Raw genomic sequence first — 70,921 nt, forward strand, 5'->3', positions numbered from 1 at the left:
TTTGCAAAAGAACTTTGAAAAGGATTTACAAAAGAGTTTGCAAAAACAAAACATGTGGTGCAAGCGTGGTCCAAAATGTTATATAGGAAAGAAACAATCCATGCATATCTTGTAAGTATTTATATTGGCTCAATTCCAAGCAACCTTTACACTTACATCATGCAAACTAGTTCAATTATGCACTTCTACATTTGCTTTGGTTTGTGTTGGCATCAATCACCAAAAAGGGGGAGACTGAAAGGGAATTAGGCTTACACCTAGTTCCTAGTTAATTTTGGTGGTTGAATTGCCCAACACAAATTATTGAACTAACTAGTTTGCCCAAGTATATAGATTATACAGGTGTAAAAGGTTCACACTCAGCCAATAAAAAGATCAAGTTATGGATTCAACAAAGGAGCAAAGGGGCAACCGAAGGCCCTCTGGTCTGGGAGCACCGGACTGTCCGGTGTACACCGGACAGTGTCCGGTGCACCAGAGGACTCCAACTCGAACTTGCCACCTTCGGGAATTTCCAGAGGCACTCGCGCTATAATTCACCAGACTGTCCGGTGTACACCGGACAGTGTCCGGTGCGCCAAGGAGAAGCGGCCTCAGGAACTCGCCAGCCTCGGGAACGCGCAGCAGCCGCTCCGCTATAATTCACCGGACATGTCCGGTGTGCACCGGACTGTCCGGTGTACCCACGGAGCAACGGCTATTTCGGCGCCAACGGCTACCTGCGGCGCAATTAATGCGCGCTCTGCGCGCGCAGAAGTCAGGCGCGCCCATACTGGCGCACCGGACAAGGAACAGTGCATGTCCGGTGTGCACCGAACATCCAGGCGGGCCCACAAGTCAGAAGCTTCAACGGTCAGAATCCAACGGCAGTGATGACGTGGCAGGGGCACCGGACATGTCCGGTGTGCACCGGACTGTCCGGTGCGCCATCGAACAGACAGCCTTCCAACGACCACTTTTGGTGGTTGGGACTATAAATACCCCAACCACCCCACCATTCATTGCATCCAAGTTCTCCACTTCCCAACTACTACAAGAGCTTTAGCATTCAATTCTAGACACACCAAAGAGATCAAATCATCTCCAAATTCCACACAACGTCATAGTGACTAGAGAGAGTGATTTGCTTGTGTTCTTTTGAGCTCTTGCGCTTGGATCGCTTTCTTTCTTTCTCACTTGTTCTTGTGATCAAAACTCCTTTGTAACCAAGGCAAGAGGCACCAATTGTGTGGTGGCCCTTGCGGGGAAGTTTTGTTCCCGTTTGATTGAGAAGAAGAAAAGCTCACTCGGTCCGAGGGACCGTTTGAGAGAGGGAAGGGTTGAAAGAGACCCGGCCTTTGTGGCCTCCTCAACGGGGAGTAGGTTTGCGAGAACCGAACCTCGGTAAAACAAATCCGCGTGTCACACTCTTCATTTGCTTGCGATTTGTTTTGCGCCCTCTCTCGCGGACTCGATTTTATTTCTAACACTAACCCGGCTTGTAGTTGTGTTTATATTTGTAAATTTCAGTTTCGCCCTATTCACCCCCCCTCTAGGCGACTTTCAACTTTGTTTTCCCAAATCTCAACGAAAATATGTCAGATTCCACCTACATTACTTCAAGGGCGATACTGTCAACGTGGAACGACTGGGTGGATATGATAAATGCTAAGATGATCGATCGTTTTCAAGGGGAGCATATGGTGTACCATAGTTTCGATAGCGCCATGGATGATCCCCATAACTACTACCCACCTGAGTTCCTAAACACGCTGACACCTAATGGGCTGCCCCCGCATGTTTTGAAGCTCAAGATTGGGTGCCCTGTTATATTGCTTCGGAATATAGACCCTGCGAATGGACTTTGCAATGGCACCAGGCTGGTGGTTCGTGGTTTCCAAAGAAATAGCATTGACACAGAAATTGTACTGGGTCAGTACGCTGGAAAACGGATTTTCCTGCCCCGTATACCTCTGTGTCCCTCCGATGACGAGATATTCCCTTTCCAGTTCAAAAGAAAGCAGTTTCCTATACGGCTTAGTTTCGCAATGACAGTTAACAAAGCACAGGGTCAGACTATTCCCAATGTTGGCGTGTACTTGCCCGAACCAGTGTTCTCTCATGGCCAACTATATGTTGCTCTATCTAGAGCGACAGCCCGATTGAACATAAAGATCCTTGCCATCCCAGCCGTTGATGGGAAGAAGAGGTCGAGGAAGGGTGTAAGAAAGAATCCCACAGTAGATTGTGGGACATATACCAAGAACATCGTCTACAAGGAGGTTCTAACAAACTAGACCTAGGTAAGTCAAATCTCCCATAAAAAGATTTGTCTTTTTTGTTTTTCCATATACAAGTTGAATTTAAAGTTTATATTTTTTGTGATTAAAGACATCATAACTTATTCTAGAAAAATATGTTAAGAATTTTTTATCATTATTTTATATTTAGTTTTGTACCATTAAAGTTATTATCTTATCTGATCCCTAACCTATCAAAATAATTATAAAAATATAATATATTTTTTCTAGGCTAAATTATGCTATTATATCTAATAACCAACAAAATTTAAACTAAAAACTTGGTTTGTACATAAAGAAATAAAAAGACAAAAAAAATTAAGGGGTAAATTAAACCAACTCAAAAGAGTGTCGGGGTAAAATAAACTAAAAAATACTTTAGGGGGTTATGTGAATATTGTCCATAGACCATAGGTGAGGGGAGTAATTTGGACTTTTTCCTTTAACAAATAACATGGAGTTTGGTAGTCGATTATTTCTGCTGCATATCTTGCTAGCTATTTTCTTAATTGTTTCCTCATAGCCTGTTTGTGTGCAGGGGGGTAAAAATATAATTAAATTTGAGGGCGATCATAATTCTCCAAGACCTCAATCATATTATGATTCAGTTTTTATATTCTTCTACAAATCTTTGCATCCTCCTCTACTGTCTGCAGCACGATCAAAGCTTCATATGGGAGCATTTAAAATTGGTAACATAACCAATGAGGTAAATTAACTGAATACCTGATGCTACATTTCCGTAGCTATCTACACAAATAACCCCAACAGTATCCGTTATGTGATCTGTATTGTCTCCCATGAATGAATCAATAAATCATGTAAAATATTGTGGTAAATAACTTATGGTTTTTAGAAGACACATAAGATTGAACATTGGTGCTGTTGTTCAAATCATGTTATTCTGTAGTGAATCCTTTATTTGCAGCTCACGCTTGGGAATTTGGTTCTAATATTCCTTTGTTGGAAAAAAGACTGTTTTTGGCATGACAGCACTATCTGCAGTGGGCCTCGTAACAGGAGTTGTGGTTTATTATATTAATGTACCAGGGTTACATTGTGAGTAAACATGAATTGGATTGAGGAAAGATGGAGCATCATCCAACCAAATACCATGCTGCTGTGGAGATTCTGAAAGGCATGCAATGGCAAAGAGTCCCAGGAAGTTTCTCACAGTAGCGAGGCCGACGATAATTTTAACAGACCACAATAATTACAGAAAATGGAGCAATTCGTTTTTTCCCACCGAACATTTACTTTAGATAAATAATATTCAGGGTCACAAGTCATACTTCTTGTTGAAGTATTATACTTAATTATCTCATGTTTCAGGTCTACTGGTTGATGTGTCCAAAACCTATGTTACCTATGCTATCAAATTTGTGAAACTGCATGATGTTGTAAGCGAATCTGCGCTGATAGAATTAGTCCTTGGCTAAATGCTCTCTATGTTCTGTTTAGTTATCCACCGTCTCTATGATTCTTTTTTCCACTGATGACACGACTAATGACTTTTTGTTCTTGTAACTGGCATCACAGTGTAGTTGAAATCACCTTTCTGACTATGCAGTGTAGGGTTACCTTTCTGATTGGAAGACAAAGAAGGCTTGCAACTATTTTTTCTTTGTTCCCATTTGTGAAGCTGTCGCTGGAGGCGAGATGAACTCATGTTACTGGTATTTTAACTGCTCCAGAACAGTTCCAACCTGTGATCTACTTAACCTGCATGCCTTGAAGAGATTTGGAGACCAAGCAAACAAGCACAGATCCAAGATATTCAACAACAGGTAAGCATTATTTTTCCATCAAAGGTGCAATGTTTACACTGCTCACAGGTCACGTCACAAGCTACAAAGAATTTTCAGCGACTAAGAAATTGCATGCTAAAGCTGGAGTATCTAACATCAAGCCAATATACACAGGCTGAGAAACATTTATTATTAAGCATTCCCCTTCGTAAACATATAGCTAATAAACACGCGTAGCAGTTCTCCAAACCGTCACTACATATGCTTGTGGTCCTATCTACCTGCTGGACATGGCTGCTGCAACCTAGATCGTTGCACAAGGTAAGGTTGAAGGTGCTCGCATACGATGATATCTTCATCATGTACTCACTCCATAAGCAAGCAGTACAAGTAGCACTGCATATTTTTTTCTTCTCTGATGCGCTATTGCCCTGCTCAAAACTTGCATGAAGTGCCCAGCCGCTGCTTCATCCTTTGACCTGCTGCTGCCCTTGCGCTCTCGTGCAGTGCCTCTTTCAGCAGCTCCTGGAATTTTTTGAGGAATACATCCCACTCATCTGCACTCATATCCGACAGCCTGACAAAACACATACTTGATGGAAGTTGTTCATCGGCACTCCTGTTCATTGCACTTTTTGAGGCATTGCCACTATGGCCCATAGCTTTGCTAGGAACGCTGGTTATCATTATGTTCATTGCACTTTCAGAGGTGCAAAATCATTTGGTTTTCAACTGAAAACAAGTGGTCCTATATTGTTGTGGTTATGAAAGTTGAGGTACCGACATAACATAATGATAACCGTAATCTTGAATGCAGTTTGCCCTGCATGAGTGATCATGATGTACAACATCACAATGATGAGCCTGACTACATGGGTAAGTCGCATTGTGCAATTTCCATGTTCTTGTGAGACGATTGATATGTGTTTCAGTGGTTTTTCATTATTTTCTTATCTTATATTACAAGCAGCATGGATGTTCCATCCCATCGTATTGTAGCCTTTCTATTTTAGTTTCGATGATAATGTATCAAAACATGCAAGCGGAAATTGGCGGTGTTAAAGGACATTTTGGAGAATTAATGCTTTGGCACTTAATCCATGGACGGAGGTAATATTTTTAATCTGATAGTGGCTATCATTTTTAGTCATTGTTATTAGTATCAACATTTAGCTACTCATTGTTTAAGGTTATGCCCATATTTAGTGCCTTTTATTGTACATGCTCAATGATTCAACCATCGTAATATATGCTATTATGATCTACACAAGGATATCATCAATATTTCTAAGATGGGATTTTTATTGCTATGCGTAATTTTTTACTCTACAAGTATGATTTATACCAATTTTTGTTAATCCCGTCGCAACGCACAGGCACATACCTATCACCATAATAAGTTTGCTATGACTGCATATAGATCGACCGAAGTTGGTTGGGTATCCAGTTCTGAATGCAATCCCGTACTATGCATTGACAGTAAAGCCAGTTGGTGAGGCAATCCATTCAAATCTGAAGCAACTGGTAGTCATGCTTTCGAATTTTGTCGACACATACTGGGTAAAATTTTATGGCGTTCTCCCGCCCGCACCCTCTCCTTCTGCCCCTATGGCCCAGTGACGTTTCTTGCATTACTCCTTCCGTCCAATAATAAGTGTCATTTGTCTAGAAGTTGAAGTTTTCTAAGTTTCATCAAATATATACAAGACAATACTAATATTTGTAAGGTGTAATAACTATCATTAGATTGGTTGCAAAATATACTTTTACAATAAACTTATTTGAAGATATAAATTTGATGTTATTTTTTATATACTTGGTCAATTTTAAAGAATTTTGACTCCTCCATAAGTGTGGTGTGCCCTTAAATCATGACAGAGGGAGTAGATTTTTTGATCACTGAATCATTTGTCAGTCTTCAGACTAAAGTCATGCTAAATCTACTCATATTGCTTGCGAAAAGTTTTAGTGGTAGCTGTTCCTTTTTCCGAGCAGATTATGTCTGGAGAGTGCAAATTGGTGCGCTCAGCAAGTTGCTGCGACTGTAGGGAAATCATGTGGAAGATAATGGAGCAAGTAAAGGCAGAATCTGATCAATGGACTGAGATGCAAGATATGTTGGAGCAGGTCAGGTTGGAGATGCAAGAGCTGCAGTCTATTAAGTGTTCCAACCATTCATTTCAGTTAAGTGTTCCAACCAATATCGATCCAACCATTCATTTCAGTTAAGTGTTCCAACCATTCGTCCTTCATGGTCATTTCACTGACACTGTTTTTCCTGCTTGCAAGTTCGCATTGGTGCAATATACCTATTGTCTGGTTTTGGTGGCAGCATGTTGTCTGCACTCTTCCTACGGAACAACTACCTCTCCGTTGGTGCTTCTGGAGCTCTATTTGGCCTGCTGGGATCCATGCTTTCTGAACTACTCATGAACTGGACTATATACTCCAATAAGGCCAGTATAAGCAATAAATGAATAACATTTTATTTTATCCAGTTGATTGATAATCGCTTAGCTCATCTACTTAATTTGCTCTTGCAGGCAGCAGCTATAATAACACTGTTGTTTATTATTGCACTCAATTTGGCTATTGGGATACTACCTCACGTTGACAACTTTGCTCACATTGGTGGATTCGCGACGGGTTTCCTCTTGGGTTTTGTTCTGTTGGCAAGGCCTCAATTTAGCTGGATGGAAAGTCATGAGTTGCCACACACTAACCAACCTCCCAAGTACAAAGCATACAAGTATATTTTGTGGGTTGTGGCACTCGTCTTGCTGTTAGTTGGGTAAGTAAATCCATATGGCTGGTTCAGTATATTTGTTGTAGACATGTCTTTATGCGTTTATTAAACATATAATGCAGAAAACGTGCTACAAAGATTCGTGATTCTGGACTAATGCTAAATTTTTGACGACCTATAAAGATGTTACTTGTTTTTGTGAAAGCTTGAAATAGCACTAATGTCAAAATTCTTGGGCCACAGGTTTGTGATTTCACTGGTGATGCTTTTCAAAGGGAAGAACGGGATGGCTGCCATTGGTGCCACTACTTGAACTTAAATTCGCTGGAAGATTGTATTTATATGTGCAACCATTAAAACGGTGTATGCTAATGTCCAATTCTGTTGTATTCTATTTTTTTATAAACTTGCAAGCTATTATTTGTATCATGGCCATTGTACACATGTATGCTTTTTTGTACGGTGCACTTGCATCTGTCTCTATTTCACTCGCTCACTTATCTGCTTTTTTATGCTTCTCTTTCGGATATACTATTGAACACATAGATAACCAGACATTTTGTCCAATATTTTTGCGTTGCAACGCACGGACATCTAACTAGATAGGCTTCCGAGCAAACTTTCTCCAGACCCACAAGGAAATATAAGATCCGCTCAGATATGTATCGTGCTCATCCTAGCGTACTCCTATTGCAACGCACGGGCACGCACATAGTTTTATTCTATTTTAGTTTTTAAATTGTCAAACACAGAAACCAAAACAGTGTTTGCAGCGTGAAATACACGAGCGTAAAATACTGCGTGTTTGCCACACAGAGGTTTGGGTTGGGTTCGAGTACTCGTCACGCCGATTGGCATGTGTAGGCACAATTGCTTTCCTTGTAATGTCAAAACTTGAACATATTTGCTTCTTTTGCTTTTGAGCCTGCTGTGGCCTGTGGACGCACGTAACAATAACAAGCTTATGTTGCTGAACCGCCAGGAAGAGGAAGCTTTGTTGCTGCTGATGCTTGGAGCGAGCAAGGGCCAGAATGCCAAGCCCATACCGTACAGTGCGGCGTTTTAGGCCGTGTCAAAAGCCCGCCTCAGATGGCACGGCGCCACGGCCCAAGTCCCAGCCAGCTCTAGGCTCCGCCATCGCCACGTCATCGCCCATCAGATAGCGCGCTCCCAGTCCCAGTCCATCATCGGACACACCTGCTCTCGGCTCGTGGTTCGCGGCTTCGCGCACGCGCAGCAATGGCGCTCCGGCCGCAGCTGCTTCGCCTCCTCCTCCCATCGCCTCCCCACCGGAACCCTCCGCCTCCGCCCTCCTCCCCGTCCGTCGCACCCATTGGCCGCCGCACCGCCGCAGCAGCCGTCCTCCTGCTCGCCGCGGGCGTCTCCGCCCCGCCCCCGCGCGCCGCCCGCGCCGAGCCCGACGGCGAGGACGTCGACGAGGCCCGCATCGTCCGCCTATTCCAGGTACGGTAAACCGTCCCATTCCCACCGCCCGGAGCGGAGCCCTACATACCCTAACCGCCGACGATGCCGGATGCGGCGCGTGCGCTGGCTGTATCTGTATGCAGGAGGCGTCGCCGTCGGTCGTGTTCATCAAGGACCTCGTCGTCGCGGGGCCGCAGGGGCGGAGAGTTGGTGAGGATGAGGACGGGGACGAGGAGGGCGGCGGTGCTAAGGTGGAGGGCACAGGCTCGGGATTCGTGTGGGACTCCACGGGCCACATTGTGAGCGTCTTCCTATCTCCCGTTTACGCTAGTTGTTGATACATTCAGTAAGTTCTACAGATTTTAAGGCACTTTCTATAATTGTGTTGTTTTGTATCCTGTTATGTTGCAGCGTTTGGTAGTATAATTACCCTGGTGCTTTGAAATATTTGTGCTCTTTATAGGGGTATATCTGTGAATTTAGTAGTCCTCTGATCGATGGTAATTCGTTGCTTCAAGTTTCAAAAATTCTGTGTTTATTTACACTGCCACATCAGGTCACGAATTACCACGTGGTTGCGAAGTTAGCTGGAGACGGATCTGCATCTCATCGCTGCAAGGTTGCCCACTGGTATCACACTGATGACAATTCATCTCCTTGTTTACTCGCTTCAATCATTTCTTCATTGTTTTTGCAGGTGTTTTTGGAGGGTTCTGGTGGCAAAAGTTACTCAAAGGAAGCGAGGCTAATAGGGTGTGATCCAGCATATGATCTTGCGGTTCTGAAGGTTTGGAATTTCATTATCTGTGGCTCAAGTTCTGGTGATGTCAAATTGGTTCGGAGCTGTGGTCTTTGAGTTCAAGATTAGTGCTGCAGATAGATGCTGACAGGGACCAGCTGAGGCCTGCTCTGATTGGCACATCACGGAGTTTGCGAGTTGGGCAAAGCTGCTTTGCCATTGGGAACCCTTATGGATATGAACACACTCTAACTACTGGGGTAACTTCTGAAATTCTCAAGAGTCCAACAGTCCGATGTGAATACATTGTCTAATTATGGATAATGTTATTGGTACACATCCTTGTATATCAAATCTAGAGTATTCTGATGTGCGATCACTAAAGTTTCTTGTAGGTTATTAGTGGATTGGGGAGGGAAATACCATCTCCCAATGGGAGAGCGATCCGTGGGGCTATACAGACAGATACTGCTATAAATGCTGGTAATGTCTTCCTTCATTTTGTATTATGTATGGGCTCAATACCATCTCCAGTATCCAATCATCTTTTCTAAAAAAAGGTTCAAGTTCACAAACTGATTTTTTGGGTGAATGATGGTAATTACTGAATTTGATGAAGCCAGCATTTCATTCGTTTGTTTCACTTGAGCTCCCTTGAGTTGTATTGTATTCTTTAATCATGACTGTTTTTTTCTTGAAAAGCGCAGGAGAACTGCGCCCATTATATTAATCAAAGGTAGGAAAACAAGGGCAGGAAAGAGCCTGGGAACAGACACTCCTTACGGAGGGCAACAACAAGCGTACATAAAACTATCCATAAAGGACTCAACAACCCTAAACAATGTGGCTAGGAGCAGCCAAAATAGATAAACCCTTGGCTTCTACGACTTGCCATTTCTCTCTTTCCTCGTTAGCAGACTCCAGAAGAAGAGGAAGAATTAAGGGCGAAACTCTATCAAATACCACTCTGTTTCTATGCTTCCATACCATCCAGGCTCCCAAGATAATGAGAGAGTTCAGACCATCTCTCCCAGGACCAGCAACGATATCTGAAGATCTCTCCCACCATTGAAGAAAGATGTAGTCTCCATACTGAGGCGCTAAGCTGTGAAGGCCAAACTTCCTTAGTTTGGTGTACCGGAAGACTTTAGAGAAAACACAGGAGACCAGCAGATGATTTATGGTCTCAGGTTCTTGGTTGCGAAGAGGACATCTGGCTGGGTGATTCATGCCTCTCCTTGCCAATCTGTCCGCAGTCCAGCATTTGTTCATGGCCACCAGCCACAAAAAGAACTTACACTTAGGAGGGGCCCAAGATTTCTATATTCTTTTATAGTGATCGAAGGGGCAAGACCCAACAAAGAGGCCATAATAGGCAACACTAGCAGAGTACTGGCCATCCTTTCCTGAAATAAATTCAGGTTATCCAAGTTTTCTCATGGTTCTCAGAGGAAATGCTTTGGCCATATGCATGTGTTTTTTTTCTTTTGTTCCTGTGAATGGATAAGGCTTTTATAATTTGCGGTCATGCATTGATTTTGTTGCTAGGAAAACATAGGGATTAAGGTCTCTTTCTCCCAAAGGAAGATTAGGAAGAGTGCCAGTGCAAGCCATGCCAGACATTAAGCAGGGTAGAGCACTGCTTTTCTTATGAGCAGTAAGGATGGACAGCAGATGACATAAATTGTTGGTGCATTGGCATTGCTCATTGCTTAGAGAGTCAAGTCTCTTTGGGCCTTTTGGATGATTAGATTTGGCCCAACTTGGAGTCTCGTAGGCATGAATTGGAATAGTGAGGGCCTGGGCCTCTCCTTTCATCTGATAGAATAAAGAGCGCATTGGGTTATTTCTTGGCAGTATGGCATAAGTAGGCACAACACTGTAGTTATTTACTAGATAAAGCGTAAGGGTCACTAGCTGAGTTGGTTAGGTGGTCTAAATAGCACTCTGCTTCTACTGGGTTTGACTCCCCGTTACCCTGCGCAAGTCGAGGTTTTTTTTACTAGATAAGATGGCTGTGAGTACATCATTGTAACTATAACAGTTATCTTTGTGCTGTTGGCTAGTGATTTTATTTGCATTAACTCTCACTATTTTGGAAAAATAAGTTATACCTCTTAGTTATATAATCAAATACTCCCTCCGTCCCAAAATAAAATTTGTTTTACCTTTTTAGTTGATTCATACAATAATCAATGTATTTGTTTTATATATGTGTCTAGATTCGTCATCATCCATTCGAACATAGACATAAAAAATTAGAGCTAAAACAAATAATATTTTGGAACGGAGGGAGTATTAGTTTTTGTGCTGTCTGCATGGTTTACAATGTACTGGCCCGTGTCATCGTGTGAAGAATGTATGGTGGTTAGGCTGACTACACGTGTTAGCTGAATATAAGTTCCACTCCATTCCATATTTACAATTTTTTCCCTTACTTCCAGGTAACTCAGGAGGCCCACTTATTGACTCTTATGGCCATGTAATTGGTGTCAATACTGCTACATTCACACGTAAAGGTGAGTCAAGCTTCTCTCATGTGTTCAGCAATTTGTGCTTACTCGGTATGAAAGCATGATGTCTCTTGACTCATGGCATGCTATCAGTTCATTGAATGCTATGCGCGAGACCTGTTTTATCATTTTCATCAGTTGCCATTGCATAGCACACTTTGATGCACTTCTCAAGGAACTATATACCTTAATCACTGAAGAAACTTTTTTTTTGCACGGCCATGGGGGAAACACTCGTTTTGAAAGAAATGAAACCGAGTTTTTGGAGTATAAATTAAAAGACTATGTTTGTAATAGCTGTCATGCAGTTTTGTGTCTTTTTTAGTCCTGTTAAGCCCTGGCTGCTGTGTGACAAAAAAAAAAAAAGAGGAACGGTTAACGGAATGAAAAAAAATCAATTCTCTTTTCGATTGTGTCCCTAAGCAGCAGGCAAAGTTGCTGTTAATCCATGGTCAAGACCAATGGAAGCATGTTGGATTGGACGGTCTAGTCTCCGTCTTGCCTTGGCTTGTGGGGAACCTTGATTGAGGTCATAGTCAGCGCTATTAATTGCTGCTCTTTATCCCCATTGCTCTGTATTTCCGGTCGAGTGAAATTCCACAGAACCCACGCGATCTATTTCATGCGACAGTAACATTATGTTACGCCCCTCAATTCAAGAAAACAAGCTGCAGTGTTGTACGTACGTCTAGAGACATAGATATAGATGTGTAGATCTTGCGCTGCTGTGTACTGGCTGGGCGTGAGGTCTCACCTGTCTCTGGCAGTCCGGACCGGCGAGCATAGCAACACTCCAGGGAAGATTTAGCGAGGCAGACATAGTCTGCGTGTGCGAGATACTGGGTCCAGAAGAGAAGATATGGTATACTGAACATCATTACCCCCTTTTCCTTTTTTTGCAGGATCTGGGATCTCGTCCGGGGTGAACTTCGCCATCCCCATCGACACGGTGGTGCAGTCGGTCCCCAACCTGATAGTGTACGGGACCTCCGTGAGCAACAGGTTTTATTAACTGTGTTGTACATCATCATGATCCGTTCCAGTGCGTGTCCTCACTCTGTCTTTGCTACGCTCTCGTTACTCCATATATGCGTACTTGTGTGTGTTAATTACTACTACTCATTTGGAGCTGGGCAACTTGAGGTCGTCACTACTACTGATTTGGAGCCTGATCTTGAGAAAGATGAGCCAGGTCTCCGCTCTCTTTCATCACAGAGACGGTCCAAGAAGAAAGGAACGGCACGAGGAAGAAACGGAGGGCAAGGGGAACCTCGACTGCCATCATGGGGAGCTCCGGCGCTGACCCGGCCGTGTCCGGTCCGCTGCATTGTTTGGGTGGGGCGTGGGGGCGTCGGTCGGGTCGGGGCGGGGAGTTGTCGCCGTCGCCAGGCGTGCCTCCGATCCCCCTGCATGTGCCGTGCGTGCTCCTCGGCCCGGCGCTCGTAGCCTTTCCAAGATTCATCACATGTCGCACGCAACCTGCGCATGCTCTCCTGGGCGTACGTAAGTACGTGTGTTCCACTCAAAGGCTAACGTTTCGATGCGCCGGTCGGATCACCGTACTGTACCGGCCGGCCGGGGTATGTACGTATAAGGCCAACAAACCTCTGGTTCCATACGTGCGTGCGCACGGCACAGGCCATCTCGTCACACGCAAACACACGAGTGGTCCAGCTCGAGCGGGTGTCTAGCATTGCCCTGCTTTTTAAAATAGTATTCATTTTAGGCTTTTTATGTCTATATTCAAATAGATAATGATAAATCTAGATATATATATATAACACATGTATTAAGTGTTGTATGAATCTAATAATTATCTAAAACGGATTTTAATTTAAATTGGGACGGAGGGAGGGAGTACTAATCACTACCGGCGGCCTGCAAACTGGTTAAGACGATAGGTCCATGATTATGGAATATGAATCCCAATTAAGGCGAGTCTGATTCGTCCATTCCATCACGAGCCCTCCTGCGGACAAGCAGCACTGCCGCTTCTTTCCCTTCCTCTGAACGAACGAAGCGTTGCCTGATGCTCTGGTGAATTAGGTTACATTAAATTCTGCACAGCGTAGTCATCAGATATTTATCCGCACGTATCTGCATGCATCCAGAGTTTCAGATCAACTGCCCATGTTGTCTGATGCCTGCGTTGACAGGTAATCTAAATTGCCTAGCCGGAATGCAAAGACGCGATTCCTGTTTCCTGAGTAGTAAACTGATTTCGTTCTTAGATTTAGCTAAGGTCTCGATTAAAAGCACTAGAGCTAATAGTTAAATGGAGATATATGAACATTCTCAACTGATAGTCCAAGTAACTATCAGTTGCACTCTCACTACCTATTAAATAGGGTTAAACTCAGCTAACAAAAAGCTAGCTAATTCTATCAGCATTTTTTTGTAGCCAGCTAACTAGTATCTCCGGTGTGCATTCGAACATTTCCCTAAATCCGTAAACAAAACCCTACAGTTTATGGCACTGGACAAGCATACATATATGAGCCATGGAATATATATATGTTTTTTGAACAACGAGAAATATCTAACCTCTGCCACTGCCAGCCAGGCAAGCAATCATGGACGGATGGACGCCACGTGTGCCCGCGCCGTACGTCGTAGTAGTAGGATCCATCCAAAGCTTGGCAGCAACTATCCAAAAAAAAAGAAGAAAAAAGAAGACAAAATACGGAGTGCGGACATCGACGATCGCGGTGGTGTACGTTTGTTTGTCTCCGTCAACGGCGGCATGGCCAGGCTCCGTGATTGAGGATGATCTTGTCAGGAAAAGCGAGGGCCAGTCAGGCCAACGCATGCAAGCGGCCGTGCCCGCCCGGCATGGCAGCCGGCGCCGGCCGCAGCCCAGCCGCCAGCCAGCCAGCCGGCCACTGCGCGCACGCCAACTTGGCGACGCCTCTATCGCCTCGTGCGCCGCGGCCTCGCCCCCATCCATCCCACTCCCACCAGGTCAGGTCACATTGTCAGTTGTCACAGTCACAGGGGAAAGAAGGGGTCACAGCCGGCTGGGCGCCACGTGTCGACACCCTATCGGTCTGAGTTATTCCAACTCTTTTTTTTTTACAAATTACTGAACATATATCCTAGTACAGGCTAGTATATAAATAATGCTGCCATCGCACGTACGCAGGCAGTCGGATTTGGGCGTGGTACAACAATGACAGCTTCCAGTTAGTACTAGCTAGCTGATGTCAAACCAAGCCACTGCTAAGACGTACAGTACGTACAGGTGGCGTGCTGCTAAGCAGTGGCGTCAAGAGCCTACCGTTACTGGCTCCAAGTTTCCCGACGTGTCGATTTCTAGTGTAGCTAGATTAATTGTTTCTGAGCAAGCAAGAGGAAACAGCGATGAACAACCCTGCAGTTTATTAATTGATCACACACCCTTTTGGATCGAAGAAGAAGAAGACGATAAGCTCAAATTAAAAACAACTGCGCGCTTTGACACTTTTGCCCGATCGATCGAGTAAACAAATGCAAAAGTATCACCACTTTGCATTGGTAAAGCAAACAATCAGGCTGTTAATTGTCAGGAGGAGATTTGTCTGTTCTCTTGTGTGTGGATACGGACAGAAGCCATGTTGTCCTTGTTGCTTGTTTGTGTGTCGTCTACTTTTTAGCAATTTCAACATATGGAGGTTGCAAGCATGGTTCTCCTCGCGTGCCTTATCCTCCTATAGCTAGTAGCAGGCAGCAGCATGGGGTTTTCATTTGAGCTTTTTACAGATCCATCAAATCATCAGCGCCTTTTGATCTCAACATGATAGGAACGTTCACCTAGCTAGCTTAGGCCCCAGAGGAATATATATATATATATATATATATATATATATATATATATATATATATATATATATATATATATATATATATATATATATATATATATATATATATATATATATATATATATAAGAATGTAGGACCTTCCTGGAAGTGGAAACCAGGACCGCGTCTGAGGGAGTGCGAAGGCACCGGACGCTAGCACTTTTTCCTATGAAACCTATCTATATTAGACACAAATACGCAAAAAGCGATGTGTTATCGACCAATCTTATTTAATTGTTAAACTAATGTCTTAATTACTTATCAAATACTCCATCTGTTCCAAAATATTACTGTCGGGGAGGAAATCTCCCCGGCCGGGTGGCGGATTGCACCCGCCCTAAATCCTAAAGAGAGGAGGGGCCTAAGCGTTTTGCTTGCTACGAGACTGGTGGGTCAACACACGAGAGCACGCGAGGTTTAGAGTGGTTCGGGCCGCCGGAGCGTAATACCCTACTCCATTGTGTGATGTATTGCTTGGGAGCTTGTATGAACTTGAGAGCGTCTGTCTAGAGTTGGGTCTGGCGTCGCGTGCCTCCCCTTTTATAGCTGAAGGAGGCATGCCAAAGGGACCGGGCCCCGACATGTGGGCCCAGGGACAAAATGTATATATAATACTTGAAGCTTCTAATGTTCGCTGCCAGGGCAATCTTCCCACGCCCTGACGCTGGAGATCTGTGTGTCCTTGGCGTGCTGGGGAAGCTTTCTTGCAGAAGGGACAACGAGCACAGTCCGCCGCATGGCACAGGCGCGCTGTTTGATGATAGATTGGACAGGCGCGCCGTCTGACACCGTCTGCCAGTGGAGAGGACTGGACGCATTAAATGCCGAGGGGGCACATCTTTCGTTGGCTTGGCGTAGGCGTCGCGTCCCTACTGCAATAAATGCAGTGGCTGCGCGACTCCAGTGACCCGACGTCAGACTCCTTCCGTTGGCTCATGTCATGGGCCACTAGCCATGTGGTAACAGCGGGTTTCCGCCTTGGCGGAGGGGGGGGGCGTGATGCAAGCCCCGGACACGTGTCTGCCCCGGACCCCTTCCAGGGCAGGGTCCGGGTATTTCCTACCCCTAGGACCTGGGACCCGGTGGTGAACCGCCCGAACCACATTTGGAAGGATCCGGGATCTGTCCCGGAGGTCCGCTCACTAGGCACAGGGTCCAGTGCCTTCCATGCAGCAGGTCCAAGCCTGCTGCGTACATCCAGAGCACCTTGACCCCCAAGGCGGTTGATGTTGCGCGACGGTGGGGCGTTTACTGCGCCAACCAGGGACTTGGCACAACGCCTTTTCCTTGTAACAGGGCTACCCCTGTTTCAAGGTACCGACAATTACTATTCTAGACACAAATATGCAAAGAGTGATGTGCTATCGATCAATCTTGTTTAAATTGTTAAACTAATGTCTCAATCACATATCAAATACTCCATCTGTTCCAAAATATTGTTTGTTTTAGCTCTTGATTTTTATGTTTATATTCAACTAGATGATGATGAGTCCACTAAAGAAGCAAAACGAATTCTATTTTGATATATAGAGAGAGTATTATTTACTATACGCATGATGGTTGCATCAGTGGAGAGAAGCTTTTTAAAAGTGAAATATTTTTGCGAACTATTTAAGGTCAACAATAACTCAATAGAAGTTAAATGACTTGGCGATTCTATGTATCAAAAAGAAGTTGTTGGATGAGATTGATCTCAATAATATAAATGATGACTTTATATCACAAAATATTAGAAGATATTTTTAATGATATCAGATAACGTACAAGTCAATGTATTTGGCTATATTTTACATTTGTCATCTTATAAACTTTAAAACAATGCATAATATTTTTTATATGTTAAATATTCAATAATATATGTATAATTTTATATATATATATATATATATATTTGTACCTGGATTGAGCCTTCATATCGGATTTTGTCTAGGCCTCTAAAAAGTTAGAAACGGCCTTGAGTGAAACAGATAACAAAAGATTCGATGAAAATTAAGACCTTTTTCCCTGTGGTTAATCAAGATAACTTTGTGGCCATTTATTAGGGACACTACACGCACAGATATATTGGAAACCACTCTTCTTCTTTTTTGGATTGGGAAAATATGCAACCCAACCATAAGAGCGTGCCGGATCTAGAATTCTCTTATCCCCGGGCCCCGAGACTACTAAATTTTCTTTCTCTTCCGTCCGTGCTAACTATCTATTTCAACTGAATCAGGGGGTGTTTGAATGCACTAGAACTAATAGTTAGCTGGCTAAAAATTATTAGTGGTATTAGCTAGCTAACAAATAACTACCCAACTATTAACTAATTTACCAAAAATAGCTAATAGCTGAACTTTTAGCTAGAGTGTTTAGATGTCTCAACTAATTTTAGTCACTAACTATTAGTTATAGTGCATTCAAACATCCTCAAATAGACATGATTTATATAGAATTATATTTGGATCATACATCGGGCCACGGACCGGGGTGCAGATACACCCCCGACAACCATCTTTTTACGACTTTGTTTGGGTATAGAGGGATTGAAGTGGATTGAGGTGTATTGAAAGGGATTGAAAGAAAAATTAGTTCATATTACACTTCAATACACTACTTACCACCTCAATCCACTCTAACATGAGATTACCCAAACAAGCCCTAGAGAGGTTACTAGATTTAGGACCAATAAAAATAGCACCAAAACACATGCATATTTTTTCTACTCGAGCCAAACGAAACAGCACAGGAGTGAATGATTTGGTGCAAGCAGCCGGAGAGTGAATGGTTCGGTTCCTGCACACAAGCTCAATTAGAATTATACTAGTAACTTGCTCGCGCCTCACACAAGTTTTAATGGATAAATTAATATATTTAAAATAGTGTTGGTTTAGACATATAGAAGTAGCAATATATGTGGATATTTATGCGTAGAAGTGTTAGAATTATCTAAATAGATAATTATTTGTTGTAGTCGCACAATTCAGTTTGTACATGTAGCATCGTGGAGAGTATAGATGTTATATTACAATGGTATTGCATGCTCATATATGAGTGGGCCAGTTTATTTGTATCTTCCACAGTTCTTGAGAAGATTTACACCAAAGCTTGCAAAACGAAAGTATTGTAGTGAACATTTGCTATTAGTTAGTAAGCTGACTTGCAATTAGTTAGTAAGCTGACTGTAATCTATCAAAGCTTGTAACATGGAAGGGTTATAATAAACAACTACAATTAAATAGTAAATTCACTACAATTCTCAGGTGTTAAATTGGTTGGCGATCAGATTAAGAAGTCTTTGATGTCATCTATTCTGAGTTGTGCTCCTCTATCTATATATGCAAGGTGACATGTGGAGGAGCATGCAGGCAGCAAATTCTAAGACAGAAATAGAAGATAAGTGATCAGAAGATGAATTCGCATGGCCTTGAATGCTCACCCTAACGGCGACCAAATGGATTGTGGTTGGTACCTATAGTCAATGTCTCAATCGTCAGGTTTCAGTAATTTGAGTTGCTCCGATGGCTTTATGTCGTACGTGGGCAGTGGGGTGCAAGGTAGTAGTGGTGCTCCTTAGTTGTTTTGTCTTTATTTCGTTCCGCTTATATTACTTCTTGAAAAGGTCTCATAATCTTTCTAGAAGTCACCCTCTTTCCACAAAACTGGTAGCCGTTAGAATTTGGTGTTTTTTTATTCACAGCTTCACAGTTCACTCTGCATGTATAGCTCCAATTGAACCCGAATGCATACCAACTTTCCTAAGGAAATGTATGTATCCAGAAACACATATGAATGTGAATAAGTCTGAGAGGTGACTCATTAATAAACAATACATCATCGACTAGGAACATGACACACTACATCCGATGCACTCATAAAAAAAGGAAAAAAAACAACATGCCAGTCCAGCAGTATGTGCTGGCACAGCTCCTGAAAAAATTCTGACAACAGGGAACGAAGTACAAAAATTATAGACTACATACATTACAGAATATAACATTTCAAAATTAGTGTGATCTGCAGCACCAGGTAGCTAACGTAGATCATTCAGTTTGGATGTATATCCTCTAAAAATGGAAGTAATAAAGAAGCAGAGGAGATAAGAGAAAAAAAGGGACATAGAAAATAAAAGAATGATGTAGCTAGGAAATCGCGGGATCGAGAAACTAAATACAAAAATAACTGAAAAGGTTACTTTTACAAGCTAACTTTGTGAGGTATGTTCACAATTAAGTATTCTTGTCGTCCTTACTTAACCAAGTCGACAAATGAATAAACTATAACATAGTAAACCTAACAACACCTTTGAAACAATGAGCACAACAGAAATAGGTAATCAAATTCTGCCAGGTTGTGAGAATTATTTTTGAAGGTATCAAACAGCTAAAGGGAATATAATGGTCAATATTCACTGCTCTAAAATAAGTTTCCTATTTAACTAAACGTGTAACTCAGCCACATAACTCAGCCACAGCAAAGAATTGTTATGTAGTTAGATTAGCACTTTTTGACATCACTGCACAACTACGCTACCAATAAACAAAAAAATCAATTCCATGGTTTTGGCAATCATTTTTGTTGTTGCGAGGCACGCTAGAAACCAAAGAAGAGTTAGAATTGCCTAACACCAATCAAAATAAGCAATACCATGTAGTCTCGGTGGCCGGCTTCCATACGGAGAAGCAACTCCTCACAATAGTAGAGCGACTGGGCAACTGCCAGCTGCTGTAGGTTCGTAGCTCGACATGAGTGCCCACAGTCCACAATAGAATTCAGAAGTAAGGAAACCAAGACAAATCAGTTGAACTTTGGCTATGCACGCACATAAATCTCCCAAATCTAGTGTCTGTAGATGGTATCATGGTAACATGCTGCGCAGGGAGGGAGGGACAGTGCTGGTGGCACTATCCTATTTGCAATGGTACATCATCCTAGGGGGCTTTCTTGGTGGCTCGGCGTCGTGTGTGGGGGAGTGGGGGAAGAGTGGTGAGACGCGGGGAGGAGCGGAGCGTGCGGTGGCAGCTCTCCACGGCTTCGCCGTTCGTGGCCCCGGAGAAGGCTGCCACGGCCGTGTGCCAGGAGAGATGACAGGGGGCGCTCCTGGCAGCACGGCGTTGTGTGGGGGAGTGGAGGAAGGCCGTGAGGCACAGGGAGGAGCGGAGTGCGCCGTGGTGGCTCTGCACATTGTCGCCGCCCAAAAGGCAGGGAGGGGCGTATTAGGGGGTACGGGTGTGAGGCGGTGGTTTTTTCTAGAAGCGTCACGGAGGCCGGTTACGCTTGTAGCAGCTAGACGCCGATGGATTAAGATCGGAGAGTCACAAACAAATAAAATGACGTGGAGCTTCGAGGAGGGAGCTTTTGCTCCCTGCTTTAATATATAGGAATAGGAATATGGTACATGTTCGTACGTGTCACACGAACACACACGTACGTAACCTGACAGCTAAGGGTCAGTGGCGTGGACTGCATATTTCAACCCTTCTCCCTCTAGATTATTACAGCTGGGTGATGACCACACACGTGTAGTGTAGGTTAGTGTTGCGATAACTACTGCGACTCCGTAGCTAGCTAGTAGCAATCAATCGTAACCCCCAACAGATTATAAAACAATTTACGCTTGCTAAATACTCCGTCGTCCGTTCTTTTCTATTTGTCGTGATTCTTTTTTCAAAAATGAACTAGCCGTGTGACAAATATTCGAGTTCAGATAGTTACTAACCAGATAAAGAATTAGAGAGTGATTTATGGTTTTTTTGTGCATTTAAAAGATGTTCTTTGGGTTTTTAAGCTGATGCCCTCAGTTTTGGTGGTGTCCTCGCTTTTACCCTTAGTCGTGTTTTTTTGCTCAGTTTTGTCCTTCAAGTGCTATAGAACAGAAGGGCAAAACTGAGAAAAAAACACAACTAAGAGTAAAAGTGAGGATACTACCAAAACTATAGATGGCCAATAAGCACGAGGCCCACGAGCCCGGCATGAAGCCCGCTGTTTGGGCCCGGTTCGAGCCCGGCATGGCCCGGGCCGGCCCGACACGAATAAGCGGGCTGGGCTCGGACAGGAAACTAGGCATGGTGGGCTAGCCCGGCACGGCCCGAATACTACTAAGCCCGCTTTTTTACACTAAAACGTGCTTACTAACCCGCATAGCCCACTTTTCGGTCCACTTTTTTCGTGCTAAACAGACCGGTCCGGCCCGTTTAGGCCCGCTGCAGACCGGACTCGAACAGGAAATTGAGCCCGCGTGCTTAGACGGCCCAGCCCGGTTTTCTAACCGTGCCTGGCGGACCGGGCCCAAAATGGGCCGGACGGCCCATTTGACCATCTCTAACCAAAACTGAGGGCATCAACTTAAAAAATCCTTCTTTGAAACACAACTAAGAGTAAAAGTGAGAACACTACCAAAACTGAGGACACCGGCTTAAAAAAACCATTCTTTGTTCTCTCTGCTAAGTATCTATAGTTAGCTGGTAAAAGATGTTTTTTTCTCTCGCTTACCCTCAGGCCTCAGCATCCGGGTAATTTTGCCATATTACAGTTAAAAAAAACCTCACCACCGTACGTAAATGCGTAACAAAGCAAGAGATTTCAGATTCGTCTGCCCTGCCGAGGCGCTATTTATGTTTAAAAACAACCCGTACCTGTCGATCAAGATCGCGAGGCCGGGAGATCTTGTCGCTGTCAGGCCGGAGCTCAGGAACAGTACTGTTTCTCTGATGGGATCTCCAACTGATTGCCGGACGAGGAGCGAGGAAGCAGATGGACACTACTGGCTAGCTTGCTCCGAAAATGTGGTTGTTTATTTTTTTTTTCTCGCGCGCCGCGCGCTCTAGCTGCGTGTTCTTGTCTACTGTTTATTCGCGCTCATACGCTCGTCGTGCTCTTCTGCCTTCTCAGTTCTCACATACAAAACCCAAACTATATCCTCACTAGTCACTACTCACTACTACACATGGAGAAGAGAAGACCCTAGCAGCTGGCCGGCCAAACATGGAGTGGAGTGCTCTGCTATACAAGGGGCATGGAACTCTGGTCGCTGTGCATGCGCGCGCATGGCGTCAGTCAGTCGCTTTCGCTTCCGCTTCGTCTCGCCTGCTCCTCCTCATCCTCCTCCTCCTCCAGCTGTAGCCTCATCTCCCGGTTGAACCTGGCGATGAACTCCTCCACGCGCCGGTTCAGCTCCTCGTCCGACAGCCTCGAGTACTCGCTCTCCAGCTTCTCCTTCTCGTCGGCAGTAGTCTCCGGCGGCGGCCGCCTGTCCGTCGTCGTCGTAGTCGCGGCGCGCCGGAGCTGCCGCCTCGGCTTCTCCTCGCTGAGCACCACGCTCTTGTCCTGCACGACTACGGGGACGAGGGCCTGCGACGACTGCGAGTGCGACGGCCGGTGCCCGGCGCGCCGGTGGTGCCGCCGCCTCGCCGCCCGCCGCTCCTCGCTCCCGGCCAGGCTCCGGCTCCGGCTCGCCGTCGTCGCTGCGCTGCCGCCGTCGTTGGTCGCCGACGGGCTTACGACGACGACGATGTCTCTGCTCTCGACCAATGCGTACGCGCGGTCGTCGTCGCCGCTGCTCTCGGCGATGGCCGCCGCCACGCCAACCAAAGAAGCCTGCTGGTCCTTGGTCGGCGGCGGCGCGTGGAGGCCGCCGTCGCCGTCACCGTCGTCGTCCGGCGAGGAGGAGGAGGAGGAGCGGAAGAAGAGCATGCCGGAGTCGGCGGCGATGACGATGATGATGGAGTTGGACATGAGGAACCAGAAGGTGGTGTCGCGGGCGAGCGCGGCGGGCGGGACGTGGAGGAAGGAGACGTAGAGCACCGGCAGCGACATCACCAGCACCGAGATGGACACCGTCCTCATCAGCTGCTTGCTGCTCTGCTGCTGGCCGGGGCCGGGAGGAGGTCCTTGCATGCTGCTGACGGTGCTGAGCAGAGGGAACATGTGCTGCATATATTTATATGCCTCCCTTGCTTGCCGTCTGAAGAGGGTGCGCTGCCTTGCTATCTCTTATGGCTTGAGAGAGAGAGAGAGAGAGAGTGTGTGAGGCAGAAGAGGCTTGTAGAATGTTCAGTGCGAGGGAGGGCGTGTGGCCTGGTGCTACCCTTTTATAGCATGCCAGGGGGCCATGGCCATTGCAAGAGAGGAGAAGGCAAAGTTCTGTCCCGGTCCTGGGCCCGCCCCAGAGAGAAAAATACACATGGAACCACACCACTTGTCAGTAGAACAAAAACTACCGGCGCCACTGGATCGGCTTTGAGATCCGTGCTCGTGCTGCAAGCCCAAGCAGCCGACCAGGATCGGTGATCATCACTTGTGTAGCAGCAGTAGTAATGAATGCTAGCTGCTGTGTAGTTGCAGGTTTTGTGGCTGCCATTGTGAGTGTGAGCAGGGACGGATCGCGGTCGGGGCTCCAGCCCAGCCCCATACTGTTTCGGATACCATAAAGTCCACTAGAGACTTCCATATACTAAAACGTGTATAAATATAACGTAGAAGGGCTTCAGTGAATCAGTTTAGTTTAGTCTCTCCTAAACTTTTTTTTTCGTACTTGAGTGTGAGCATGATTGGCAAATCTAGAGAGTGCATGTAATGCAAGCAGAGCAGAGCCATGGCCCATGGGGGCAGGCAGACAGACACTGAATATGTGTGCTATCATCATCATTGTCATCAACTCATCATCATCTCTTCTAATCCTGTGGCTGGATCTTTATCTACCAAAAAAAGAAAAGAAAAAAAAAAAGAAATCATGTGGCTGGATGCGCGTGCCTGAACTGGGAGGGCAGGCACCTGCTGGATGCAGCTGGACTCGCAAAGATTTCCTGCAGCAAATTGGGCAGGCAGGCAGGCAATTTGCAGGGGCGGCAGGCACACACTACTGCACTTGTGAGACCGACCAGCGGAAGCAGATGGGTCTGTTCACTTTCAAGGTGTACATGTTGGCCGGCATGCCAGGACACAGGTGCTGGCCATGGTCACTAGGAGCTAGGGATCTATGGACGACGACGGACGCAGTGCAGTGCAGTGCAGTTGATATCACATCAGATGGCTCGTCGTCGTGGTCGACAATAATTGGCATGCATGGACGATTCAAGCGTCGTCGAGGGAGAACGGAGAACTTGTGTACATGCATGTGCTCCCATGGCTACGTACAGGTGCGTGCCACGCACTCTAGCATTATGGCTACAATTGATTGTTGGACGAAGAGTCCAGGGGCCTATTTGTATCTGTTCGTGGGGAGAATCTAGTTACCATAGAGATTACTTGTGTTACCATGGAGATTATGTGTGAAGAAGCCGGAGGTATTTATAGAGTTTAGGATCTACAAAAGGTGACAAATTACTATTTTCGCTCGCGACGGCTCAACCGATTTCGTGCTCACGTTGATTTTGGACGGTTTTCAACAACAAAAAATGACTGAAAAGATAAGTGTTTGACAGCCCTGCGCAGCAACTTCTGGTGGTCAGAAACTGAAAACAAGCCGAAACAAACAGATTTATTTAGCATGTGCACCGATGCCTTGTATGAACAGGCTGCATTCTCTAGTACCATTAAGCTAGATCTCCCACCGTATATATATAGTCGGTCATGAAGTGAGGCCAGGGAAGCTAGAAGAACAGGCTGCATGTGCACAGATTTATTCTTGTTTGAGCTTGTAATCTTTTTCCTCTTTTAGTATGGAGGTACCTCGAACCTCTCTAATTATATGAACCTCAATTGTGTCCAGATCCAACATGGCCAACGAACTCTCTCTATTTTTTGGTATTTTTGAGTACCCCGGTGTTGTTAAGCAACTACCATTTATAATTATAGTGGTGTAGTCATTATTTTGTCTTTTTTTTACCTTTTTAGTACTTCAGGAGCTTACATATCTCCTCTTCCTGATATTCAAACTCCATTTTTTAGTACTTCAGTAGCTTACTTTTTTTTATACAGAGATAATATGTCATCAGGCTTAGGGCCTGTTTGTTTACCCCCAGATTATATAATCTGGATTAAATAATCCTAAAAGGCAAACAAACAGTCTAGCTTATTTGTCCAGATTATATAATCTAACCCCTTGGATTATGATAATCCATAAGCAAGTGAGGAGGTGCTTATTTCAGATTATTTTTTTCCCACTTCCCCACTACCCTTTCAAGTTTCCTAGATATTACCCATCATTACCATTATAATCTACCGAATCGTTTTTGTGCCTATCGGATCAGAGAAGCCCGCCGCCCAACAGAAACACGCCAGATAATCTGGGTAAACAAACAGGATTAATCCATTGGGGTAAACAAACATGCCCTTAATACATACAGTAAACCGCTGGCACGCAGGCCACATGCAACGTGTACGGTACGTGGTGTGGTGAGCCGTAGGTAGCAGCAGCAGTAGACGGATATACATGACGACGGCACGGACGTACGTGGCCGACGTGTCCTGCTCTGTACCGCCAGGTGATCGTTTCTTCGCTGGTCACGAAGCACAGGTGGCACGCCTGTGGCAGGGTTGGTACGCATATATAGCCAAATCAAAGCGTACGTTGTGGTTGTGGCTCTCCTCCAAAAAAACGGTTCCGAATTCTTCTACCTTTTCGCTAAAAAACAACATCTCCTAGCAGTTTTTGTTTTTAAATCATCTGGTCGATCGAGCTCGCTTTAGAAACCGAGCCAAAAAAAAATGCCCTACCAAACGAGGAGGGCGTAGTGTGGTGCAACACGTAGTTAATAACCACCAAATGATGCGCAGTAGTCACATATGCTCCCTCGATTTTTTTAAAAAAAATCAGTTTGTATACAGTTTAATTCGAGACCAGAAAATGCATGCATGCGCTTCTAGATTGTTCTTGGTAGCTAGCAGTGGCAAGCTAGGACAGGAGCTAGCGCCTACCAAGGGATGACATGATTGATTGGGCTGCAAACGTGGATGCTCCACGTCATCACCCCGGATTAGTAGAGAATCTAGCGCAGGGCGCCTCCACGTGCACGCGTTCGTACACGATTATGATTGATTGCAAATATAATCATGAGAGAAAGGAACAAGAGCGACTGAGCGAGCATCAACTGGGTTTGGTGGTCTGGCTCGACTCGCTTGCCTCTATGCGTCGTGGGCCTGTAGGCCCAAGCTGCCGAGCCCGGCCCAGCAGGAGCGACACGTGTGTCTCTAACAACTTTAGTTGGAGCCGAGGCTACGTCGTGCCTCAAGCTTTCTACTAGCCTTTTTTTAATAAATAAATAAACATCTGACGGGAAAACTCCCTTTCTTCGTGTAATAATAATTGCCTTTTTCTGATACCTATCTAGTTTGTGTTACAAAATATGTTACCATGATGTGATCAACCCTTGTCAGTTCTTTCCCAAGGGACACACCCCTTGGGAGACACTGTTTTGTACTTATATATAAACAGTGTACTCTCTGCAATAAAGACAACAGTGACTTCATTCTGTCATTCTCTCTGGTCTCGTTTTCGTAACTTTCCAACACGTTATCAACACCTTTGCTCTGGTCATGACAGTCTGGTTGTAACCGGCGATGGCTAATCTCCATCGAGCGCACGAACGGAGGCTGCAGGTTCGGGACCTGCATGGGCACGGCCGAGACGACATCCCATGGCTGGAAGGGAACGATGGCGCCGTCCGTCCCCAAAGCAATGTCGAAACCAACTGAAAAAGAGAAAGAAGATGAAGGGATCGTTCGCTGTTGAAGAAAATTGGAGGACTCTGCCTCTAGAACAACAGGACGGTATGGAATCTACTGTTCATTTTTCGCGTTCATCGTTTGCATAGAGAACTTAGTCACGCAGACGATGTTGTCCGACTATGACCGGCGCGGGCACGGATCTGGCACGCCGGCTGTAGACGGGCTCGGCTGGATCGGCCCCCGGCGCGGGCGCGGCCACACCGGCCGCGAGCGCGGGTCCTCGGCACGGTCGGGCGCCGGCTAGGCCCGGCGCAGGCACGCGGGCACGGCGGCCCCGACCAGGCCTAGGTGAGCCCCGGCGTTCCTCCTCGGGAGAGGCCGACCTCGTCGCGACCCCGACCGAGCACGCAGCGGCCCTAGCATGGAGGGCGCGGACGGATCCGCCCCTCCCTGGTGACGCCCTCTGTTGGCGCTCCGCATGGAGCCTGGCGCAGGTGCGGAGCGGCCAAGACGGCCGCGTGCGCGGGCCCTCGCGGCTGGCGGCGCTGTGCTCGGCACGGTCGGGCTCCCGGTCAAGGCGTGGTAGACAGGCGGCCAGGAAAACTGGCGCAGCAAGTCGCCCACGGCGGGCGCGCACCGGCGCGCGACGGGCGGCCCTCGGCGGCCGCAGGCCATGGAGCGCGGGCTCCTGCCTCCTGATGGCCAGGCTACTGCCACGGCAAGGGCGGCGCGGCCCTCCTGGAGGCGGGGTGGCGCGGCCAGGAGCATGGCCATCACCTCCTAGCGCCGGCCAAGCCCCAGGGGAGGCGCGCAGATCGGCTCCATGAGGAGCCCTAGCGGCGGCGGCTGGGAATGGGGCGTCTAGGGTTTCAGACACCCTAACCGCCCCTCGTTTTTAATGGGCACTTGGGCCGCCCTGGCCTTGAGGGCTTGAGGCTGGCCGCGTGGGCCGCCTCGGCCTGGTGGCGCCCGGGCCGCCCCCACATCACCAGATTGGCCTAAATGGCATGTTTATCAATTAAAATTTCTGATTTTTTCAGTCACAAGAACTATGTGTTCGTATAAATTACTGAGTGTATCATTATTTGTACATCTAAATTTACATATTTAGACTGATGATGATATATATAATTGTACATACTTGTCTGTTTTTATTATGGAAATTACAGACTTGTTAGTGAATTATATTTTCTATTTACATTTATAATTCACAATTTTTCGACTTGCTTTTGTTTTTGCATTCTCTTACGTTTGCATGGAAAACATAGCACATTAATAAGTCGAAACTCACTGGTCCTCATGCAAAATAAGGTTGCATTTTGGGAAAAAAAAGCATAGGGTGATGGAGACCTAAGCACTGGCTGCGCTAAATTCTTTATAGAATTTAGTAGCCCAGAGACCGTGCTTTAGGCCGCATTTGAAATGCCTATCACTATGAGGTCTACATCTTTCGAGATGATTACCTATACGTGCTAACCCAAAAAGATCACGGACCAAGCAGGCGTCGCGGGCTATGGAGCCAGGCTGGACGCTGCAGTCATGGTGACTGCTAAAAGAATTCTTTTAATTAAGTTCTACTTAATTAAACGATGAATTACCTTTAGTTAAAAGACGCCAGGGATTCGAGCCCTCCCCACGTTTCCGTGAGCATGAGCCTGTCCGCGTGTAACACCTGGCGTACCGGATCTGAAAATTTTCTTCGAACCAGTTCTGAGCAGTGTAGCCCTCCTGTCCGCTGTTCGGTGCCCGCTGCCCACCTCCCTCTCCTCCTTCCGACCTCGCCGCCTCCCTCCCTAAACTCTAAACCCTCCACCAGCCGAAGCTACTGCCGCGGCCGCAGCAGAGGTCGCGACGACGAACGCTGAAGAAGCGCCGGCGAGGGAGAGTCCTTTACTTTTTCCTATGCTGTAGCAAAACAAGCCTATACCATCTTCCAAATATACTCGTTCCGTGCCGGCGGCCTCCCCTCCTACGCCCCTGTCGATTCTTCAATCTTCACCAACGTCTGCGCGTAGCAGGCTAGCAGTCGGCACGGCTTCCTCAGATCTGCCGGACGACTTGTTGTTCGTCACCGACTCACCAGCAACCAATGTCGGCCATCAGCCGGCAGCAGGGGAAGCTGGGCGGAGGGTCATTGCGGCACGGCGTCCAGGCGTACAGCAGGCACCAGCAACAGCCCATGGCAAACGGTTCGTAAATCGTAACTCTGCATCCAATTCCTACGCCGCTCCGTACTTGTTCCCCACCCCGCATCTGAAACCCTAAAATGGATTCCTCAGCCGCAGATGACCCTATGGTAGATGAAGCCGGAGTAGAAGATGCCTTCACACATGAGATCACCGATTATTTGTACGTCCCTAGATACCATGTGTTGAGTTGGATGGAAACTGTGGAGGGGATGGTGGCCGGTGTGGCGGCGCTTCCGCCGGTGTATTTGATACTGAACAGAGGTGCGATTTTCTTTTATATTTCTTCCGGTTCATGTTCTCCTTGTGTGGCTGGTGCTGGATTCAACCGATCTAGGGAAGAGATGTTAGTTGATTTGCTGTAAAAATCAATATGTTAACAGAGATATATGATACATGCTCCTGCTTGCTCATGATGCCGGTTTGGTGCCAAGGCTGTATGCCCCCCTTCCTATCTGTGTTTTTTGTTCTATAATTTGGTGGTTTCTTAGTTTTTTACTACAGTATTTGCATATTACGTATCACGTTGCATCTAATTAGCTCTTCTTCGTTGCCCATGCTAAGATCTTCTTGAGACGGGATGGGGATGGAAGAGGCTGGTGCCCTACAGACCTGGTTATGTTGAGTGGCATGTGTTCAAGAAATACCTTGGGGACTATTTCGACCATAATCGTGAAGCTTTTCTTTGTGCCGAGCAGAAGCCTGATCCATTTGGATGGATTATTGCTGAAAAGAGTGCCCTGATTGCTGCAGCCAAATTGGTATAGTTCCCCCTACCTCTGCATTACTGAACTGTGGCCTGCCATACTTGTTTATATTTTATATATTGGTTCAGTTGCCAATTAACTTGCACCATTGCAAAAACAATCAAAATGCTTTCCAGTGCCTCAAGATGGAGAAGGCACTTCTCAGGTACTGTGCTAGCTTTCTCACTCCTGACGACAAAAGGCTGATCCTCGGGATCAAGGACCAGGCAAAGCAAATGATCCAATCAGAGGTAGTGCAGAGAAACCTGTGAAGCAGCGTACGTGATGAGTAGGAGATATGTTTTCATAAGCTAAGCTGCCATCTCCTTTCACTAGACTTATTAATTGGTCTGTCGTCTATACACGTAAGGACCATATATTTACCGGCCGGAGAAACTCCCGCTGGTTTTTGGAGGCAGCTGCACACGGGCACAAAGGGGTCGTTGTATTCAATTAGGGTTCTCTCACAGTAGCTGAGACGTACGTGTACGTTGGCCAAATATCTTTTATACGAGTCATCTATCATTGATTTAGATTATCTATCATTGTTCCAAAAATTCAGTTACTAAGAGGCAGACTAAGAAAAGGTAAAGATATTTGTACTTTCTTTTATAGGAGCAGATGAAGGCATAATATCCCCACTTAGACAAATTTATCTCCATATTGCAATTTAAATGGTAGCAGTAGATCATTAATCCAGTATCAGTCAAAATATTCGGGAAGGATTGCTTGAAGTATTCTATGGAGTTTATGAAAAGGATCCTGACAAAGTTAGTTCTCAGGGCATAATATCCTGCAGATGATAGTTTATACCCTGTGATGTTCTGGGAAGTGTTGAATCTTGTATTCCTGCAGGTGCTTCAAGCAATGGTTCAAATGGGTGTCCTTGTTCCTACTGGAGATATGACTGTTGTCAGAAGAACCGCTCAATTTTTCCTTAATAGGTAATTACTTTTCCTTGAATTTTTATTTTCCTCGAGCCTGCTTGAGAGTTGTGTGTTATTTCATTAACGAAAAAAGAGTAACCAAATACAACACTGCCCATGAGAAGATGTTACCTTGTAGTTATAGCAGATGGAGTCTGTTGAACTGGATGAGCATGGTGTTTTTTGAACAAGATGAGCATGATGTTTGGCTTTGTTCTTTTTTCATCTATTATTTATAGCTTTCAAGAGTGCCTAACAGCACAAAGGAAGGAGAGAGAAATGGCAACCGCAGAACTGGGTTTCAAAAAGCAATTAACTAAGGAGGAGAAGTTTGAAAAGAGGAAGCAGAGACTTGCTACAATCGGTAATGCTGTGTGACCTACCAACAAACTAGATAGATGTAAATATGTCCGGGTTTATTCTACAAATTTTATTATGTTGACTTGAATTAAATTTTGTAGGAGAGGATCTTTTGGCGATTGCTGCTGATCAACCATTTCGCTTCCCTGCCACATTTACATTTGTGGTCAGAGCATTCTCAGGTTTCAATGTCTAATAATCTACATGTTTACAAGGAAATTGTTATTATACTGTGTACTCAGACTGTCTCCATTTTGTGCAGTTCTAGATGGTACTGGGAAAGGCCTTCATCCTAGGTTTCATATTACAGAGATTGCTAAGCCCTGAGTACTTTTTGCATTACTAGCATCTGAATACTTATTCAAAAACACACAAAGCTTGCACATCTTCACTTATTATGTACTGTCTATATTTTCATCTTGAACTTTTCTGGTACTGACTTGAAATGTCTATTAAATTTGCTAGAAATGCCAAGGAATTGCTAAGATTTAATGACGCTGGTGTTGAAATAGTTGTGAAGGCAAGTTTCAACATTTGGTCAAAGCTGTTAACCTATCTCTATGATAGCACATCTCCTAAGGGTTAGGGCTTGTTTGGCTAGGAGCGGATTGAAGGGGATTGGAGGAGCCTATTAAGCATTGAACAATTTACCCATGCTTGTTTCCTATTCTTTGGTCGTGATAACGTTTGCAACCATGAATAGTACATATTGCTTTTCCAGGTGTGTGGAGAGACATGTGTATTCCTCCTATGACGAATTCCTCAGGCTCCATGAAGGTAAGCCTGTCTTAATGGGCTTGATTGTTGAACCTGACTTAGTACTTTTATCCATGTCACGACATTGAACCAGACAGTCACTCATGTCCTTAGGATATTAACGGTATACATCAACAATTCATTCTATTTTAATTGCTTGCAAAACTTTTTTGGCCCTTCAAATGAGTTCCACGCATCAAGAAGTCAAGATTCCAGGAGGCCTAAAATAGGTAAACTTGCTGTTATATCTTTTGTGCTCTCAGTAGTCGCCTATTACTTGTTTTAATTCGCTGATCCATGTGCAGTGTATCAATTTGTCTTAGTATTTTTATTCGTGGGGATGCCTGACTCAAATGAACTCATGTTCAACACTGAGCAACCTACTTATAATTTTGGAGCCTATAAAATTTCTAAGCTAAAAAAGGTAATAAAAAGGAATGATATTATAGTCACATCATCTGAACAACAGTGAAGGGAAGGGAGGGATAGATGGTCTGAATGCCTATAAATGTCGTTCCCTTGGTCTGCTTCTTAAATTTGAAACCAAGATACTATAGTCAAATACTTCTAAACTTGAAGCCTATAAATTGGAATCACCAAGTTAAATAAGAACAGGGGTAACTATTCATAGCTCAGATGGTTGTCATCCAATACGTGCGCTAAGGCACAGACAGGTGAGGTTGCATATTCAATCCCTTAGACAGTAAACCATTGAGGCATATTAAAACACATTTTCCATGAGGTTTCCTAAGTGATCCTTTAGGTAAACAGAACCATACCTAGCTCCATATGAAACTATTTCCCGATTTGAAGTACACCTAAGTTAAGGTTCATACATTGGAGCTCTGGCAGTAAAACAATAGTCCTTACCTTGAGACAGCTTAGATTAGGATGAGGTGGATGGTAATATGGCATGAGCAACATACCGCAGTTCATGCATGGAGGAAATCATTTTTACTTTCTTTCCTAGCCATGGTAGCTATGTTGCTCCTTACCAAGGCACTACATGGAGCATCATATGGTTCATGATGTAAACATGGTTTTAGATCTGTCTATACTCACACTCAAGAACCAGCCAAAATGTGATATTCCACAACCTGAGAGAAATCAAAATGAAATCATGTACAACATAGTACATATGATGATGTGCGGTGATGTGGGTGCATGTGTGTTGTGTGTGTAGGAGAGGAGGGCGCAGCTTGATTCAATCCATGTCAAGTCAAAGGCTGCTGCGAAGTTTGCACATGCAAGTAGAATTTAGATGGTGAGGTTTTGTCTCTGTTCCCATTTTTATAACGACTAGGTGTTTGAATTCCTAAGATTAAAGTTTATGTAGATTCTTATTTGTAATTAGATCTCTGTTAGGCATCTAACTGAATAAATGATCTCCTAAAGAATTGACAGATTCCATCACTGAGCAGCCCTTCGCCCCGGTGGCTGCGGTGTCGCACTGGCTGACACCTGCTCGCAGTTGCATTACAAGTTTTACTGACTATGTATTTTCAGGTTTATTCAATTTCGGTTCTAATGCTTCTGACAGCAGTTGTATCAGTCCTCTTGTTCAGCTTACATGTATCCCTCGCATCCTTCCTTGGATCCACATAAGTGTTAATAATAATTTTGTTGCATCTCCTCTGCTGATCAGAGCTTTCAAACTCATGACAGAATAATGTACTAAACTTCAGTTTGGTGTCTATCTCAGTGTACCTACACTCAGTTGGAAAACTTCAACCACACTGCAACAAGGTTTATAAAAGGTACTGTTACTATTGTTAAAATTAGTCATTTTAGCTATCCGCTTCTATTTCACCGTGCTTGCAGGTTTGCTATCAGGAAAAACAAATTTATGGGCTCAAACAAAGTGTGATAGTGAAAGTCATTTTGCTTCCAGCTTAAGGTCAGTTAATCTTGTTTCAGTACTTTGTCTTGCTGATTTACTTGGCCCACACAATTGTTGAATCACATTGCTTATGCATTTGTGGACTGTGCTACATATATTTATGAGAGAATTCCATGTGTGTTGTAAAAAATTGCTCTCACATTTATACCACAGAAAAAGTGTGTTACCCTATGGTATCGCATTTGGAGTTTTAGTCTACCACTGCTGTCTGTTTTTGCTAACTTGGACATTAACTATAAAAAAACATTATGAATTATTGATTAGGTTGAACAGAATGTTGTTATGAGAACAAACACAGATTATCTCACTGAATTATTGATTACTTGTCTTGAGAATACTGTTATTGTATGAAGCTTGTGCATTGCGTGTATATGAAAAACGAATCTTACATAGGTATCGATCTTCTCGTAGATGTTTATTTATTGGTGTTTGAGAATATATATATATATATATATATATATATATATATATATATATATATATATATATATATATATATATATTTGAATTATTGCCTGCACAGTTCGAAGGATCGAGATAACTGTAGTTGTGTTGGCTTTCCTTTTTCCATTCAGTGCATAGTTGATGGCTAGCTTCATGACTATCATGAGTGACTTAACTGATTTTGTCAAAGAATTCAATTAATAACACGCCTAAGAATTCAATTAGTAACACGCCTGATGAATCATAATCCTCTGTGCTACCTATACCCGCCGTAGTAAAATAAAATATTATGGCCTGTTAGCCTCCTTGCTTTGTTAGATTGGAGAGTACTTTGTAATTTTCTTGGTTGCCTTGTAATACCAGGTTACTATAGCTGTCTGCATCGAGACTGTTTTGTGTCTTGAACTAAGAAAAAACTCTCCATGGTTTGCAGAACCAAGCCAAGAAAACAGATATCAACTGTGACGCCACACTCAAAAGCTTGTTTGGTGGGAGGGACAAGGTTGGGATGCTGGAGATCTCCAAGCTTTTGAGTCGTGGCTTCCCGAAAATCTCCAAGCTTTTGTGGTCCATGGAGCCAGGGATGGCTCTTTGGTAAAAGACTTCGTTGTGGATGGCCTCTTTTATGGTCCATGTTAAGTCCCAAGTCCCACTAGGTGGTTAAGCAGAAAAATCTTGTGATGGCATTAAGACTTTCAGACTTTGTTTTTGGGTCTGATGCATGTAAAAAGGATTCCCAGTGTTTCTGTTGCTCTTGCGATCCTGTGAGGACACATATGAGAGAAATATTTAGTTTGTTGATGGCAAATCTTGTCTTATGTTCATGTCTGTGCCTATCTGATCAAGCGTTATGATATGATCCCATGCGTGGTACTGTGTTCTTTAGAGATGTACTTAATTATGTTTCTCTTGCATTTCATATTGCTTTGTCTAATTGTTACCGCAAATTAAGATTTTATTATAATTCCAATTTGATATGCCTCATCATAACCATGGTTACTGTAGGGCGCACGAAGTGTGCCTCCTGATCTAGTTCTTGTAAAATATGACACATATCTTGAACTTGGGATTATTTAACACATGATGGAGATCTAGGCTTTGGCTGCAATAAATTCTTGGAATTTATTTGCCCTGAGACCAAGCTTTTAGACAGCAAAATGTTATTTGCCCATCAGTAAGAGGTCTACATCATATGGTTATGATGATTACCTATGTGTTCTCTCAAGTAGATATGTTGGAGATGTGATGTTGGTTATTCACTTTTATGGTGATTTCCATTTTATTTTTGAAATATTGGTCAAGCACAGGGTAGTGGAGTCCTAAGCATTGGCTGCGGTATGTTCTTTGAATATATCAGCCCAGAGACCATGCTTTCAGGCAGCAAAAGTTTTGCCCACTACTGAGAGATCTACTCCATTGTTTCATTACATGTTGATTATCTACATTGTGTACACCAATTTTCAAAAATCTTTTGGTACACTTTATGTGATACCTAGAGTTCTCCAGCATATAAAGATATGATATATTTTGCGGCATATTACAACATCAGCAAATGGTTAATCCATTTGGAGGATAATTATTTAATAGAGTTTGATGAACTCGCCTAATGGGCTTAATTATTCCTAATGTTCATTTCGTTTTGCATGATATGGGAATTCACCTCTTCGTTTTGGAGGAAATGAGATGCTCTTGTCTCAAGCTTAATTATCCTAAATGTTCATTGGATATAAAGACCATATTTGCATAATATGGGGATTCACTTCTTTATTTTGGAGGAAGTGAGATGCTCCCGTTCTCTTGTGGTTCTTATGAAAAGAACTAATGTGCTTTTGTGGCTTGATGTGCAAGCCCAAAATGAATAGCAAAGAAAATCATAAGACTTGTGGACTTATGAGTATGTGTCTACATTATGTTGTAGACTAACACTTTGTATTCATATATTTTGCTTGAAAGCAAATATATAAGCACATTAAAAAGGGAAGAGAAATGAGTATGACAAACTCTTTTGTCATTACACTATATGTGATATAGTGTTGTATGCCTAAGCATCTAATCATGTATATGGAATCCCAATAGATGCATACTACTCATGAAAGCTAAGATATGAAGTGTACTTCAATCTTCCATCTGACATGATAACAATGGTTAGTTGTGTAAATCATGATTTGGACTAATCATGTAACAACACTTCTTTTTCTAAGAGAAGACCACTTTGTTAGATGATTTGCTATTGAGTACTATATAAACGATGCATGAGATTTGGTATAATCTCATAATTGATGTTGTGATAGGTTCAACTCATGTGATGTGAGTTGAACACACTCATGTGATTTGAGTGTAAAAACTCATATGAATTTGAGTTAAACAAACTCATCAATTAGAGTTGAACGAACTCTTCAAGGGAGTTGAAGACTCATTGATTTGAGTTGTGCAAACTTGTACATGGATTCTTCCAATTGAGGAAGAAAAATGCAATGTGGAGAATTGAGCCACAAACTCTATAAGTGGGGAACAAAATATTCTCATATTCCTTTGGAAAGAGGAAAGAATATTTTAACAATCGCTTCGCGCGATATCATGATATGTTAATATCTAGTCCCCTTTTGGTAATGGAAGTATCAAGGATGTGTTGATATATCCTAATTTTATCTTACCAAATTATAGAGATATCCATAAAATTTATATCATGTGGAAACACAAAGTGATAGTGATGGATATTGCATATGTTTCTCAGAAACATTTCTTATGGATTGTATTCTACATACATCCTCCCATACAAAGTGTTGCATATGTTATAACTTTTCAAGTGATGATACTTACCATGCTGGGTAAGATTGAATTGGTCATCCCATTATTGAGATGAAATAAAAAGTTATGAACAATTCTATTGGTCATTTTTTCCCATAAGATGAATACTTGATGAGTATCATCGGAAATGAGATTTTAAGTCCCTCTTATCTTAAAATCTAATCTGAATTGGTTAAGTTCTTTGAATTGCTTCAAAAGAACGAGTCTGGTCCATTACAAAGATGGTATGGACATTGAAGGCTTTATATGGTTCTTTGGTGCATCTATATGATGATCTCAAGTGTGTCCTTCGGACAACACATGACCATTAAGTAATAATGTCTCAAGCTTGAGCACATTAGCCTCCACACTACTGAATTTACCAAATATGCTTACAATGATGATTGTTTGTCTTGGTATTCAGCATGATATCCATAAGGGATATGATGAATCTGTGATAGATTCGAAAATTTCAGATCATTAATGACCATCAGTAATGAATTGTCATTTCCAACTAGTTATGGTTGGAGTCAGGAAGTTTTGCACGCTCCTGACTTGTGATGAACTGCATGTACTACATGTACAAGTTCCCCTATGTTTTTAGTACGTGGGAATCCATGAAAGATTTCCCATGCGTATATTGGGATGTTCCCAATCTCACCACCGCAGCGTACATGTATGGGCACACAGAAAGCTGGGGATCTATGTGAGAATTTATTCTCCGTCGATCATTAAGTTTTAGAATCTCTTCTTGAGAATCTATTTATGGCCCGTACGCTTGCTTGAATCATGAGCTTTTCCAGGCATTAGGGGGAGATTTCGAGTACCAAAAAGAATGCCAGGAAATTATAATGAATGCAGAAAGCATTCAGGCTCAGGATCACGTACTAAAACTGAACCTTTGGGTTCGAATGATTTGCAATAAATTGCAAATTGACTGCCTTGTGCATTTACTATGAGGTGTCACTCAAATTAATCTTATGTGAAAGTGCCAGAAAGAGTGGTTAAATGGAACACCACTCAACTCCCTATTACAATGATGTTGTAAATAAGAGGGGGAGAAGTATGGTCACAAATTGGGATTAAGATGCTTGCAAGCAGCTGAAGGCTAGACCTTCTGAGATAGTAAATGCAGACCATCTATTCGTTGGTAACCAACCTAGTGTTGGTGGACACCTAAAGGATATTGATTATCCTGTGAATGGAAGACATTCACAACCTAGCTCAGTGCGCACTGATGAGGCTAGGTTATCGGAAGCCCTTGATTCTCGTTTTGGGATTTCACGAGGAATCATAAGGGTACATAAAAAATGACTTTATGTCAACTAGAGAATTGTGTTATTTAAAAGCTACAAGTGTCGACACATACATCTCAGCAATTGTATATGCACTCCAAGTGATCCAAAAGACTATGGCCATAGCAGAGCACGAGTATGCTCAAATTGGATCTTGTTGAGTGATACAATGTTGCAGAGATAGCCTTGCTCACCGGAAAGAAGTGTTAACTTATTTTCACTTCAAGGTATCTTACTGTGGATACATGTTTGTTTTCATGGACTTGGAAACAATGAGGTGGTGAGAAAGCATGGCTAGTAGCAACTGGGTTTATACGCAAACCCAAGCATTATTTTAATGCTATAAATTCTCCTCTACTGTGAGTAGTTAAATTCCGATACAATAATATGGGCAGTAAATCATCTATCTGTGCAGTTGATAGATGTAGTGACAACATGTGCATATGTGGTCACTGGATTATGGTATTTATGGAGTCTTGAAGGATTCCAAATACATAATCACCAATCACAAATTCGCAATGCTTGGAAAGTCTTTGTGACTTAGAGCATCCTGGTCAAATATGGTACATTCGACCTAGTGAATCCTTCTTTCTGGAAGGATACACAAAGTATGGTATGTTTAGTATAAATATGTGCAGCATATTTATAAACATACATTACTTATCGACGGAGTTCGAGATAGAGGATATGAATTGTAAGAGATTTTCAATTCAAAGTAAACTATCTTGAGTATCTTGGATACAAAATTGTCTATATCCAACGTATATTGAAGAAATTCAATATGAGAGAATCATTGTTATTTGATTCTTCCGGATCATGAGATGTGCTATTGTATCTTGCAAGAGCATCCGGCCGGATATTGCTTTGCAATGATTTGCTAGCTAACAGCACATGAGATCGAGTTATGATCTCCAGATGTACTCATGCTCTCCTTATGTTTGGATATACTGATCTTGGATATCTATAGAAGATCCCCAGGTACAAGATCAATGACATACATATGGTAAGTTGGACCTACTGTTTGATAAATGTTGATCAACAGAGATTAATGGTCACTTACACTAATCATTCTATAGTACACTTCATGGGATTGTACAGAATGATATACTACATACTGAGGGTATGTGGTGGTCATGATTTTTATATCACTGACCTTATTATCTATAAAGATAATATTACTTTGTGTTGTTTAGATGAAAAACAAGTTACGAACTAAGTCTTTACCTTACTCCACATTTTTAATGTGTTTGAGAGTAGGTATGGGATGACTTAGTAATTTGCAAAGATCAGGGGGAGTTTTCTCTTGATCGGAAGAACTTGTTTCTACATCTTGTTGTACTCTTTTCTTTGCATGAGTTTTTTCCCTGTTTGGGTTTCTCATTCAAAGTTTTTAACGAGACAACATCAACACAAGGCCTATGTCATATCATCTATTTTTTCTTGTAAAGGTTTTTGAGGATGATACATTATGACATAGTTATTGTTGTATTTGAACTATGATATGAGTTTATATCCCTAGACTTCAAATGGATCAACAATAGAGTATGACTACTCTCCTTATTTTTCCCACTGGGTTTTTAAGGAGACTCAGCTGATATATTGATTTCTCAGATTTTCTGACTAGATTATCTTGGAGAAATATTAGCCTGAGTTATATGTCTCATCATTTATTTTCCCCACGGGGGTTTTTGAGATGATGAATATAGACATATTATTGTTCTTTGGGCTAAAGGTCCATTGGAGAACAATGTCGTATTGTGGTTCAATTGAACCACTAACCATTATCCATAAGTATAATTGAGCTTGTGTTGTTCAGATGGAAACAGGAAAATGGAAACATTAACATCTTGCAAAGCCTTGTGATAATCTTGCTGATCTATTCACAAAATCTCTACCATACTCAACGTTTTCAGAAATGTATTGAGGTGATTGGTATGAGAAGACTCAAGTGTTTGCAAGATCAGGGGGAGTAATTCTCCGTGATATTCGACCTGTTTTATACCATCATATTACACTCTTTTCTTTGCATGAGTTTTGCCTTGTTAAGGTTTTCTCATTCAAAGTTTTTAACGAGGTAATATCAACTAAGCTATATGCTTCATCATTAATTTTCCCCACAGGGGTTTTTATGCATGATGATTACAAGCATATTTTTCTTTTGGAGGTCAGTGTGAGTTCTACTCATGATCCAAAAGACATTGTGTACTCCTTATTTTTCCCACAGGGTTTTTGAGGAGATGATATATTGAAAGACAAATTGCAGATGATCAAATGGACTTGGATTGATCAAGGGGGAGTGTTACAAAATATGTTACCATGATGTGATCAACCCTTGTCAGTTCTTTCCCAAGGGACACACCCCTTGGGAGACACTGTTTTGTACTTATATATAAACAGTGTACTCTCTGCAATAAAGACAACAGTGACTTCATTCTGTCATACTGTTCGAGGAGGGAAGAACCGGAGACCAACAAAATATCGTAGGACCCTGCAGCTGCAAGCCTGCAATGGAATAAATTTCCAGACAAGTTCATGGTCTCGTTTGGGCTGAATCCTCGGTACCGGCCGCCAGTTCTCCCGTCTCCACTGGGCCGTAAAAGAGCAGCCGAAGCCTTTCTCGGACGCGTGACGTTACTGGGCCAGCCCAGCCCGCGCGAGCGAATCAGGGTCCATGCAGAACAAGAGGGCGGGCGCCGGGCGGAGGCCGTCCGCCCGTCCCGTCGACCGTCGTCGATGGAACCGAGGCTCGCACTCGCACCCCCGCACCTGCACCCGGTCCACGCGCGCCACTGCGGGCCCGGTTAGCCCGCGGCGCGCAAGCCAAGCGGGACCCGGACCTCATCGGTCGGTGCATAGACCCCGCGCATGGACGGCCTCCATCCACTCCGCCCAGCACCCGCACCTCGTCAGTCGTCACCGAGAAGCAGAAGCAGCAGCTGCTGCCTGCTGGTCGTTCGTTCGCCTCGTTCTCTCCGCCTCCCCCCACCCCCCGCCTCGCTTCCTCCTCCGCGCTTCCTTCGCCGAGGCGTCAGCGTCAGCGAGGGCGTATAAAGCGCTCCCCCTCCGCGCGCGTCCGCACAATCGCCACCGCCTCTCCGCTCCTCGACAAGACCAATGGCGGCTGCTGCGTCCTCCGCTCTGCACGCCGTTGGCGCCGTCGCCTCCGCCAAGCCTAGATCCGTCGCCCCCGGTACTTGTACTCCCCCCCCGAAAGCTAATCTGCTTACCCTGTCGCCTCCGCCGCGCCGCGCCAACCGGCGGGTGACTGCCCTGACCGATCTGCGTCGCTCGTGCAGCGGTGGCGACGAGGAGGAGCGTGCGCGTGGCGCCCGCGGCCAAGCGAGGACCAGGCTCGGGAGGAGGCAGGCTCGTGGCTCGCAGCGCCGTTGCAGTTACGTCTTGCTGTGCCTCTTGATGTGCTCTCTCCACTCTACCTGATGCGCTCCCGCTCTCTGCGTCGGGCTGATCTGTTTAACCTGTGGGATTGTTGTGCGTGCGCAGGCCAAGGCGGATGAGGCGGCCGCGGCGGCGGGATCCAAGTCAGGCGGGTAAGGACAAGATACTGAGATATATGGCTTTCTGTCAACCAGAATTTAAATCCTTGCATGTTTTGGTCTAGGCAATGAATTCGTGTCGGTTTAGATGTCACTATGAGATTTAGCCCTGGATGCGACTGAGTTATCAGGCATTACTGCCGTGGATGCCGTTCCCCTATCAGTGAGCTATCATCTACAATGGGCTCGGTAGCACTTGTAGTCCTGTCTTTTGCAGCTGAAACAGATGTTGCCATGTAGGGTTGGATCTGTGAGGTTTAGACGTCGAATTCTGTTAACTGGGGTTTGGGAGAGGTCGGCGGAGCAAGCAAGCTTGTCTTGTTCCTTAATTTAATGTTTTGGCAAGTAGGAGTAACGCCCATGGAATTGGGTACAGATATTAGAGATCAAGCTCCACCAGGGGGTTTTGCTCACCAACTCTAGCGACCATGTCCAAGACTCTTTTAAGCATACCCTACATCTGTATGACATATTCTTAGTGAATAGTGAATACTGCCTTATACCTTCAGTGTCCAGAGAACAGGAGGCAAATGATTGGTGATTTCTGTCTAGTTAAGTTGGAATGAAAAACTGTGCATTTGATCCTAGTGTTACAAAAGTCGAACTTCGATGAGGTGTTCTATTGCATTTTGCATTATGCTGGATTACTGGTCAACTAGAGCATTCTTAATAGAGCTGAAATTCTATGCTGGTATGTGGTGGTTGGTCTCTTTCAAACTCTAATTGACTCCTTTCTTTTGAGTTCAATGCAAATCTGGTCTGAGCAGATTTGGTACCTGACCATGATTTGCAGTCCCATGTATTGAAGTTTAATCCAAAAGAGTTACATACTGTTGCTTCCTGAGGGCTGCATAGTCTATGCTGGTGCTGGAAGGAACTATTGGGTCCTTTTGTCTAGCATTGAAATGAACTTGCCTTCAGAATTGGCCTGATTGAGGTAGATAAGTGATTTGTTAGAAACATAAAATTTCCCGATCCAGTATTCCTCCAAGCAAACTGTGTTGACAAGTTATGTACACGAATGTGGAAACAGTAAGGAAACTCAGGCGATTAGGTCCTAGTTTGTTTTTCGCAGCACCAAATGTTTTTCCTTTCTTTCTGAAAACTCAAAGTGTATTTTTTTCAAGCAATCCATGCTAACTAGGGGTAGACTAGTTATTGACATCTAGATGTAGTGGTTCAAAACTGTGGACCTGCTAGAATGATAAACTTAATACTCAGGCATGAAAATTGGGGCACTGGTAAAGAACATATACCAGTTTTTGACCTAATCAATGCACCAAAGCTCTCAGCAGTGACCAATTGGTTACCACCGGCAATCAGAAACCAGTGCTTTGTTAAGCTTTGCCAGGCAATAAAATATGTTGTTGGTCTACTGTCAGCAGTAACTGATTGGTTACCACTGGCAATCAGAAACCTGCTATACTTTGTTAGGCGTTGTTCTGGCAACAAAATATGCTACTGGCCCACTAGTTGAAATCATAAACAAACATTAGTCTTGTTCTCTTATATGAATTTTTTTGTCATATAATGGTTGCTGTTGCCTCTGTGAGTAAGGGATGTTGACAATTCAAGTGCTCTTATTTTTCAAGCGTCCATGATGATAGTTTTGATTGACTGGAAGTAGGCTGATTCTGGACATCTGGATGTATCTGTTCAAAATCATAAACCTGTTAGAACCATAAATTTAATACTCAGCCATGAACATTGGAATTTTTGGACACTGGTAAACAACTCTCTACACCAGTGTTGGATCCATTCCAATCAATGCACCAAAGTTGTCATCAGTAACCAATTGAGTACCATTGACAATCAGAAACATATACTCTGTGAAGCTTTGTCACTGCAATAAAATATGCTATTGACCGACTGGTTAACAACAGCTTACACCAGTCTTTGAACCAATCATTGCGTCACTCTTGTCAGCAGTAACTAATTGGTTATCACTGAGAATCAGAAACCTGTACTTAAGCTTTATTCCGACAACAACAATATGCTATTGGTCGACTAGTTTAAAAAATCATAAACGAAAATACAAGTCCTGTTAATATGCAAATTTCATCATATGACGGATCTTGTTTCCTCTATGAGTAAGGGGTGTTGAAATGCAATTTGTATTTGATTTATCTCATTTATGAGTACCTACATACATGCCTGACTATGTTGACCTTTCCTTCTGTTTAGCCATGAGTTGCTGATGTTTGAGGCCCTTCGTGAAGCCTTGATAGAAGAGATGAATTTGGATCCAACAGTGTGCGTCATGGGTGAAGATGTTGGTCATTATGGAGGTTCATACAAGGTGACCAAAGGGTTGGCTGAGATGTTCGGAGATCTCCGGGTCCTTGATACCCCTATCGCCGAGAACTCCTTCACTGGCATGGGAGTTGGAGCAGCAATGAAGGGGCTGAGGCCTGTTGTGGAAGGCATGAACATGGGTTTCCTTCTCCTTGCCTACAACCAGATCTCGAACAACTGCGGCATGCTTCACTACACCTCAGGCGGCCAGTTCAAGATCCCGGTCGTGATCCGAGGCCCCGGCGGTGTCGGTCGCCAGCTCGGTGCCGAGCACTCGCAGCGGCTAGAGTCGTACTTCCAGTCGATTCCTGGCCTTCAGATGGTTGCCTGCTCCACTCCTTACAACGCAAAGGGCCTGATGAAGGCGGCCATAAGGAGCGAGAACCCCGTGGTGCTGTTTGAGCACGTCCTCTTGTACAACCTGAAGGAGAAAATCCCCGACGAGGAGTACATCTGCTGCCTGGAGGAGGCGGAGATGGTGCGGCCAGGTGAGCACGTGACCATCCTCACGTACTCCCGCATGAGGTACCACGTGATGCAGGCTGCCAAGACGCTGGTGAACAAGGGGTACGACCCCGAGGTCATCGACATCAGGTCGCTGAAGCCGTTCGACCTGCACACGATCGGGAACTCGATCAAGAAGACCCACCGCGTGCTGATCGTGGAGGAGTGCATGCGGACGGGCGGCATCGGCGCCAGCCTGCGGTCGGCCATCATCGACAACTTCTGGGACTACCTGGACGCCCCCATCATGTGCCTGTCGTCGCAGGACGTGCCGACCCCGTACGCCGCGACGCTGGAGGACGCCACCGTGGTGCAGCCCGCGCAGATCGTGGCCGCCGTCGAGCAGATCTGCCAATGATCAGTGATATCATGGCTTTGTTGAGTACCTGATCTGTGGAGTCAGATTACCGTGGTTTTGTTTCTCTGTCGCATCGCGACTGTCACCGTGCCTTAGACAAGACATGTTTTTGTATTTTGCAACGCAGAAGCCATACTCGTACTGGATGCCGTTTGTGGGTGGCCTATTTGTTCATTGTGCAAAGTTGGATGCCATACTCGTACACTATTATTATCAGGTTTCAGCATTCGTTTGTACTTTGTAGCAGCGCCGTGTTGCGCTGTCGGCATGACGTTGAATTCACTCCTGCACCTGAATTTTGTTGGTTATATTTTAGATTTTTTAATTATTCCTCTATGTACTAGTTCTACGGAGAGACAAAAAACCCACTCGGGCATTGTATTTTGGTCGTCCCATCGTAGGTTTCATTTTTGGATGTTGATAATAAACTCACCTTGAAAGCAACTAAGAGCCCTGTCAAATACATATTAGATATGTATTTCTCGTTCAAAATATATTAGATATGTTTTTTTAAAATAGAGTTCTTACCATCAAACAACAACTAAGAGACTATTTTGGCATGGCTCCAGCTCTAACTTTTTCCTTGAAAAAAGCCAGAGCACTGTTAAATACTTTTATTTAAAAAAAACAACTTACTGTGAAAAGCACCTAAAAGGCAACGTTATTTTTGTACCACAGAATAGAAGCCACAAATGATAGCTTCACCGGCTTAATTTGCGAAATAGCTTTATCACGATTTAAAAATTGTTTTTAGGAAAAGATATAACTAGAGCTATTTTTAGGTAAGCCATAGCGCACTAAGGCTATCCGCACTCATACTACCCTATTTCTCTACTCTAAAAGCAATATTCCATCCTGGTCAGTGAGATTCTCTACTCTATCCAACAATTCTCCGCGGTCACGATTACCCTATATATCCACCCTATACGTTCCTGGGTCCACCAGCAGGCAGAGCAGGCAGGCGCTGCTGTCCCGTCCCTGAGCCCACCTCTGCTCCGGAGAGAGAGAGCAGCAGCATTTAGCGTAGGCGATCACCAGCGCTGTATTTGGCGTCCGCAGTGCTGGAGAGAGAAGATAGAGTTGGATTTACAGTCACCGCTGCAGGCCTCCAGCTACTGCAAAAATTTACGGGTTCCATTTCCAGCTCTCCGGTGTGGGCAGCCTAAAAAGGTAGACAGGCGCTGCGTATGCTAGCTCAATATAATAGACGCTCCTGTGTACTGTACTCCCTCCGTCCAGGGAAACAAATCTAGCTTCCCGAGGCAAACTCATTGTCCTGCAGTCACGTGGAGTATAGACTGTCAGTGGCAGTGGGTTCCACAACTAGTAGATAGACTACATTTTTTTTGGATACCCTTAATTGGTTCCTAGAATTTCATGATTTCCCATGATCGAGAATCAAGAACAACATGCATGGCATGGGCCCAGGACCCCCTCCTTGTTTTTTAACCATTTTTGCTCTTGTTTGGGTTCCTGTTATGTGCCGACAGAATGCTGCAGCCCGGACCGTACGCACAGGCTAATTATCAATCTTGCTCCAGATGTGGACATGAAATGACCACATGAACAATTCGATCGACTTGGGACGTGACAATATATATATATATATATATATATATATATATATATATATATATATATATATATATATATATATATATATATAGGGCAGGTATAACGGGAGCCCTGGGCTTCCAATAGTTAAAGGAAGCCCAGGCCGACCACCTCTGCAAACTGATTCAACCAGCGCGCCCAAACAGGCTGTCGGGTGCGCCACCTGCCCCACGTCTGTTAGCGTAAAAAAAGGAATGCATGCATGAGTCAAACACGATCCAATGCATGCGCATAAATTTAGGAAAGATATGTGCGGCAGTTTCTGTTTTTAAATCCTTTATTTCCTCCATAAATTTAGGATCGCTGCAACAGCCATGCAGCTAAACGCGTAAGGACCATTTTATGATATATACTGAGACTAAATATGCTACACTGTGTTAATAATTATGCAATTCGATATACTGCGTAAAAATCTGTTACCAGCTGCATGCACACGAATTTATGATAAAAATAATGTGCAATGAAAGGAAATGAATTACACGCATAGAAACAAAAAATGTATTTAATGTTTTATTTCCTTCATAAATATAAGATCCCTCCAACAGCCATGCAGCTAAAACACATTAAATCTAGTTTATGATATATACTGATACAAATTATACTACATGGTGTAGGTATTTATGCAATTCGTTACACTGCGTAAAAAATATGGCATGTTGTTCACTGGTGGACGCACCTCCGGGTTGGAGCGTAATAACCTTAAGTTTTGAGCATAAAATCCCTCAATTATAAGCGTATATACCGAGCCAATGTGAGAGGTTGATAGCTCTAGTAGGTTGTTATTACGATCCTATTTTTATGGCAGATCTAAAAAAACATGGCAGCCGCATGCATGCGGTTATACAGATCCTAAAATTATGGCAAAATGCATGCATGAGTCAAACACGTTCCCTTGCATGCGCGTAAATTTAGAAAAGATATGTGTGGCGGTTTCTATTTTAAATGCTTTATTTCCTCCATAAATTTAGGATCGCTGCAACAGACATGCAACTAAAACTCGTAATGACCATTTTATGCTATATACTGATACTAAATATGCTACACTGTGTAGATAATTATGCAATTCGGTATACTGCGTAAAAATCTGCTACAGGCTGCATGCACACGAATTTATGATGGAAAGAATATGCAATGAAAGGAAATGAATTGCATGCATAGAAACAAAAAATCACATTTAATGTTTTATTTCCTTCATAAATATAGGATCCCTCCAACAGCCATGCAACTAAACGCATTAGAACTAATTTATGATGTATACTGAAACAAATTATACTACACGGTGTAGGTATTTATGCAATTCCTTACACTGCGTAAAAAATCTGGCATGTTGTTCACTGGTGGACGCATCTCCGGGTGGAGCGTAAAAACCTTAAGTTTTGAGCATAAAATCCCTCAATTATAAGTGTAAATACCGAGTCAATTAGAGGTTGATAGCTTTAGTAGGTTGTTATTACGATCCTATTTTTATGACAGATCCGAAAAACATGGCAGCCGCATGCATGCGGTTTCTATTTTTATACAGATCCAAAAATTATGGCAAAATCGTGGGAGTTTCCATTGCATGTGCGCAAATTAAGAACATCATAAATTAAGGAATTGCTTTTCCAATGTGCATGCAGTAAACTGATATACGAACTCTGTGTTAAAGCATAAAATCATACAGTTTTTAGCGTAAATAATACATGTGGTAGGCATAAAACATAATAAACGAAAAGAAAAATGCGCCGAATCGGAGGATGTCACGCGCGATCATCGCTGCGCGCATCTCGCCCCTTCCGTGACGTCGCTCGCTCGAACATCGCGCTTCATGCGTCGCCGTCGCTACTCGCACGTCGACGGGCGTCGCTTGCTCGCTGGCCTTGGAAGTGCCGCCTCCTCGGGGCTTCGGGGACGCCGCCGCTTGCCTGCACAAGGGCCTCGCTGCGGATCGAGGAACCTCCGCCACCGCGCGTCGAGGTAATGGAGTTGCGGCCACCGGCCTGGGATCCGCCGCCGCTCGCCCTCTGGATCGGGGGCCGCCACCGCCAGCCAGGGAACCGCCACCACCGCATGTCGAGGTCGGGGAGCCACGACCACCGCAGCCACTGGCCGGGGTCCACCGCCGCGCGCGCTATCGGGCAACCGCCGTCGCTAATGAATCGAGATGGGGCGTGAAAAACTGAACCCTAGCACTCCGGGTCCTGTTTTATAGACATCCGGATGTGGTCCGGCTCGACCGGATTGCACTGTCTGGCCCGGGCTTCCTTTAGTTATTGGAAGCACAGGGCTCCTAATATACAATCTATATATATATATATATATATATATATATATATATATATATATATATAAATAACAGTGTCGGGGACCATAATTAGGGGTACCCTCAAGACGCCTAATTCTCAGCTGGTAACCCCCATTAGCATAAAGCTGCAAAGGCCTGATGGGTACGATTAAGTCAGGGATCAGTCCACACGAGTGACTCGATCACGCTTCACCCGAGCCTAGCCTCGGCTAAGGGCAGCCGACCTCGAGAGACTTCCGTCTCGCCCGAGGCCCCCTTTTTATGGCGGACACATCACCGGCTCGCCCGAGGCCTTGGCTTCGCTCAGAAGCAACCTTGACTAAATCGCCACACCGACTGACCAAATTGCAGGGGCATTTAACGCAAAGGTGGCCTGACACCTTCATCCTGACACGCGCCCCCGGCAGAGCCGAAGTGACCGCCGTCACTCCACCGCTCCACTGGCCAGTCTGACAGAAGGACAGCGCCGCCTGCGCCACTCCGACTGCAGTGCCACTCGATAGAGTGAGTCTGACAGGCAGTCAGGCCTTGCCAAAGGCGCCACGGCGAACTCCGCTCCGCCCGACCCCAGGGCTCGGACTCGGGCTAAGACCCGGAAGACGGCGAACTCCGCTCCGCCCGACCCCAGGGCTCGGACTCGGGCTAAGACCCGGAAGACGGCGAACTCCGCTCCGCCCGACCCCAGGGCTCGGACTCGGGCTAAGACCCGGAAGACGGCGAACTCCGCTCCGCCCGACCCCAGGGCTCGGACTCGGGCTAAGACCCGGAAGACGGCGAACTCCGCTCCGCCCGACCCCAGGGCTCGGACTCGGGCTAAGACCCGGAAGACGGCGAACTCCGCTCCGCCCGACCCCAGGGCTCGGACTCGGGCTAAGACCCGGAAGACGACGAAACTCCGCCTCGCCCGACCCCAGGGCTCGGACTCGGGCTAAGACCCGGAAGACGACGAAACTCCGCTCCGCCCGACCCCAGGGCTCGGACTCGGGCTAAGACCCGGAAGACGACGAAACTCCGCCTCGCCCGACCCCAGGGCTCGGACTCCGCCCTGGCCTCGGCCGAACGACTTCCGCCTCGCCCGACCCCATGGCTCGGGCTCGGCCACGGCAACGGAAGGCAGACTCAACCTCGGCTTCGGAGGAACCCCCACGTCGCCCTGCCTAGAGCACAGACCGCCACGTCAACAGGAAGCGCCATCATCATCCTACCCCGAATCGACTCGGGTCACGGAGAACAAGACCGGCGTCCCATCCGGCCAGCTCCGCCGGAGGGGCAATGATGGCGCTCCACAAGCTCTATGACGACGGTGGCCCCCAGCTCTCTTACGGAAGCAGGACGACGTCAGCAGGGACTCGACCGCTCCAACAGCTGTCCCTCCGCCAGGCTCCGCCGCACCTCCGACAGCCACGACATCACACCAGCAGGGTGCCCAGATCTCTCCGGCTGCCACATTGGCATGTACCTAGGGCGCTAGCTCTCCCTCCGCTAGACACGTAGCACTCTGCTACACCCCCCATTGTACACCTAGATCCTCTCCTTACGACTATAAAAGGGAGGACCAGGGCCTTCTTAGAGGAGGTTGGCCGCGCGGGACCGAGGACGGGACAGGCGCTCTCTTGGGGCCGCTCGCTTCCCTCACCCGCGTGGACGCTTGTAACCCCCCTACTGCAAGCGCACCTGACCTGGGCGCGGGACGAACACGAAGGCCGCGGGACTTCCACCTCTCTCACGCTCGACTCCGGCCACCTCGCCTCTCCCCCCTTCGCGCTCGCCCACGCGCTCGACCCATCTGGGCTGGGGCACGCAGCACACTCACTCGTCGGCTTAGGGACCCCCCCTGTCTCGAAACGCCGACAGTTGGCGCGCCAGGTAGGGGCCTGCTGCATGCTGACGAACAGCTCCCCGTCAAGCTCCAGATGGGCAGTCTCCAGCAACCTCTCCGGCCCGGGACGGTGCTTCGTTTCGGGACTCTTGAGTTCATGTCCTTCGACGGCAGCTACGACATGATACTTCTTCCACCGCCACGCGACTACGACAATGGCGGCCGACAACCCGCCCGCCGGCGGCGGAATCGACGACGTCTTCCCCGCGTGGTGGAAGGGCAACATTCGAGCTCGCTCCGTTCTCTCCCCCGCCAACGGAGGAGGAGGCGGGGCCGTCAAGGCCAGGTGGGAGGCCGCGCTTCGTCGGCCGTCGAGCGAATCGACGCCCCCGACGCCCCGACGGAAGGCACGCCGGACGTCGACCTCGCGTTCAAGACGGAGGCAAGCGCCGTCCCCCCGCGGCACGCTGACCCCGAGCAAGAAGACGACGCCGGCGCGCTCGCGGAAAGCCTGCAGGACGTCGCCCTCGAACCAGAGTTGACGGTGCAACTAGTCCCCGATGTGACTACGTCGCTCCTCGTCGACAAAAAGGTACCGACTAACTCCCATCTTGCGTCATTTCGACTCGGCCTCAACCCGCCAAACGACCTCGTTTTGGCGGGCGCTCTCATTGAGGCGAGTGCAACCCCACTGAGGTTCCGTATGCGGTCGCCTTGGGACCGACTGACGGACGTCTCGACCTACGGGCCCTCTGGGTCCGAGGAAGATGACGATCCCAGCATCGCTTGGGATTTCTCCGGACTTGGCAACCCCAGTGCCGTGCGGGACTTCATGACCGCATGTGACTACTGCCTATCCGACTGTTCCGATGGAAGCCGCAGCCTTGGCGACGAGAGCTGCGGCCCAAGCCGCGAATGTTTCCACATCGAGCTAGGGAATCCCTCCGAAGGCAACCATCTTGGCATGCCGGAGGACGGTGATCTCCCTAGGCCGGTGCCTCGCGCCGACATCCCACGGGAGCTAGCTGTGGTCCCCGCTCCGGCGGGGGGTTACGACCCACAACTCGAGCAAGTCCGCGAGGCGCAGGCCAGGCTCAACGAGGGAACAGGAGCGCTTGAGCCGATCCGTCGGGACGTCGGACAGGCGTGGGCGGGCCAACCCCTGGCCGGAGAAATACGTCACTTGCCCCAAGGTCTCCAGCACCGCGTCGCCAACGATGTCAGGATCAGGCCGCCGCCCGCGTCCAGCGGGGTTGGTCAGAACCTGGCAACCGCAGCAATGCTCATCCGCGCGATGCCGGAGCCGTCAACCACCGAGGGTCGGCGAATCCAGGGAGAACTCAAGAATCTCCTGGAAGGCGCTGCGGCCCGGCGGGCCGAGAGCACTGCCTCCCGAAGGCAAGGTTATCCCTCGGAACCTCATGCCACGACTTCCCGATTCGTGCGGGAAGCCTCGGTCTACACCGGGCGCACGCGCAACACCGCGCCTGCGGCCCCGGGCCACCTCGGCAACGAGCACCATCGACGCGACCGTCGGGCTCACCTCGGCGAAAGGGTGCGCCGAGGCTACCACCCCAGGCGTGGGGGGCGCTACGACAGCGGGGAGGACCGGAGTCCCTCGCCCGAACCACTCGGTCCGCAGGCCTTCAGTCGGGCCATCCGACGGGCGCCATTCCCGACCCGGTTCCGACCCCCGACTACTATCACAAAGTACTCGGGAGAAACGAGACCGGAACTGTGGCTCGCGGACTACCGCCTTGCCTGCCAACTGGGTGGAACAGACGACGACAACCTCATCATCCGTAACCTCCCCCTGTTCCTCTCCGACACTGCTCGCGCCTGGTTGGAGCACCTGCCTCCGGGGCAGATCTCCAACTGGGACGACTTGGTCCAAGCCTTCGCTGGCAATTTCCAGGGCACATACGTGCGCCCCGGGAATTCTTGGGACCTTCGAAGCTGCCGGCAACAGTCGGGGGAGCCGCTTCGGGACTACATCCGGCGATTCTCGAAGCAGCGCACCGAGCTGCCCAACATCACCGACTCGGATGTCATCGGCGCGTTCCTCGCCGGCACCACTTGCCGCGACCTGGTGAGCAAGCTGGGTCACAAAACCCCCACCAGGGCGAGCGAGCTGATGGACATCGCCACCAAGTTCGCCTCTGGCCAGGAGGCGGTCGAGGCTATCTTCCGAAAGGACAAGCAGCCCCAGGGCCGCCCATCGGAAGAAGCTCCCGAGGCGTCTGCTCCGCGCGGCGCCAAGAAGAAAGGCAAGAAGAAGTCGCAATCGAAACGCGACGCCGCTGACGCGGACCTTGTCGCCGCCGCCGAGTATAAGAACCCTCGGAAGCCCCCCGGAGGTGCAAACCTCTTCGACAAGATGCTCAAGGAGCCGTGCCCCTACCATCAGGGGCCCGTCAAGCACACCCTCGAGGAGTGCGTTATGCTTCGGCGTCACTTCCACAGGGCCGAGCCACCCGCCGAGGGTGGCAGGACCCGCGACGACGACAAGAACGAAGATCTCCTAGCAGGAGAATTCCCCGAGGTCCGCGACTGCTTCATGATCTATGGAGGGCATGCGGCGAATACCTCGGCTCGGCACCGCAAGCAAGAGCGCCGGGAGGTCTGCTCGGTGAAGGTGGCGGCGCCAGTCTACCTAGACTGGTCCGACAAGCCCATCACTTTCGACCAGGCCGACCACCCCGATCATGTGCCGAGCCCGGGGAAATACCCGCTCGTCGTCGACCCCGTTGTCGGCGATGTCAGGCTCACCAAGGTCCTGATGGATGGGGGCAGCTGCCTCAACATCATCTACGCCGAGACCCTCAAGCTCCTGCGCGTCGATCTGTCCTCCGTCCGAGCAGGCGCTGCGCCCTTCCACGGGATCATCCCTGGGAAGCGCGTCTAGCCCCTCGGGCGACTCGACCTCCCCGTCTGCTTCGGGACACCCTCCAACTTCCGAAGGGAGACCCTGACGTTCGAGGTGGTCGGGTTCCGAGGAACCTACCACGCCGTGCTAGGGAGGCCATGCTACGCGAAGTTCATGGCCGTCCCCAACTACACCTACCTGAAGCTCAAGATGCCAGGCCCCAACGGGGTCATCACCGTCGGCCCCACGTACAAACACGCGTTCGAATGCGACGTGGAGTGCGTGGAGTACGCCGAGGCCCTCGCCGAGTCCGAGGCCCTCATCGCCGACCTGAAGAACCTCTCCAAGGAGGTGCCAGACGTGAAGCGCCACGCCAGCAACTTCGAGCCAGCGGAGACGGTCAAGGCCGTCCCTCTCGACCCCAGTGGCGACACCACTAAGCAGGTCCGGATCGGTTCCGGACTCGACCCCAAATAGGAAGCAGTGCTCGTCGACTTTCTCCGCGCGAACGCCGACGTCTTTGCGTGGAGTCCCTCGGACATGCCCGACATACCGAGGGATGTCGCCGAGCACTCGCTGGATATTCGGGCCGGAGCCCGACCCGTCAGGCAGCCTCTGCGCCGATTCGACGAGGAGAAGCGCAGAGTGATTGGCGAAGAGATCCACAAGCTAATGGCAGCAGGGTTCATCAAAGAGGTATTCCATCCCGAATGGCTTGCCAACCCTGTGCTTGTGAGGAAGAAAGGGGGGAAATGGCGGATGTGTGTAGACTACACTGATCTCAACAAAGCATGTCCGAAGGTTCCCTACCCTCTGCCTCGCATCGACCAAATCGTGGATTCCACCGCTGGGTGCGAAACCCTGTCCTTCCTCGATGCCTACTCAGGGTATCACCAGATCCGGATGAAAGAGTCCGACCAGCTCGCGACTTCTTTCATCACGCCATTCGGCATGTACTGCTATGTCACCATGCCGTTCGGTTTGAGGAATGCGGGCGCGACGTACCAGCGGTGCATGAACCATGTGTTCGGCGAACACATCGGTCGCACAGTCGAGGCCTACGTCGATGACATCGTAGTCAAGACAAGGAAGGCTTCTGACCTCCTCTCCGACCTTGAAGTGACATTCCGGTGTCTCAAGGCGAAAGGAGTCAAGCTTAATCCTGAGAAGTGTGTCTTCGGGGTGCCCCGAGGCATGCTCCTAGGGTTCATCGTCTCCGAGCGAGGCATCGAAGCCAACCCGGAGAAGATCGCGGCCATCACCAGCATGGGACCCATCAAGGACTTAAAAGGGGTACGGAGGGTCATGGGATGCCTCGCGGCCCTGAGCCGCTTCATCTCACGCCTCGGCGAAAGAGGTCTGCCTCTGTACCGCCTCTTAAGGAAGGCCGAGTGTTTCGCTTGGACCCCCGAGGCCGAGGAAGCCCTCGGCAACCTGAAGGCGCTCCTTACAAAGGCACCTGTCTTGGTGCCCCCGGCGGACGGAGAAGCCCTCTTGGTCTACGTCGCCGCGACCACTCAGGTGGTTAGCGCCGCGATTGTGGTCGAAAGGCAAGAGGAAGGGCATGCATTGCCCGTTCAGAGGTCGATCTACTTCATCAGCGAAGTGCTGTCCGAGACTAAGATCCGCTACCCGCAAGTTCAAAAGCTGCTGTATGCTGTGATCCTGACAAGGCGGAAGCTGCGACACTACTTCGAGTCTCATCCGGTAACTGTGGTGTCATCCTTCCCCCTGGGGGAGATCATCCAGTGCCGAGAGGCCTCGGGCAGGATCGCAAAGTGGGCGACGGAAATCATGGGCGAAACGATCTCGTTCGCCCCTCGGAAGGCCATCAAGTCCCAGGTGTTGGCGGATTTCGTGGCCGAATGGGTCGACACCCAGCTGCCAACGACTCCGATCCAACCGGAGCTCTGGACCATGTTTTTCGATGGGTCGCTGATGAAGACGGGGGCCGGCGCAGGCCTGCTCTTCATCTCGCCCCTTGGAAAGCACTTGCGCTACGTGCTGCGCCTCCATTTCCCGGCGTCCAACAATGTGGCCGAGTACGAAGCTCTGGTCAACGGATTGCGGATCGCCATCGAGCTAGGGGTCAGACGCCTCGACGCCCATGGTGATTCGCAGCTCGTCATCGACCAAGTCATGAAGAACTCCCACTGCCGCGACCCAAAGATGGAGGCCTACTGCGACGAGGTTCGGCGCCTGGAAGACAAGTTCTTCGGGCTCGAGCTCAACCACATCGCTCGGCGCTACAACGAAACCGCAGACGAGCTGGCTAAGATAGCCTCGGTGAGAGCACCTAGAGGGGGGGGGGGTGAATAGGTGATCCTGTAAAAACTTCAAACTTAAGCCACAAAAACTTGTTAAGTGTTAGCACGATTATTGCCAAGTGGCTAAGGTGAAGTCTCAACAGTCTCAACAAAACACAGTACCACAAGAGAATCAAGCACAGAGTGACACAGTGGTTTTATCCCGTGGTTCGGCCAAGACCAACGCTTGCCTACTCCACGTTGTGGCGTCCCAACGGACGAGGGTTGCAATCAACCCCTCTCAAGCGGTCCAAAGACCCACTTGAATACCACGGTGTTTTGTTTTCCTTTCACTATCCCGTTTGCAAGGAATCTCCACAAATTGGAGTCTCTTGCCCTTACAAGTATATGATCACAAATGAAACACAGAGTAAGGGAGGGAAGCAACACACACAAATCCACAGCAAAAGCGCACACACACGGCCAAGAATCGAGCTCACAAGACTATCTCAGAGTTCTCACTTAGAACAGAGCTCGAATCACTTAGAAACACAAACGAATGCGCAGAGACTTAGTGTGGATGATCAAGAATGCTCAAAGGTTGCTTGTGTATCTCCTCCATGCGCCTAGGGGCTCCTTTTATAGCCCCAAGGCAGCTAGGAACCGTTGAGAGCAAATCCGGAAGGCCATCCTTGCCTTCTGTCGTCGGGGGCACCGGACAGTCCGGTGCACACCGGACACTGTCCGGTGCCCGATTTGTTTCCTTAAACGGCGAAGACGACCGTTGCAGACCGTTGGCAGATCTGGCGCTGTTGGCGCACCGGACATGTCCGGTGCACACCGGACAGTCCGGTGCCGTCTTCCGACCGTTGGCACGGCCACGTGTCCCGCGCGGATTGCGCGGCCGACCGTTGGCCCTGGCCGACCGTTGGCTCACCGGACAGTCCGGTGCACACCGGACAGTCCGGTGAATTTTAGCCGTACGCCGCCGGCCAATTTCCCGAGAGCGGCCAGTTCGAGTCGCGCCAGCCTGGCGCACCGGACACTGTCCGGTGCACACCGGACAGTCCGGTGCTCCAGACCGAGCTGGGTCTTGGCAGCACACAGCCAAGTCCCTTCTCCTTTTCTCTATTCTTCTTCTTTCTGTTTCTAACACTTAGACAAATATATTAGTACTTAAAACCAATGTACTAAGGCTTAGAAACATACCTTTACTTCATGATTTTCACCTTGTTCATCCATGTACATAAATTCACATTTAGGCCCTTGTGTTTGCACTCAATCACCAAAATACTTAGAAATGGCCCAAGGGCACATTTCCCTTTCAATCTCCCCCTTTTTGGTGATTTATGCCAACACAACATAAAGCAAGTGGAACAAGTGCAAAATCACTTCAAATAAAAACTCAAATTGGTTTTGATTCAATTTTGGCATATATGGATCATCCTTTGCCACCACTTGGTTTGTTTTTGCAAATCAAACTCAAATCTCTATCTATAAGTCAAACACACATATTGAAGCATAAAGAGAGTCATTTCAAAAGAATTTGACCACGGATTTCAAAAACTCCCCCTTTTTCCCATAATCAACACTTCTCCCCACAAGAAGCCAACTTTTGAAAATAGAGACAATAAGAGACAATAAAAGCTTTTGACAAAACAAAAACTCTATTCTACTATTTTCAAAATCTCTCAAGTGGTAGCTGATCCATTTATCGCTTTGGCCTTTATTTTCTCCCCCTTTGGCATCAAGCACCAAAACGGGATCAATCTTGGCCTTTTAACCTCATTGCCTCACCAAAGTCTTCAATTAAGAGCAAATGGCAATAAGATTTCATGAGATGAACTTGGAATTAGTTACCCTCTCATCGGAGTGCAGTGGAAGTCTTTCATGGTCCAAGTCCACCTTTTCCCTTTCAATCCTCCTTCGAGACTAAATTATCAAACTCAAGCACATGGTTAGTCTCAAAGGGTCAAGTTGTAACACATCTCCCCCTACACATGTGCATCACTTTGCAACGGACTTGTGAGGTCCAGGGAGTGTTTGTACAACTTGAGCACCATAATAAGCAACATAATGCAAAAAGGAACATGATCAAAAGCATAACTACATGTATGCTACAATTCAATCCAGGTTCCGCGAATCTAAGACATTTAGCTCACTACGCAACCTGCAAAAGGTCTTCTCATCTAGAGGCTTAGTGAAGATATCGGCTAGCTGGTTCTCGGTGCTAACATGAAACACTTCGATATCTCCCTTTTGCTGGTGGTCTCTCAAAAAGTGATGCCGGATGTCTATGTGCTTTGTGCGGCTGTGTTCAACAGGATTTTCCGCCATGCGGATAGCACTCTCATTATCACATAGGAGTGGGACTTTGCTCAGATTGTAGCCAAAGTCCCTAAGGGTTTGCCTCATCCAAAGTAGTTGCGCGCAACACTGTCCTGCGGCAACATACTCGGCCTCAGCGGTGGATAGGGCAACGGAAGTTTGTTTCTTAGAGTTCCATGACACCAGGGACCTTCCTAAGAATTGGCACGTCCCCGATGTACTCTTCCTATCGACCTTACATCCAGCATAGTCGGAGTCTGAGTATCCAACTAAGTCAAAGGTAGACCCCTTTGGATACCAGAGCCCGAAGCAAGGCGTAGCAACCAAATATCTAAGAATTCGCTTCACCGCCACTAAGTGACACTCCTTAGGATCGGATTGAAATCTAGCACACATGCATACGCTAAGCATAATATCCGGTCTACTAGCACATAAGTAAAGCAAAGAACCTATCATTGACCGGTATGCTTTTTGATCAACGGACTTACCTCCTTTGTTGAGGTCGGTGTGTCCGTCGGTCCCCATCGGAGTCTTTGCGGGCTTGGCGTCCTTCATCCCAAACCGCTTTAGCAGATCTTGCGTGTACTTCGTTTGGGAGATGAAGGTGCCGTCCTTGAGTTGCTTCACTTGGAACCCAAGGAAGTAGTTCAACTCGCCCATCATCGACATCTCGAATTTCTGCGTCATCACCCTGCTAAACTCTTCACAAGACTTTTGGTTAGTAGAACCAAATATTATGTCATCAACATAAATTTGGCACACAAACAAATCACCATCACATGTCTTAGTGAAAAGAGTTGGATCGGCCTTCCCAACCTTGAAAGCATTAGCAAGTAAAAAGTCTCTAAGGCATTCATACCATGCTCTTGGGGCTTGCTTAAGTCCATAGAGCGCCTTAGAGAGCTTACACACATGGTCGGGGTACCGTTCATCCTCGAAGCCAGGGGGTTGCTCCACGTACACCTCCTCCTTGATTGGCCCGTTGAGGAAAGCGCTCTTCACATCCATTTGGAACAACCTGAAGGAATGGTGAGCGGCATATGCTAGCAAGATTCGAATTGACTCTAACCTAGCCACAGGAGCAAAAGTCTCCTCAAAATCCAAACCTGCGACTTGGGCATAACCTTTTGCCACAAGTCGAGCCTTGTTTCTCGTCACCACCCCGTGCTCGTCCTGTTTGTTGCGGAACACCCACTTGGTTCCCACAACATTTTGCTTCGGACGAGGCACCAGTGTCCAAACTTCATTGCGCTTGAAATTGTTTAACTCCTCTTGCATGGCCAACACCCAGTCCGGATCTAGCAAGGCCTCTTCTACCCTGAAAGGCTCAATAGAAGAGACAAAGGAGTAATGCTCACAAAAATTAACTAATCGAGATCGAGTAGTTACTCCCTTGCTAATGTCACCCAGAATTTGGTCGACGGGATGATCCCTTTGAATCATCGCTCGAACTTGGGTTGGAGGTGCCGGTTGCGCTTCTTCCTCTATCACTTGATCATCTTGTGCTCCCCCTTGATCAAGCGCCTCCACTTGAGGTACCTGTTCGTCATCTTTGGTTGGGGGTTGCACCATAGTTGAGGAAGAAGGTTGATCTCGTTCATCTTGTTCCTGTGGCCGTACTTCTCCAATCGCCATGGTCCGTATAGCGGCCGTCGGAACATCTTCTTCATCTACATCATCACAATCAACAACTTGCTCTCTTGGAGAGCCATTAGTCTCATCAAATACAACGTCGCTAGAGACTTCAACCAAACCCGATGATTTGTTGAAGACTCTATACGCCTTTGTATTTGAGTCATAACCTAACAAAAACCCTTCTACAGCTTTGGGAGCAAACTTAGAATTTCTACCTTTCTTCACTAGAATGTAGCACTTGCTCCCAAATACACGAAAGTAAGATACATTGGGTTTGTTACCGGTTAGAAGCTCATACGACGTCTTCTTGAGGAGGCGATGAAGGTAGACCCTGTTGATGGCGTGGCAAGCAGTGTTCACGGCTTCCGTCCAAAAGCACTCGGGGGTCTTGAACTCTCCTAGCATCGTCCTCGCCATGTCAATGAGCGTCCTGTTCTTCCTCTCTACCACACCATTTTGCTGTGGTGTGTAGGGAGCGGAGAACTCGTGCTTGATCCCTTCCTCTTCAAGGAACTCCTCCACTTGAGAGTTCTTGAACTCGGACCCGTTGTCGCTCCTTATCTTTTTCACTTTGAGCTCAAACTCATTTTGAGCTCTCCTGAGGAAGCGCTTGAGGGTCCCTTGGGTTTCAGACTTATCCTGCAAAAAGAACACCCAAGTGAAGCGGGAAAAATCATCAACAATAACTAAACCATACTTACTTCCCCCTATGCTTAGATAGGCGACGGGTCCGAAGAGGTCCATATGCAGCAGCTCCAGGGGTCTTGAAGTGGTCATCACATTCTTGCTGTGATGTGCTCCTCCCACTTGTTTACCTGCCTGACAAGCTGCACAAGGTCTATCTTTTTCGAAATGTACATTTGTTAGACCTATCACATGTTCTCCCTTTAGAAGCTTGTGGAGGTTCTTCATCCCCACATGTGCTAAGCGGCGATGCCATAGCCAGCCCATGCAAGTCTTAGCCATTAAGCATGCATCTAGACCGGCCTCTTCTTTTGCAAAATCAACTAAATAAAGTTTGCCGTCTAGTACACCCTTAAAAGCTAGTGAACCATCACATCTTCTAAAGACAGACACATCTACATTTGTAAATAAACAATTATATCCCATTTGACATAATTGACTGACAGATAGCAAATTATATCCAAGACTCTCCACTAAGAATACATTTGATATAGAATGCTCATTTGAAATTGCAATTTTACCTAGCCCTTTTACCTTGCCTTGATTCCCATCACCGAATATAATTGAATCTTGGGAATCCTTATTTTTGACGTAGGAGGTGAACATCTTCTTCTCCCCCGTCATATGGTTTGTGCATCCGCTGTCAATAATCCAGCTTGAACCCCCGGATGCATAAACCTGCAAGGCAAATTTAGGCTTGGGTCTTAGGTACCCAACTCATGTTGGGTCCTACAAGGTTAGTGCAAATATCCTTAGGGACCCAAATGCAAGTTTTGTCTCCCTTGCATTTTGCCCCTAACTTCCTAGCAACAATTTTCTTATCCTTTCTACAAATAGCAAAGGAAGCATTTAAAGCATAATAAATTGTGGAAGGTTCATTTGCTATTTTCCTAGGAGCATGAATAACATTCCTTCTAGGCACATGATGAATAGCATTTCTTTTAGGAACAACATTTCTCCTAGTAACATTTCTATCATACACATAAGAGGAACTAGGAGCAAACATGGTATGAGAATCATAAACATATGAATCATAAGCATCATGACTTACATTTCTAGTTTGTCTTCTATCATGATACAAAAATGCATGGTTCCTTTTAGCACTAGTAGCCATAGGGGCCTTCCCTTTCTCCTTGGCGGGAATGGGAGCCTTATGGCTTGTTAAGTTCTTAGCTTCTCTCTTGAAGCCAAGTCCATCCTTAATTGAGGGGTGTCTACCAATTGTGTAGGCATCCCTTGCAAATTTTAGCTTATCGAAATCATTCTTGCTAGTCTTAAGTTGAGCATTAAGACTAGCCAGTTCATCATTAAGCTTGGAAATTGAAACTAGGTGTTCACTACAAGCATTAATGTCAAAGTCTTTACACCTAGTACAAATTTCAACATGTTCTACACAAGAATTGGATTTGTTTGCTACTTCTAATTTAGCATTTAAATCATTGTTGACACCTTTCAAAGTAGAAATGGTTTCATGACAAGTAGATAGTTCAAAAGAAAGCATTTCATTTCTCTTAACTTCTAAAGCATAGGATTTTTGTGCCTCTACAAATTTATCATGTTCATCATACAATAAATCCTCCTGCTTTTCTAAAAGCCTATCCTTTTCATTCAATGCATCAATCAATTCATTGATTTTATCTATCTTAGATCTATCTAAGCCCTTGAACAAGCATGAATAATCTATGTCATCATCACTAGACTCACTATCACTAGAAGAAGCATAAGTGGAGTCTTGAGTACTCACCTTCTTCTCCCTTGCCATAAGACATGTGAGACGCTCGTTGGGGAAGAGAGCCGATTTATTGAAGGCAGTGGCGGCGAGTCCTTCGTTGTCGGAGTCGGAGGAGGAGCAATCCGAGTCCCACTCCTTTCCTAGATGCGCCTCGCCCTTTGCCTTCTTGTATTGCTTCTTCTTTTCTCTTTTGTTCCCCTTTTCCTGGTCACTTTCATTATCGGGACAGTTAGCGATAAAATGACCAAGCTTACCGCATTTGAAGCATGAGCGCTTCCCCTTGGTCTTGGTCTTGCTTGGCTGCCCCTTGCGACCATTTAGCGCCGTCTTGAATCTCTTGATGATGAGAGCCATCTCTTCATCGTTGAGTCCGGCCGCCTCAATTTGTGCCACCTTGCTAGGTAGCGCCTCCTTGCTTCGTGTTGCCTTGAGAGCGAGAGGTTGCGGCTCGTTGATCGGACCATTCAAGGCGTCGTCCACATATCTCGCCTCCTTGATCATCATTCGCCCGCTAACAAATTTCCCAAGAACTTCTTCGGGCGACATCTTGGTGTACCTGGGATTTTCACGTATATTGTTCACCAAGTGAGGATCAAGAACGGTAAATGACCTTAGCATTAGGCGGACGACGTCGTGGTCCGTCCATCGCGTGCTCCCGTAGCTTCTTATCTTGTTGATAAGGGTCTTGAGCCGATTGTATGTTTGCGTTGGCTCCTGGCCCCTTATCATTGCGAACCGTCCAAGCTCGCCCTCCACCAACTCCATCTTGGTGAGTAAGGTGACGTCGTTCCCCTCATGAGAAATTTTGAGGGTGTCCCAGATTTGCTTGGCGTTATCCAAGCCGCTCACCTTATGGTATTCATTCCTGCACAAGGAAGCTAGAAGAACAGTAGTAGCTTGTGCATTCTTATGAATTTGTTCATTAATGAACATGGGACTATCCGAACTATCAAAATGCATTCCACTCTCTACAATCTCCCATATACTAGGATGGAGAGAGAATAGGTGACTACGCATTTTGTGGCTCCAAAATCCGTAGTCCTCTCCATCAAAGTGTGGGGGCTTGCCGAGTGGAATGGAGAGCAAATGAGAATGTGAACTTTGCGGAATACGAGAGTAATCAAAAGAAAAGTTCGAATTAACCGGTTTTCTTCTCTCGTAGTCGTTGTGGTCCTCGTCCTTTTGGGAAGAAGTAGACTCGTCGCTGTCGTAGTAGACGATCTCCTTGATGCGCCTGGTCTTCTTCTTCTTCCCTTCCTTCCGTCTTTGGCCCGAGCCGGAGTCGGTAGGCTTATCGTCCTTCGGCTCGTTGACGAAGGATTCCTTCTCTTTGTCGTTGATCACTATACCCTTCCCCTTAGGATCCATCTCTTCGGGCGGTTAGTCCCTTTGTGAAGAGAACTGCTCTGATACCAATTGAGAGCACCTAGAGGGGGGGGGGGGGTGAATAGGTGATCCTGTAAAAACTTCAAACTTAAGCCGCAAAAACTTGTTAAGTGTTAGCACGATTATTGCCAAGTGGCTAAGGTGAAGTCTCAACAGTCTCAACAAAACACAGTACCACAAGAGAATCAAGCACAGAGTGACACAGTGGTTTTATCCCGTGGTTCGGCCAAGACCAACGCTTGCCTACTCCACGTTGTGGCGTCCCAACGGACGAGGGTTGCAATCAACCCCTCTCAAGCGGTCCAAAGACCCACTTGAATACCACGGTGTTTTGTTTTCCTTTCACTATCCCGTTTGCAAGGAATCTCCACAAATTGGAGTCTCTTGCCCTTACAAGTATATGATCACAAATGAAACACAGAGTAAGGGAGGGAAGCAACACACACAAATCCACAGCAAAAGCGCACACACACGGCCAAGAATCGAGCTCACAAGACTATCTCAGAGTTCTCACTTAGAACAGAGCTCGAATCACTTAGAAACACAAACGAATGCGCAGAGACTTAGTGTGGATGATCAAGAATGCTCAAAGGTTGCTTGTGTATCTCCTCCATGCGCCTAGGGGCTCCTTTTATAGCCCCAAGGCAGCTAGGAACCGTTGAGAGCAAATCCGGAAGGCCATCCTTGCCTTCTGTCGTCGGGGGCACCGGACAGTCCGGTGCACACCGGACACTGTCCGGTGCCCGATTTGTTTCCTTAAACGGCGAAGACGACCGTTGCAGACCGTTGGCAGATCTGGCGCTGTTGGCGCACCGGACATGTCCGGTGCACACCGGACAGTCCGGTGCCGTCTTCCGACCGTTGGCACGGCCACGTGTCCCGCGCGGATTGCGCGGCCGACCGTTGGCCCTGGCCGACCGTTGGCTCACCGGACAGTCCGGTGCACACCGGACAGTCCGGTGAATTTTAGCCGTACGCCGCCGGCCAATTTCCCGAGAGCGGCCAGTTCGAGTCGCGCCAGCCTGGCGCACCGGACACTGTCCGGTGCACACCGGACAGTCCGGTGCTCCAGACCGAGCTGGGTCTTGGCAGCACACAGCCAAGTCCCTTCTCCTTTTCTCTATTCTTCTTCTTTCTGTTTCTAACACTTAGACAAATATATTAGTACTTAAAACCAATGTACTAAGGCTTAGAAACATACCTTTACTTCATGATTTTCACCTTGTTCATCCATGTACATAAATTCACATTTAGGCCCTTGTGTTTGCACTCAATCACCAAAATACTTAGAAATGGCCCAAGGGCACATTTCCCTTTCACTCGGGGCGAACGACAGTCCCCCCGGACGTCTTCTCCCGGGATCTGCATCAACCCTCCGTCAAGCTCGACGACGCGCCCGAGCCCGAGGTACCCTCGGCTCAGCCCGAGGTACCCTCGGCTCAGCCCGAGGTACCCTCGGCTCAGCCCGAGGTACCCTCGGCCTCCGAGAGTGAGGCACTGAACGTCGAGGAAGGGCAGAGCGGGGCCACGCTAGATCAAGATTGGCAGGCCCCGTACCTGCAATATCTCCATCGAGGAGAGCTACCCCTCGACCAAGTCGAGGCTCGGCGGGTAGCGCGACGCGCCAAGTCATTCGTCTTGCTGGGCGACGAAGAGGAGCTCTACCATCGCAGCCCCTCGGGCATCCTCCAGCGATGCATCTCCATCGCCGAAGGTCGGGAACTGCTGCAAGAAATACACTCGGGGGCTTGCGGCCACCACGCAGCGCCCCGAGCCCTTGTCGGAAATGCTTTCCGGCAAGGCTTCTACTGGCCAACGGCGGTGGCTGACGCCACTAGAATTGTCCGCACCTGCGAAGGGTGCCAATTCTATGCGAAGCGGACGCACCTGCCCGCTCAGGCTCTGCAGACAATACCCGTCACTTGGCCCTTCGCTGTATGGGGTCTGGACCTCGTCGGTCCCTTGCAGAAGGCGCCCGGGGGCTACACGCACCTGCTGGTCGCCATCGACAAATTCTCCAAGTGGATCGAGGTCCGACCTCTGAACAGCATCAGATCCGAGCAGGCGGTGGCGTTCTTCACCAACATCATCCATCGCTTCGGGGTCCCGAAATCCATCATCACCGACAACGGCACCCAGTTCACCGGCAAAAAATTCTTAGATTTTTGCGAGGATCACCATATCCGGGTGGACTGGGCCGCCGTGGCTCATCCCATGTCGAATGGGCAAGTAGAGCGTGCCAACGGCATGATTCTACAAGGGCTCAAGCCTCGGATCTACAACGACCTCAACAAATTCGGCAAGCGATGGATGAAGGAACTCCCCTCGGTGGTCTGGAGCCTAAGGACGACGCCGAGTCGTGCCACGGGCTTCACGCCGTTTTTCCTGGTCTACGGGGCTGAAGCTATCTTGCCCACTGACCTGGAATACGGCTCCCCGAGGGCGAGGGCCTACACCGAACAAAGCAACCAAGCTAGCCGAGAGGAATCGCTGGACCAGCTGGAGGAAGCTCGGGACAGGGCCTTACTACACTCGGCGCGGTACCAACAGTCCCTGCGACGCTACCACGCCCGAGGGGTCCGGTCCCGAGAACTCCAGGTGGGCGATCTGGTGCTTCGGCTGCGGCAAGACGCCCGAGGGAGGCACAAGCTCACGCCCCCCTGGGAAGGGCCATTCGTCATCGCCAAAGTTCTGAAGCCCGGAACATACAAGCTGACCAACCATCAAGGCGAGATCTACGGCAACGCTTGGAACATCAAACAGCTACGTCGCTTCTACCCTTAAGATGTTTTCAAGTTGTTCATATACCTCGCACCTACGCAAAGTTTAGTCGTCAAGGAAGGGTCGGCTTAGCCTCGGCAAAGCCCGACCCTCCCTCGGGGGCTAAAAGGGGGGAGACCCCCTCTGCGTCGAATTTTTCCTCGAAAAAGGATCTCTTTTTAGCAGGATTTCTTTCATGCTTCTTGACTACTTCGGAAAGCGGATCCTGGAAACGACGAAGTACACGTAAGCAGCCAAGGCTGACCGAGCCGAGGGACTCCTACGCCTCCGGGATACGGATACCTCACTCATCACCTTCTGCGATAAGTAACTTGCGCTCGAATAAAGCGACTCCGTGGACCGAACAAGTCTTCACGTTCGGAAGCTCTCCTGCCGAAGCAGTCCTTCAAGCTTTCTCGACTAAGTCGGGGACAGGGCCTCATGGACGGGTGAAAGTACGCGTAAGCGGCAAGGCCGACCGAGCCGAGGGATTCCCACGCCTCTGGGATACGGATACCTCACTCGTCCCTTCCGCGAAAAGCAACTCTCGCTCACACAAACATCCCTGTTACCGACAGAGTCCAGATGCTCGAAACAAGAGGAAAAAAGGCGCAGCTTCGCAAGCGTGGCGAGGGTGTGTTTTTTCTGGCCTCGGCGGCCGCAGAAAGCACACGCTACAGGATGATCTGATCCTGCAGGCTCGGGTCTTCACGCTGAAGGGAGCCGTAGCACCCTCGGCATCGACGACGTCTTCAGCAAAGCCCGACCCAGCCTCGGGCGGCGACGCGGCCCAGGGACTCCTCCGGGAATCCGGCCTGAGCAGGCGGCTCGACCGGTTACCCCTGGGGCCTCGGTCAACCGGCTTCCAAGGGCGCCAGCCCGACCCGAGGTCTCGACTGATCGACTTCGGCGTCGGCTCCGCTGACGGACAACACGGCTAGGCTCCGGCCAACCAGGTTCCCATTCTCGAGCCAACTCCGCCTCTGTTCATACTGATATCGCTACCCCTGGCCTCGGTCCACCGAAGGGCAGCCGAGGGGTCTCTTTAACTAAGCTAGAGGAACCCCAGACAACAAGGCCGAACGGGCCGAGGGATTCCTACGCCTCCGGGATACGGATACCTCACCCGTCACCTTGACACGAGGCGACTCATGCTTGGTAAAGTGGTTCAGATAATCAACAGGCGAGACTTAGTGCTCGAAAATGAGGAAAAAACACGGCTCCGTGCCGAAATTACATACATGTTCAGGCCCCGACAGCCACAATGAACAAAAAGCACTGGCATTCGAAGTGCCATTACGAACGGAACTCCGGTTCCCCCCTCCGCAGGTACGAACGACCCCACTCCATGGGGAAGGCCTGCGGAGCAACAGAAGACCGACGGTCGGCTCGCCGCCGCCCATCCTGACTACAGCGACGGTAGGCCGGTGCTGCTGCGATCTTGCTCTCGCCCCCGCCGACGCTCGAGGGGCGAGGACAAGCACGCCGGTGCGGTGGCCCGGGGCGCGGGTGGTGGCAGTGATCCCGTCGGTGACGAGGACTTCTCGAGCCGCCTCCGCCTCGGTGCCGATGGCAGGGGACACCAGCCCCCCGGCAGATCCCCACTCAAATCCTCCCGGACGAGTGGGGCGCCGGCCTCTGCGCAAGGGCGCCGTCCCAGTGCAAAAGCAGGGCCACCCCAGAACACGAACGCCGCCCTAACGGCGCGCGGAATCGTGGGTGGTCCTCCCGTGCACACGATGCGGCGGTCACCCTCCGGCAGGAGGGGCCGCCGGAAGCCCGGCCGACGACTCCGACACGCTGGAGGTAACGACGCCCGCCGTCGATCAGCCCCACGTTGTCTAAGTCCGCGCCGTCCGCAGGGCCAGCGAGCGCCTCCACCCCCGAACGCCGCGGGAAAGGGCGACCTGCGAACCCGCGCGGAAGGTAGAGCGCCGGCTCAGCGTGGCTCCCGCCCCAGCGGGGATGATGAACATCCTTGAAGCTGAGGGTGGGACCAAGATCGCAGCCCGGCTTGCTCTCCCCCACCCAGAAACCGGCGGTCACCATCCTGGGTGATCGTCGGCATGGGGGAACGGCCGGGCCGGCTGATGAAAATCCTTGAAGCCGAACGATGGCTGAGAGGTACCAACTCCCATGGAGTTGCGTTCCTCCAACGAGGAGGCGGAAAGGCGGCGGATACCCCCCATCCGGGGCTTGGAAGACGGGAAGACACGACGCTTAAGGGAGGAAGAAGACATGGTTGCCTTCCGAAAGGAGTCTCCCTCCTTTTAAAGGCAACTCTCCCTACGTGCGCCCCCAGGCGCCACGGGCTGAGTCTTCTCCAACACGCTCCAAGGCCGTCCCCTGCGACTCGGGGGCTAGGTCCCGCATGTCATGCAAGCCGGCTCAGGGCAGAAGAAGCCAGACCGCCGCGCGTGGTGCGCACGACCGTCCAGCGGTTACAAGCGACCCCCCATTTTCGCCCAGACCAACGGGCAGAAGGGGCGGGCAGCCATGCAGGCGGCATGCAACCGCGCCAGATGGGCGCGCTTCTCCGACTTCTGACACGCCAGCTTGGGAACCCAGGCCCACGCATCGAGCAACCGGCACGCCAGCTGCTGCATGCGAGCAACCGCACCGCCACTTGTGCCACCATCGCGCCTCTTCGGTTGCGGAGCCAATGCCGCGACTCGAGGCGACCCAACAGCGCCAGCCTGGCGCGTCGGTCAAAGCGACCGAAAGAGGGCCGGCAGTAATAGCGGTGGCAGGCGAGCAGGCGCAGCAGTCACGTCGTCAGCCAGGCTCACGTCCCATCCTGGGACAGCAAGAGAGCCTCCTCTCACGGCGTGGAGACGGTGCACCCGTGACCCGTTCCTCGAACGGATCGCACGCGCGCAACAGCCGCCCCGCCAACCACTCGCCCCATCGCATTAACTCCGCGGCGGGACACGCGGCGCCTCTGGCAGGAGGAGCGCGCGACGCTTCACCTTCGCCGTAATAATCGCGTCAGAAAAGGTACGCCACGTCGTCCGATTTCGTATCCTTTTCCGTTTTCCTCTTTCTCTATCTCTTGCAACAGGGACCGGGAAAGGGGGATACCCCGAAAGGGATCCTTCTCCGCGAAGGAACCGGGCTCCGAGCCCCCCACTACTGATCAGGGGTTCGAAGGCTGGCCCTCCGAAGGGTTCAACAGCCGCCTCAGATCGCGTGGGCCCGACACCCACTACTGGTCAGGGGTTCGAAGGCCAGCCCCCCGAAGGGTTCCATGGCCGCCTCAGGCTACTCGGGCTCCGCGCCCATTACTGATCAGGGGTTCGAAGGCTGGCCCCCGAAGGGTTCACAGTCGCCTCAGACACCGAGCGAGGGATGACAAGGGGTACGTTCGATACATAACCAAGGCTCGGGCTGCGCTCCCGAGGTACCCTAGGACATTTCCGAGACCAGCGGGAACGATCTTGTAACGGAATCCCATCGGAGGGAGGCATCGAGCCCTCGGACCCCGTCGCCAGGGGACCGGGTCCGGCAAATCACCCGCAGGCACTTTTGGGCGTGCCTCTGGGCCCCTAGCCGACCCCCAACGAACGGGGCACGGACGTCCACTCGGATTACCCGCTTGCAGCTCACCGGAGACACCATGTTCGGTGCCCATCGAGGGTAGCATGGCGCACTCCCCCCCTCCTCCTTGCGGAAAGGCGACGTAGGGGCGTATGAAAAAAGTCGAGTCTGTCCCTGATCGCCCTCTCGCCCTGTGCAGAGGCTCGGGGGCTGCTCTCGCAAAAACCGGCTCCGGCCAAATCGTTGACAGCGTCAACATACCAGCCCGAGAGCTTGGACCCCGACCGTGCACCCGGGCTACGACCAGTTCGCATGAGGGAACGACCAGACCAGCCGAAGCATTGCGCGAGGTATTAAGACCTCGAAGGAGTGTAACCACTCCTCCGAGGCCTCGGGGGCTACACCCGGCGGGTGCGCTCGTGCGCACCCACCGGAACGAAATGCAACCGAGAAAGGCTGGTCCCCTTGCAAAAAAGTGCGACAAAAGCCTCCAAGCGAGTGCTAACACTCCCTTCGAGGCTCGGGGGCTACTGTCGGGGACCATAATTAGGGGTACCCTCAAGACGCCTAATTCTGAGCTGGTAACCCCCATCAGCATAAAGCTGCAAAGGCCTGATGGGTACGATTAAGTCAGGGATCAGTCCACACGAGTGACTCGATCACGCTTCACCCGAGCCTAGCCTCGGCCAAGGGCAGCCGACCTCGAGAGACTTCCGTCTCGCCCGAGGCCCCCTTTTTATGGCGGACACATCACCGGCTCGCCCGAGGCCTTGGCTTCGCTCAGAAGCAACCTTGACTAAATCGCCACACCGACTGACCAAATTGCAGGGGCATTTAACGCAAAGGTGGCCTGACACCTTCATCCTGACACGCGCCCCCGGCAGAGCCGAAGTGACCGCCGTCACTCCACCGCTCCACTGGCCAGTATGACAGAAGGACAGCGCCGCCTGCGCCACTCCGACTGCAGTGCCACTCGACAGAGTGAGTCTGACAGGCAGTCAGGCCTTGCCAAAGGCGCCACGGCGAACTCCGCTCCGCCC

The 70,921-nt window shown here is 47.8% G+C and overlaps 4 protein-coding genes across 49 annotated transcripts; 3 read left to right on the forward strand and 1 right to left on the reverse strand.

Moving 5' to 3' along the window:
• Positions 1 to 7,927: 7,927 nt before the first annotated feature.
• On the forward strand, positions 7,928 to 12,635 carry LOC100282647 (protease Do-like 5). The gene is made up of 8 exons (NM_001155555.2): positions 7,928 to 8,237; positions 8,342 to 8,497; positions 8,755 to 8,817; positions 8,896 to 8,985; positions 9,075 to 9,197; positions 9,333 to 9,420; positions 11,382 to 11,456; positions 12,353 to 12,635. Exons 1-8 carry the CDS (start codon positions 8,013 to 8,015, stop codon positions 12,460 to 12,462), a joined length of 930 nt encoding a protein of 309 aa, NP_001149027.1. The 5' UTR covers positions 7,928 to 8,012; the 3' UTR covers positions 12,463 to 12,635.
• A 9,405-nt stretch (positions 12,636 to 22,040) lies between these two features.
• LOC103640606 (uncharacterized) lies at positions 22,041 to 23,359 on the reverse strand. Its single transcript, XM_008663856.3, has one exon. The coding sequence runs from the start codon at positions 23,205 to 23,207 to the stop codon at positions 22,329 to 22,331; it is 879 nt and encodes a 292-aa protein (XP_008662078.1). The 5' UTR covers positions 23,208 to 23,359; the 3' UTR covers positions 22,041 to 22,328.
• Positions 23,360 to 28,574: 5,215 nt separating this feature from the next.
• Positions 28,575 to 35,053, forward strand: LOC103640607 (uncharacterized). Of its 46 annotated transcripts, XM_035960359.1 has the most exons (17): positions 28,575 to 29,068; positions 29,159 to 29,329; positions 29,449 to 29,502; positions 29,630 to 29,826; positions 29,949 to 30,062; positions 30,667 to 30,755; positions 30,977 to 31,101; positions 31,199 to 31,279; positions 31,360 to 31,393; positions 31,563 to 31,617; positions 31,819 to 31,874; positions 31,968 to 32,083; positions 33,037 to 33,117; positions 33,360 to 33,425; positions 33,556 to 33,610; positions 33,675 to 33,750; positions 34,631 to 35,053. In XM_035960359.1, exons 1-11 carry the CDS (start codon positions 28,969 to 28,971, stop codon positions 31,849 to 31,851), a joined length of 1,053 nt encoding a protein of 350 aa, XP_035816252.1. In that variant the 5' UTR covers positions 28,575 to 28,968; the 3' UTR covers positions 31,852 to 31,874; positions 31,968 to 32,083; positions 33,037 to 33,117; positions 33,360 to 33,425; positions 33,556 to 33,610; positions 33,675 to 33,750; positions 34,631 to 35,053. The 46 variants fall into 46 exon arrangements, with proteins under 46 accessions (XP_035816252.1, XP_008662164.1, XP_035816223.1 ...); XM_035960330.1 differs by having other exon boundaries at positions 28,576 to 29,068; positions 31,563 to 31,874; positions 33,519 to 33,610; XM_035960351.1 differs by having other exon boundaries at positions 28,576 to 29,068; positions 31,819 to 32,083; positions 33,249 to 33,425; positions 33,519 to 33,610.
• Positions 35,054 to 41,131: 6,078 nt separating this feature from the next.
• LOC100284103 (pyruvate dehydrogenase E1 component subunit beta) lies at positions 41,132 to 45,355 on the forward strand. The gene is made up of 4 exons (NM_001157001.2): positions 41,132 to 41,469; positions 41,576 to 41,670; positions 41,781 to 41,827; positions 44,018 to 45,355. Exons 1-4 carry the CDS (start codon positions 41,394 to 41,396, stop codon positions 44,988 to 44,990), a joined length of 1,191 nt encoding a protein of 396 aa, NP_001150473.1. The 5' UTR covers positions 41,132 to 41,393; the 3' UTR covers positions 44,991 to 45,355.
• The last annotated feature ends 25,566 nt before the right edge of the window (positions 45,356 to 70,921 follow it).

The sequence above is a fragment of the Zea mays genome, chromosome 1 (assembly GCF_902167145.1).
Source record: "Zea mays cultivar B73 chromosome 1, Zm-B73-REFERENCE-NAM-5.0, whole genome shotgun sequence".
In the NCBI taxonomy this organism is placed as follows: domain Eukaryota; kingdom Viridiplantae; phylum Streptophyta; class Magnoliopsida; order Poales; family Poaceae; genus Zea; species Zea mays.

Coding starts and splice junctions, on each gene's coding strand:
- LOC103640607 (XM_008663900.3), top strand. CDS start 28,969: ATGTCGGCCATCAGCCGGCAGCAGGGGAAGCTGGGCGGAGGGTCATTG. Junction 29,069..29,158: donor GCAACAGCCCATGGCAAACG/GTTCGTAAATCG, acceptor TGGATTCCTCAG/CCGCAGATGACCCTATGGTA. Junction 31,102..31,198: donor GCAGAGACTTGCTACAATCG/GTAATGCTGTGT, acceptor TAAATTTTGTAG/GAGAGGATCTTTTGGCGATT.
- LOC100284103 (NM_001157001.2), top strand. CDS start 41,394: ATGGCGGCTGCTGCGTCCTCCGCTCTGCACGCCGTTGGCGCCGTCGCC. Junction 41,470..41,575: donor GCCTAGATCCGTCGCCCCCG/GTACTTGTACTC, acceptor TCGCTCGTGCAG/CGGTGGCGACGAGGAGGAGC. Junction 41,671..41,780: donor TGGCTCGCAGCGCCGTTGCA/GTTACGTCTTGC, acceptor GTGCGTGCGCAG/GCCAAGGCGGATGAGGCGGC.
- LOC100282647 (NM_001155555.2), top strand. CDS start 8,013: ATGGCGCTCCGGCCGCAGCTGCTTCGCCTCCTCCTCCCATCGCCTCCC. Junction 8,238..8,341: donor GCATCGTCCGCCTATTCCAG/GTACGGTAAACC, acceptor ATCTGTATGCAG/GAGGCGTCGCCGTCGGTCGT. Junction 8,986..9,074: donor ATGATCTTGCGGTTCTGAAG/GTTTGGAATTTC, acceptor TTAGTGCTGCAG/ATAGATGCTGACAGGGACCA.
- LOC103640606 (XM_008663856.3), bottom strand. CDS start 23,207: ATGCAGCACATGTTCCCTCTGCTCAGCACCGTCAGCAGCATGCAAGGA.